We start from the raw sequence: 72,089 nt of genomic DNA, 5'->3' as shown, positions 1-72,089 counted from the left end.
TTTGTAGTCCGGGGGCAGAGATGGTTGACCCCCTGCATTGTTGTATTAACTTTTTTTTACTGTTGATCTTGGTAGCCAAGGGTCTCTATTTTCAGAAGCTGCTTGATGACATGTTGTCGCCTGTGGGCAATTTGAGAAAGTCAAGATGGCGTCCAAGATAGCCGCAATTACTTATAAATGATCATAACTCCCTATCCATTCACCTTAGGAAGGTGATTTTCGCCTCTGTACCTAGGTTGTAGGGGTCAAGCTATCCATTAGAACTCAGTATTATCTTAATATCGTATAACACACATAATTGTAATTTCCAAGATGGCGTCCAAGATGGCCGCCATTTCCTATAAATGACCATAACTCCCTATCCATTCACCTTAGGAAGGTGATTTTTGTCTCTATACCTAAGTTGTAGGGGTCAAGCTATTCATTAGAACTAAGTATTATGTTAATATCGTATTACATAATGATAACTTCCAAGATGGCCGTCGTACCACTATATTATCTTAAATAGCCTACTATTCAATCTTGGAGGAAAGTATGAAAAGGAAAACGACAACAGGTGTTATATTATAACAAATTTTCTTTAATTGTAATTCTGAATTCTCACACAGACTTCCAAAAGTATATTATACAATTCATAACTATGGATGGCTGCCACTTCACCAAGTAATCTACACTGTTCTCTAAGCAGACTGAGACGCCTGAAAAACGGCGTCCCACAGGGATCGGTCCTGTCTCCACTTCTTTTCAACATCTACATCTACGACCTGCCAATTACGGTCTTCGCAAAATACGCTTACGCGGACGACCTGGCAATTCTTCCCTCCACAAAGTTGTGGGAAAATCTAGAAGACACTTTGAGCCAGGACATGAAAACTCTCTCAGCTTATCTCCAGAACTGGCGACTGAAACTCAGCGAAACCAAAACTGTGGCAGCAGCCTTCCACCTCCACAATCGGGAAGCTGATCGTGAGCTACACGTCCAGTACAACGGAAAATCTCTGTCCTTCTGCCCCGAACCAAGGTATCTTGGGGTGACACTGGACAGATCGCTCACATACCACCACCATTTGTTGTCACTGCACAAGAAAATCACATCCCGCGCTGCGCTACTCAAGCGCCTGGCAGGCTCTAGCTGGGGGGCGAGGGCTGACACTTTGCGTATGGCAGCCTTAGCCCTTGTCCACCCTTCAGCAGAGTACTGTGCACCTGTTTGGTGTCGCAGTTCTCACTGCTATAACATTGACACTGCTATAAACAGCGCCCTGCGCACAATTACCGGATGCCTGCGTCCCACATCATTGGACAATCTCCCCATTCTCGCTGGCATTCAACCCGCTGAGCTTCATCGCGAAGAAGTCACTCTGTCCCTCAGTCGACGGGCACTCGAGCCTGACCACCTTCTCCACCACAAGATCTCTGCTCTCCCGAACGAACACCCTCGTTGACTGAAATCAAGACACCCCTTCGTGCCAGCCGCTCAACTTCTGATCAATGAAGCTGATGAACGGGACATCTCTGCGGCTGCTTGGGCGGACCAGGGATGGACTTCTGAGTGGAGGTCGGGCACCACCAGACTCTATTCGTTCATCCCCGACGCCGACACGCGCCGCATTGGCCTAACACTACCAAGGCGGGCATGGCTGCGCCTCAACCGTGTCCGTACGGCCCTCGGGCTTTTCCGCTCAACCATGCACCAATAGGGAATGGCCTCTTCCTCCTCCTGTAAACGTGGTGCCGAGGAACAGACCGCAGACCACATCATCAATGACTGTACCATCTTCAAGCCACCTAACGGAGTGGAAGGTCTGCGTGTCATGGATGATGAAACCAAAGACTGGCTGCTCTTTAATAGCCTTCCAGTGTAGTCCGGGAACATCGTGAATCTGGGGTGGTAAAAGGATAGACCCTCGGCCCCAGAGGCCCACACGACGACGACGTATAGTTTGCTTGAGTGACTTCTTGCCACCTGCGCTGCCTATTTTCGACATGAATATGCTGGTCGCCAACGTTTTGGGTGTTTCGGATCTTTTTGAAACACACAAGTTTCACCACAAAACAAACAATGTACTTTGAAGATAAACTCTGGTAGTGATGACCGTCTCCTGGTCTTAGGCGGAATGTAAGACGAGTAACTTTATGGATTCTTCCTTTTGTGCCTTTGAACCTGGAGGCTTGAAGTGTCCTATGTTGAAGCACAGTTTCTGTGACGTTTAACTGTGCAATCAGAATCTTCACTAACATTTCTTCAAGAAGTTCATGATACCTGTCCCCATAAATTTTGCTATGCTTGATAAAGTTTGAATACTGACAAGACCAGTGTCTCTCAACGGTTCAGTCTTATTCTCACTACTAAATTTGGACAGGAAAAAGCACTGTTCTCTTCTCGATTCATGTTTTACTATTGGTAATCGTCATACTATACTATAGGCTACGGGCAGCACCTAAAAAGACAACAGTGAATCATTAGTGCCCGTCTACTACAATATGATATTTACATGGGATTTATGGGGAGTTATGGTCACTTGTAGGTAATGGCGGCCATCTTGGAAATTATCTTTATGTATGTAATACGATATTAAGATAACAATTAGTTCTAATGGATAGCTTGACCCCTACAACCTAGGTGTAGAGACAAAAATCACCTTCCTAAGGTGAATGGATAGGGAGTTATGGTCATTTATAGGTAATGCGGCCATCATGGACGCCATCTTGGAAATTACCATTATGTATGTAATACGATATTAAGATAACACTTAGTTCTAATGGATTGCTTGACCCCTACAACTTAGGTATAGAGACAAAAATCACCTTCCTAAGGTGAATGGGTAGGTAGTTATGGCCATTTATAGGTAATGGCGGCCATCTTGGACGTCATCTTGGAAATTACCATTATGTATGTAATACGATATTAAGATAATACTGAGTTTTAATGGATAGCTTGACCCCTAAACCTAGGTATAGATACAAAATCACCTTCCTGAGGTAATTGGATAGCGAGTTATCGTCATTTATAAGTAATGGCGGCCATCTTGAATTTCTCAAATTGCCCACAGGTGACAAGATGTCATCAAGCAGTTTTTGAAAATAGAGACCCTTGGCTACCAAAATCAACAGTAGAAAAAAATTAATACAGCAATGCAAGGTTAAGGGAGAAAATGACATTTGGCTCCCAGACTATTGTGTTTACTGACAAAACTACTTGACAATTTTTTTTCAAAGCTGTGTAGTTTTTCACTTTTAGGTTACAAGCCTAATATCACAGTTTATTATATTGTATTGGCATTTCAGTGAATTCACCTGAAATTGAAGAATGCGTACAACTTTATTTAAACCTTCTCGCATAATAAGCATAATACTTGCATTTTTTCTCCAAAATTTGACCATTCAAAAAACAAAAATAAGCAAAAAACTGAAGGTGGTAGAAAAAACTGAGAATATTCGTCCTCAGCACATCGAAAATATCCAGAAACAGTTCGTGGCTGCTTTGTTTTAGTTTTGTTTTGTGCGGCGATTTTATGCTGGTGTCCATCACGTGACAGTGATTTTAATGTGGGAAGCCACAGGGTGGGCTTGAGAGAGCAATCGTCCTCCTAAAAAAATTATCGTGCCTTTAACTTTTGAAGACGTTGTATTACATGTTGAAATTTATCATAAATGTTTTGACTGCATTCAGTAGCTGTATTTTTTTTTAAATTCTTTATTTTAAGCAAACATTTGCCTCCAACAGTTGCTTTTTCCACTAAACTTTTTTTCTAGCTATGTCGCTGATGTCACTGTGTGAATCGTAATTTTTATTTTTCCTCTTGTATGAATCAAGTTTGTTCAATATGAAATAAACATAGCAGCATAAAAATTAAACTTAGCAACAGACAGGAAGCAACATAAAACCACTACAACAATGTTCGAGTGGACTGCTTCTAGTGCTTGTCAAAAAAAACGCTTCTATTTCAAGCAGACATTTCAAAATGCATGACATGGAAATCGCTTAAAAATATTCTGAAAATTAAATTGATGCAATTTTTTAGTGTCAATAAGCCCTTGTTAAGATTCTGAACATGTTTTTATTTTAAAACAAAACTTAGAGCTGAAAAATATCTTTAAATAAACGAGAACCACAAGCATAACTGCTTTAATAACTGATGGAAATAATGACAATTTTGTTGTAAATTTGAAGTCGCTTTACAACTGCTAAGGTCTTACAGCGACAATGCTCATGCTTGCTTTTTATTTTGCATCATATTTCCAGTGTCATCACGACTAATTCTCACTGCGTTAAGCAAGAAAGACTACTATAGGTTGCGTTTTAAAGTCTTCGGAATGTGAGCTGACAGGAAAACGAACCCAGCCAGACCTACCAGCAGTTTAGCCGAACACGAGCTGGTTGCTTTGGTAACTGACATGTGGAAATATAACAGAATGTAACGTTACCACGGAAAGCGCAAGTCGTTCTGGCAAGAAACACAGAACTGACAGAGGTAGAGTTGTTCTGGACAACTAAACTACACTAATATGTAAAAATATAATATAATTACGTTGCTTTATATTACAGGATTTTATTTAAAACGTTTAACATTCAGCTTGCATTAGCTTCAAGAAGCCAATTTGCTCTTTTCAATAAAGTGTGATTAAAAGCTTTAACCGATGTCATTTAGCTCTAGAGTTTAAATCATTGATTTGTCAAATTGCAAATTTAAAAATATGATTAGTCAACAACCGATTACCTTCACAAAAACATTATTAAAAAAAGACAGGAAGGAAATAGCTTTTTTTGCAATCGATTATGAAGTTTTCGCTTGCTGCTGAAGCATTGTTTATGAAATCTTGCCTCCACTAGATAAGAAGGTGAACAAAAAGTTGTGTCCCAACTATTTGCCGTTGAATGACAATACCTTGATTAATAGAAACCACCGATAATTAAATAAAGTTGGTGATGATTGTATTGTCAATGGATACATAAAACTGAGCCCATGCTATCCTGTAGTGGCCTACATCTGATGTTTTTATTTAAAACTACATTCTTTTTAGGTCGTGTTCCTTCTATTGCTGCTCGGCGGACAATTGCAATACCAAGCCAGGAAGTGGAAAATAATTACTTCTGGTTGTTGGATCTTGTTTTTCCTTACCCTTGCTTCAATGGTATTCTTCGCACTGGTCAAATAAAGACACAAAAATATGATTTTTTTCAAAAATTGAGCTGTAACTGGGCTATTTACAAAACTCCTTCGAAAATGCTTTCAAAAACCTCTTACTATGAGTTTCACCTTATTCGAACTAAAACTATTGGGATTATTTAACCCTAAAACTATTAGTAGGGATCGTTATGTACGGTACTTTCGTGTTTTGTCGCTTTAAAAATGATTTTTCTCTTAATTTACTATCAGATCTATTAAAAGATTTTAGGAAATCAGGGTTTCAGGTTTTTAGTCTCCTGGGAAAAGGCCAGGGGCCTTAGTTAATGCTTGGCCAATAGTTATGGTAAAAGGAAAGGGACTACTTGAAACCATACTATTGCCTAAACCTCAAAGCTAGACCACAAGGTGGGCTGCAATGGTAAATCCATATATCGAAACAGATATAGCCTAGATAGATGGATGGATGGATGGATAGAGTAGGCAAGTAGGCAGGCAGGCAGGCAGGCAGGCAGGCAGGCAGGCAGGCAGGCAGGCAGGCAGGCAGGCAGGCAGGCAGGTAGACAGGTAGACAGAAAAATAACACTACCCCAGCAGATAAGTTGTTGTCTGTCATCCGTCTATTTGCTAATAGTCTTGTAGATATTTATTATGTTTTAGATAAGAAAATGGTTAGAAAATCGTGTTTTTTGTTGATAAATGCTAACGACTTATCTTTAAATTACCAAATTAGTTTTCAAATTAAGCATTTTTTGGCGTAATATGTTTTGATAGACGGTGCCCCAAGCAAGGTATTGTTAGTCGCTTTTAACCCTATCTTAGTACGAGCTGTTTTCGAATGCGGAAAGTACGTCACGAACAATTTTAACCTCGAGCTAATTAATTTGTTTTGTTTTTTTGTTTGTATTATTATCTTTATCCTGTATTGCGGGAAAGCGGACTTGAGCGCTATGCATCGGTGTACGCTTTCCGACGTACACCTGACCCACGCTGCAGCCGACGGCAATGTCTGTTTCCGGTTGTCTACTCTACTTATAACTTAAATTTGGTACTACCCATTAGTCGAAATCGATCACTGGGTAGAGGCAATTATCGTAAAGTTTCTTGCCCAGAGAAACAACAGCAAGTGCGGGTGGCTGGAGTCGAACATGCAGGCTCTCGACTGCGAGCCCAACGCGCTAACCACTCGGCCACTGCTGCCAACTATCTCTAATAACGGGAGCTAAGAAAATCACAGGGCCAAAATATTTTACAAGATAATAGTCATGTGTGTTGTGCGTATATAAATTAAATTTTTACTCAAAAAATTTATTGAAATAAAGTGATTTAGATGAAAAAACCTCAGAAAGTAAGTTTTTATTCTAATTTCTTGAAAAAAGCTTCAAAATTGAAATTTTTGCATTGTAACATAGAGTAATGCTAAACTAAACTGAACAAAAAATTACTTTTCCTTATAAATACTGTATAAGGCATTTTTGGGCGTTTTTACATTTCAAATGTAAAATTGCACTAACATTAACATAATAACTAGCATTGCACGAAAATGTCTAGCCACCTGAGACGAAATGCTTATTGTGAAGGTCAGTAAGGTAGAAAAATAACCAGTGTAGGTTTAGAAAATTCGCAAAGAATAAAAACTAAAAGTCAAGAAGTTTCACATTTCCAGCATAAATCCTTGTGTGAAATATTTCTCTACTACTAAAGTGGGGCGTCCTCATAAAACCCCGTGTCGCTAAGAATAGGGTTAAAGTGAAAATATTTTCTTTTCCTCCCCTTTTGGACCAGCTACGCCACAGTCGTTAATGTAGAATGGGTATGGCAATCTTATAGTGATGAACTAATATTAAAAAAAGCATTTGAGAATTCTAAAGAGAATCTGAATAACAAGTTTCAACAATTCAAACTTTTTATCTCGTTTTTCGACAATAATATGGAAGAAGTTTATTGGTGGCCGTACTATCTAATGGAACCGTGGTAATGCTTTTCTCGCAAACTGATTTCGTTGTGTTTGGAACAGATGATTAGCTACAACATATCCTTATTTTTACACCACCCCAGAGCCTATAGATTTGTATTGCACTATATTGAGGTTGTAACAGACCATTCCAAGTTTAGTTTCGTCAACCAAAACGCGTTGACATTCTCCTTTATTTGATCAATAGCTTACTTTATGGTACAGTAATGTTGATAACGTAATCTGTTACATATGTTCTTCGACGTCACAGTCGAAGAAATGGAAAGATGACATAGTCTGCACTCACTGGAGAGTGATTAAACGAAAATGTTTGAAAATGTCTATGCGGAAACAATCGGTTTAACCACGGTCCAGCGACGGATCCATGAAGGAAATTGAGGCGATCTCTGCACTAACTAAACCACAGAAAAATAAATTTTATCCATAGTTTATTTGCGAGGTCAGGTTAATGTAGACCCACACACCATTGTATTGTGTTGCATTCGCCCGCCGCCTTTCCGCAAGCCACTTGCTGAATTCTGCCTTGGCACGGACAAGGCAAGCTCATCTGCTGAGGGCTATAGCTACAATGCTGAGTTGTCCTTTGTCAGAAATATCTCACAACTCGCCATCCTATTATAGACACAAATGATTCGTTAGCCTCAATGACAATCTCTTGCGCTGTCATATTGCTGGCTACTCTGATAATTTTTTTTTAAGCTCGTTCAATTTTACATTGACGCTGAAGATGAAGGTTTAAAAACATTTTCCTCGAATTGCCTGGAACGCTCAGTAGCCTATATAGACTACATCCAATGAAACAAAATGAGATTCCCGAAGTAGCCAGCAATATGATAGCGCAAGACAGTAGTTCTCAAACTGTGCGTCGCGACGCCCTGGTGCGTCGTTTCACTTTTCCAAGGGCGTCGCAGAATAGTTCTATTTCTTGGCTGAACTCAGTTTAAGATTATAAAAATGAGGTTAACCCTTTGAGGACCGCTGGTTCGCACATGTGTCCCATGCACTTAGCCGATCACACCGCAATTAACTGAAAAATTTGCCACTGCTGATACCCTAATGCAGTATTGTATGTCTATCCTTCAAAAAAAAATTGGAAACTCTGAATCATTTTTCTTGGTGTTATTTCAGTCTGAAAACAGTGAAGAGTTGAGGTTACAAGTGCATTTTTTTCCCTTCAAATTTGCGAAGCATATTTATTTACATTTGTCCAAGCTCGAGTCGAAATTTGCAAAATACTTCCTGGAAAATTTTTTAAACTACGAGTGGTTTCGTGATCCTTTCGTGGTAGAAAATCCTGCAAATTTTTGGATTCAATAAATGACGATTATCCAGGTTTGGTGAAAGAAAGCACTGCGAATTATTATCCCATTTGCCACGTCGTATTTAGGCTATGTGAAGCAGGATTTTCTGCCTTGGAGGTGATAAAACCAAATATCGATCACGAATAAACAGTGAAAGAAAAATGCGGGTGGCAATTTTAAAAATTCTCCCAAGATTCAATGAACTTTGTGAAAACAAACAAGCCCACACGTCACATTAAATAATATACATTGCTTTTTGTTGTTGTATCAATAAACAAAACTTTAATAATAAGTTTCTTCATTTACTTTTATTTGCTGGTGCGTCGCAAGTCCAGAAAACTTTTCCAGAGGCGTCGCAACAAAAAAAAGTTTGAGAACCACTGGCGCAAGAGATTGTCATAGAGGCTAACGAATCGTTTGTGTCTGTAATAGGATGGCGAGTTGTGAGATATTTCTGGCAAAGGACAACTCAGCATTGTTTTAAAGTGCAAGAAAAACGGTGTCCGGTCGTTTGGTCAACAGACATTTGGTCGACAGTCATTTGGTCGACAGACATTTGGTCGACAAGACATTTGGTCGACAGGACATTTGGTCGACAGAACGTTAGGTCGACAGAACGATTCATTTTAGGGTTAGAGTTTGGGTTAGGTTAGACCGTTAGGGTTAGGTTAGGGTTAAGGTTAGTTAACTATCACCACGTCTTGAATTATCACGTCTTGTGCTTCTCGCATTTGCTTTGTTTGTGTCACTATCTCGTGTTGTGCTTCTGTCAATTTTGCGCAATTCTGCCTGATTCCTTTTCTAAACAATTAATTAATTTTTTACTTCTCAAATACTTGACCCGTTGTTCTGTGTAATTTTCAATTATCCTGTTGTGTGAGCAAGGCAGTTTCTCAAATGTTTAGATTAGACCATATTTTTGCTGTGATACTATATGATTCCTTAGCATTTCTTTTAATATGTATTTTCTTATAGGCTTGAAAAGGGCTGTATGACTAGCCGAAAACGTTCGCTTTTTGTTTTTTGTTTTTTATAATGTTAAATGTAGTGTTGTTGCTGAGTTATGTTTCTTTATGGTTTAAAAGAGTTACCTCTCTACCCAAATTGTATTAGGCTACTCTTATAAACATAGAGAAATAAAACAAAGTAACTTCAGCGGGTTTAACATGATGTGTTACATACAAAAAATATAACATAATTAAAAATACACTGTAACGTTTTCGACACGCACGTGTGTCCTCATCAGAAATTACATATCTGCAATATACATAAAATGAAAATTGTAAGGTAAATTTGACTTTGCACTATAACTGTAACTGTATATTCACGACACTCCAGACTGAAAAGCACAAACTGAACAAGTGACACAGGAATGATTACAAGTAAATTATACGGTGGAAAACAGATCACATGTGGTGTAAACTACAGGCATTTGACAAACAATTAGAACACACACAAGAGGAACGATGAGCCACAGGCGAATAACTGCCGGTTGAGAGACGAATTATTACGCTTGATTCTTAAGGCTTCAATGATCTTAGTCTGAAATTCAGATCTGCCTCGAGAGATGATTTTAAATTGGTCGATCGAGACATTGTCAGTGCACGTTTCACAGGAGGCGATGTGCTCTTTAATTGTACTTTTGGTTGTTAAGTTTGGGTTTAAGTGCTCCCCGGCCCTTGTCAACAAATGTCTGGTTGACATACCAATGTATGTCTGACAACTAAATTTATACGCAACATTCGAAGAAAGAGCAAAGGGGGTAGGCGACTTCAGTTGAAAATATTGGTGCACTTTAAATGTTTTACGTACAGGATGAATGTCACATGAAAATTTCTTTTTTATAAGTTTAGCTAGGTATTTTGCAAAGCTTGTTGAATCTTTTCCTAAAAAGGGTATACTAATAAAAATAACTAAAATCTACTTCTTCAGACGTGTCTTTTGGTTCATCAGCCATGAAGGTATTAAAGACTTTATTGAAAAAGTGGGAAGGATATCCATTTAAATAAATTATATTTTGCAATTTCTTGATTTCTTTCTAAAACAACTGATTATCAGCACACCAAACGAGCACGAGACAACAGACACAAAATAAACCAGATTTCCATTTGTTAGGGCATAGAGCGTTATAATTTAAAAGCAAGCCAGTGTTGGTAGGTTTTCGCCAAATCCAGGTGTCAAAAGAATTGGGTTTAATTTCAATTTCAACATCAAGAAAAGCGATGGTATCATTAGATTTTTCAAGTGTAAATTCGATATTTTTATGCTGCAAGTTTAAGAGGTTTAAAAATTTTAAGCACGATTTATCATCATCAAAAATGGCAAAAATATCATCAACATAACGTATATACAGTTTGGGATAAAAATCACGATAGAATTCAAATATTTTGGTTTCGATGTGTGCCAAGAAGAAGTTTGCCAGTGTTAGGCCCAATGGGGAACCCATGGTGACGCCATCTATCTGTTGAAACAAACTATTGTTGTACAAGAACATGCCTTCTGTGGCTAAATGTAATAATTTTATGAAATATTTTTTCTCAATGGGCGGTCGATTAGGTTGGTTTTCATTAAAAATATGGTCAGCATTTATAGTAATAGTTTCTTTTAGAGGCACGTTGGTAAACAGAGATACAACATCAAAACTCACCATGCGACTATTGGGTGGACACTTAAAATCTTTTAACTTTTCCATAAATTGATTAGTTGAATTAAGCATGTAGCTATTACTTTTATTAGGTACGGTTTTATAATTTTTGTCTAAAAATTTAGCCAGTTTGTATTCCGGATTGCCAATCATGGAAACGGCTGGTCTCGCAGGATTGTCTGGCTTGTGCACTTTTATTAATCCATATAATTTTCCAGGACAACTGCCGGTTGGAATAAGAAATTTTACAACACTTTGATCAAATTCGTTTAGATTCTTTCGAATGTAACATTGAATTGACCTCTCTTTAGAAATAATTAGGTGCACTTTTTTATCGTCATCAATTTTAATAAATTTTGTATGATCATTAACAACTAAAATCATGGAAGCCTTAAGAATCAAGCGTAATAATTCGTCTCTCAACCGGCAGTTATTCGCCTGTGGCTCATCGTTCCTTTTGTGCGTGTTCTAATTGTTCGTCAAATGCCTGTAGTTTACACCACATGTGATCTGTTTTCCACCGTATAATTTACTTGTAATCATTCCTGTGTCACTTGTTCAGTTTGTGCTTTTCAGTCTGGAGTGTCGTGAATATACAGTTACAGTTATAGTGCAAAGTCAAATTTACCTTACAATTTTCATTTTATGTATATTGCAGATATGTAATTTCTGATTAGGACACACGTACGTGTCGAAAACGTTACAGTTTATTTTTAATTATGTTATATTTGTGTATGTAGGCTAATACATCATGTTAAACCTGCTGAAGTTACTTTGTTTTATTTCTCTATGGTTCAACAAAGCAAACTCTTTACCAAAGCTTTATCTTATAAACATGGTTAAGAAATGCTGTATATTCAATTGCAATGAAAATTATAGTGAAAAAAACAAAGTTGCAGTGTTTAGACAGCCTAAATGCCACCGGGAACATTAAAGATGGCTTGCCGCTATCCCAAGGGATAATATTCTCGATTCAAAACTTAACTTAATAATAACTGTTGAGACTGAGAGGTCTTTTCAATGCAAGAAACGAGTCAAAACACGGCTCAGCGGTGCCTTCCAGTGCCGGATTAACTATAGTAGCAGATGTAGCAGCTGCTACGGGCCCCGCGCTTCACAAGGCCCCGCGCTTGGTGAGCAAAACATTTTTTTTTTGCAAAAACTGTTGAACATAGTTGGTAAGTAATTTTTGGCTTGCAAACTGGAATGACATGGGAGAATATTATAGTTGTAGGATTAAATTACTTAGTCCCAACGTCTTATCCCTTCCTAATTATTGTAAACTTTAAAAACCGGTAATTTCCACTGGAGGCAACTGCCTGATCGAGTGCCACGAGCCCACGATACTAGTTGTTTGAAAGATTATTTGACTGTACTGTACACCAGTGAGAAGAGTATCACTCTTGCCGATTGCCTTGGACAGAGTTATTACAACGCATCCAACATGAGCGGGAAATATAACGGAGTAGGCCTCAAAGGCATTTGTCAAAAAAAATGGTGCTATTGCAGAATATGTTCCATATGCTATGCTCATTGGTTGAATTTAGTTGGTGTATGCGCTGCACAATCGTGTCCAGAAACAGTTCAGTTCTTTGACTTCGTTGAAAATATCTAAGTTATGTAGGCTATTCTTTGCTGCTTCAACACACTGGTGGTCCGTTCTGGAGTGTTCAGGTGGTGGAGTGCTAAAGAAGCTCTCTGAAACACGATGGTCCGGAAGAGCTGATGCTATTAACGTAATTAAAGAACGTTTTCTTTTCAAAAAGGAGACACTAGAGAAACTTGCAAATGACTAAGTGCAAAAGACAGAGTGTCGACAGCAAGCAAATGGACTCCTCGAGAAAATGGAGTTGCTCGAAATTGGAATCTTAGTGGCTTTTTGAAATAGCTTACCCGATCCCTTCCAGGAAAGTCAAGCCTCTCTTCAAACAAAGCGGCAAAATCTCAACATTGCTTCAGCGTTGTATGCCTCTATGGCAGGATCCTACAGACTTTCAGAGAACAATTCGCTAAGTTTAAGTCAGAGGCGCAGAAGCTGACTCAAGTGCCGGATTACCGACCAACAAGCACAAGAAGAATTGTCTAAAATCGAACGCACAATGAGAATGTAGGCAGTGGCCGTTAAGTTTGAGATGCAATGGATATCAACTAAAGACAGATTCCCGGTGGAAGTTTTTCTTGCAGTATTGAACAGCCTACAATCTGCGCTGGAGAAACGTCGCAAGGCATACACCAATTCGTAAAGCTATTGATTAATGATTGTTCCTCTCCATAACTCAACTATTTCACTTCGATTAAAGAAGACAATATTGACACCACGTTTCCTAACATTGACAATTTGTTACGCATTTATCTATGTGTGATGGTAACTAATTGTACTGGAGAGAGATCATTTTCAAAATTGAAGTTAATTAAAAACTAGCTTATCTGCGAAACACGATGGGGCAAGAGCGGCTACACTACAGTATAATCACAAAATGTCAAATCTATAAAATATTCAATTACTTCCCAGTCATTATCTGTACATCAAATCAATCTGCTACAGGCCCCGCACTTGGTTAATCCGGCACTGGTGCCTTCTGATCTGCTCTCAGACTATTCCATTGCCATCGTGAAAGATCAATGAGGTGAAGATAAATCGAGTTGTAAGGCTACTGGCCTAGTTGGCGGAAGCGATGAGTGGACTTTTAATTGTGGTGATATTTGGTGAAAATGTTATAAACATTTATTATTTCACAATGTAAATTTTAACGACCTGTTTTAGCTTGATGCTGCGAGTTCGCTGTGGTAATAGTGAATTGCACAGCAAACTCGTAGCATCAGGCTAAAACAGGTCGATAAAATCTACATTGTAAAGTAAACAACGATCATGCTGCTAAAAGCGCAACTCAATCAGTTGCAATATTTATTATGTTTTAGATAAAAATTTTGAAAAATGAATTTTATATTGATATAACCTAGCTACATATATCTTTTAAACGAGTAAATTAATTTGCCAACTCAGCATTTTTTGTTGAAATAGCCAAATCATTTGGTCAAAAATCTTGGCCTCTTTCAACATTTTGGGCCGGCTACGCCACTGATAATAATAGTCCGGTTGCCAAATCCAATTTTTTGGCTGAACCTGGAAATTTTATGCAAAGGTTTTTTTTTTTATTGATTTTGGTAGCCTAGAGTCTACTCTTTCAGAATCTGCCGGGTGCACTCCGCGCACCCTTGAGCGTTTTGAGAAATTCAAGATGGCGTCCAAAATGGCTGCCGTTTCAGATAACTCCCTATAACTCAGTTAGTATTTGACCTAGGATGATAATTTTGGTGTCTAACTATATTTTTGGAGGGGCAAGGAATACATTGAAGCTATTTATTTGACTGGTTGGGGATTGCATCATGTATAAATGCAATAATGCCGCTAATAGGGCTGCCATATTACAAATTTCAAGCAAAAACAAACAAATTCACTTGTATTTGGTCTAGAATGATAATTTTGGTGTCTATCCATATGTTTCACTGACAAGGAATTCATTTAAGGGATTAAAACATTTGCATATAAATTATATCACAGCAAAATCCAAAATGGCTGCTGATATATTTGCTGAATACTTACTGTAAATTTCTTAATCTCGAACTCCCACTATGCTACGTAATCACTTTGCTTTCTGACTGATAAGCGCGAACTTGCGTCTCAGCAGGCTTGTAAGAAATATCGTAAAATAAGTATAAAGCATTAAGTATAAGAAAAGTAAGAAAGTAAGAAAGTGTTCTTATAACGAGGTATTACGCTTTAAGCGTTCAGCTGTGAAAGCTGCAACAATGGAACGATCCTGTCTTGGCATATCTGATGCATCAGACGGTTAGGTACAAGTAGTTGTCGATACTTTTGATGCTGAAATCTCGTCGCAAAACTGAAAACTTTCCACCTACTCGTTAGCTGTTCTGGTTACACATCCTGAATCACCATCTGATGCTGATCGTATACCATAGAGAGACAATCCCACGAATTTCAAAGGAGGAGATGTCGGAGGCAATAGAATATGATGTCACTATACAGAGATATAATGGTTCCTAGAAACCAAAATGCCCGAGAGTGTTGCTGTTTGAACAGTTCTCTCACTCAAGTTACTTGCGCAACAGGCTACTCTAAAACAAAAAGCGGACAAAACTGACTTCGCCTCCTTTCAGGATGTTCAGAAACAGAATTGTCCCGAGTACAATGGCCACAACACAGCTCTTACACGCAATCAAGGCCAAACAGAACAACCTAAAACTAAGACGGCATACCTACCTTTAATTGATCCTGTGCCATCCCACCCAGATACAATAATGACAGCAATGGTGGAAGCTCAAAGGGTGACACATAATGCTGACCAAAAGTTTGTGTTATTCACCTGTGACTTACAACTATATAAAGTTGCATTACATGTGAAGTGGGCTTACCCAGAAAGGTTTTCAGATGTCATCCCGCGCTTGGGTGGTATGCACTTTTTGATGAGTTTCATAGACTGCATCGGGGCTCTGATGAAAAACAGTGGACTGGAGGAAGTTCTGAGTGATGTGTTTGGAGGAGTCGCAAAAATGTTGACTGAAAAGAAATTTCTGCAGAACGTTCGAGCATTGAGAATGCTGGCTGAAGAAGTTCTTCGAGGAGTACTTGATTGAAATACACTTGAGTCAAAGGAGGATTTCGTAGAGGTCTTGGAGAACATAGCCAAAAGGAATAAGACTGCCAAACTATGGGTGGACATGTTGATCAAACCAGTGTTCCTTATCACGAGGTTTGTCCGAGCTGAGCGGGAGGCTGATCGGCTGTTGCATCTTGAGGCATGCAAACAAATGCTTCCCTATTTCTTTGCCGCTGGTCATGTGCATTATGCAAGGTATAGGATGTGCTACCTAAGGGCAATGGAAGCCCTCCCAGAAGAGGTACTAGTCCAGTTCATGAAAGGGGAGCATGTGATGAGGCACCTGCGCGGACTATGGAATGGCCTATGGAGTGATATGTTTATACTGTAGAAACTACTTTCATGAGATATGGACATGCCCCAAATGGCATCATAGGAATAACCTTGAAGCCGGATACGCTCAAGATCTGGGCATTGAGTCTTCATACATGTAGTACTGTGGAGGCTGCTCTGGGCGAAATGCTTGGAGATTCTGGAGACCAGGGAAGTGGGCATAAGGAAGAAAAGAAGGCACGGATAAAGAATGACAACAAGGACCGATAAGCCATAAGGACGAAGCTTCAAAATGTATAGATCCACTTGATCCCGAGAAACATCCAGAGGATCTAGTGAACATTGCAACTGGTCAACATGGAACCCCGGCAGCGAATGTGCAGGAGGCTGTGCAGAAAGGATTCAAACAGATGTGCAAATTTGGAGAGAATTTACCTGATGGCTTACATGAAACAATTCACAAGACCGTGACTACCATGGTGGCTACAAAGAAACATGTGAATGTGGGAGGTAGTAAAGTGTACGACATGAACGTCATATCCTCCAGGGTCATAGGCCAACAGGCTAGTGGGCGTGATGTTGACATAAAAGATGTCCTATTCTACGAAGTGGCCCCAGTACCAACGTCTATGTTTGACCCCACAGAAGAAATGAGAGCTGCAACATCAAAGTCTTCCTTAAAGCGACAGCTTCAGGTTGAGGTATCTGCTCGGACAACAGCAAGTGAAACTTCAGTAGTTTTGATTGATGGTTCAGCCCTACTCTGGGTGATTTCTTGGCCTGCAGAGGGCACCACTACAGACTACGCAAACAACTTGAAACACGCCATTGCCAAGAGACTAAAAGTTGGGGACGTTTACCTAGTGTTCGATCGGTCAGGCCCGGATTTAGGGGGGGGCAGAGGGGGCAGTTGCCCCGGACCCCCCGACTTTTGAAGGGCCTCCTTATGTGGAAAAAAATGTGGTTGGCCTTTAAAGTTGGCCTTTAAAGTTTCTGCAAAATGCTGTGCAGTACTGGACTGATGCTACTGTAAACGTAGAAGTGGTTTTTCGCGCCGTGGGCGCGAAAAATTTTTTTGCACAGGGCACCCCGATCTAAAAGTGCCCCGGGCCCCCCGTCAGCTAAATCCGGCCCTGCGATCGGTACTACGATTACAGTACTAAGAGTGTCACCAGAAGTGCTAGGGCCACTGGAGTTAGCCGAGTCCACGAGCTGCAGTTGAACACCAAGTTACCACCTCAAAAAAACTGTATTGACAGTGACCGAAAACAAGAAGCAGTCGATAAACCTGATTGTCAAACTTCTGATTGAAGACGAGTCATTCCATGAATACACCCAAAGTCACAAGTTGATAGTGATTGGTGAGGACGTTGCCCCATTTGAGATCAGCCATGGTGGTGTAGTGATCAGAAGGGCGGACCTTTCAAGTAGTCATGAGGAAGCGGATAATATCATTGTCCAACAGGTGATGCTGTCTGCTCGAAATAATGAAGAGAGTGATATAACTGTGATATCCGATGACACTGACGTTTTCATTCTCTTGCTTCATTATTATCACGTTGGAAGCATGAAAAATTGTATCACCATGGAATCACCAATTAAGGAACGAACAGTCATTTACATTGGAAAAACCGTAGAGAAGCATGTGTCTTTTGTGAATGAAAAGCATGGGTCTTTTGTGAATGAACGCCTGCCCATGCTCTTACTGGGTGTGATACGGTAGCATGCTGCTATGGGGTTGGCAAAGGTACTGCATTGAAGGTTCTGAAAGATGGTCACTCACTGTCACTTTTAGGGGTCATTGATTCTCCCATAGAATCAATGATTGCGCAGGTAACCACATTCATGTCAGCCTGTTACGGTCAATATACTACGAGCAAATCAATGTCCGAAGCACGCTGGAGGGTATGGGCATCCAAAACGGGTCGGGCCTCCGCGGTACCACAAAAACTTTGTTCCCTTCCTCCTACAAGTGAGGCCTTTAGAGAGAATGTAAGAAGGACCCATCACCAAGCCATTGTGTGGCGTTGACTGGAAGACAGCAATCCGCCTGAACTTGATGCAGAAATGTACGGATGGGTGAAAAACTCGAAACTTAAAACGCTACAACCGGTCCTCCTTCCCGCAAATGTTGAACCCACCCCAGAAACTGTCATGATCAGATGTGGATGCAAGAGTGACAACCCCTGCAAAACGCTTTCTTGCAGCTGCACAAGGGATGGTTTGAAATGTGCAATGTTCTGTGCGTATTATGCTGCAGGTTTCAGCCAGACTCTTACTTAGCATTTTAATTCAATTGGACAGCATCACAGATTTATAGACTAGGTGATTTAATGACGGGATGATAACCACAACTGACTGTCTTGTGACTGTGAGAGAGGCTTGTACATTACTAATGGCAACATTTGTGATAACTAATGATTACATTTGTGAGTGATGTTATATGTTAGATGGTATTTCACAAGTAAAAGTCGCAGAAATAATGATTTTCTATAAGTATTCAGCAAATATATCAGCAGCCATTTTGGATTTTGCTGTGATATAATTTATATGCAAATGTTTTAATCCCTTAAATGGATTCCTTGTCAACGAAACATAATATGGATAGACACCAAAATTATCATTCTAGACCAAATACAAGTGAATTTGTTTGTTTTTGCTTGAAATTTGTAATATGGCAGCCCTATTAGCGGCATTATTGCATTTATACATGATGCAATCCCCAACCAGTCAAATAAATAGCTTCAATGTATTCCTTGCCCCTCAAAACATATGGTTAGGCACCAAAATTATCATCCTAGGTCAAATACTAACTGAGTTATAGGGAGTTATCTGAAACGGCAGCCATTTTGGACGCCATCTTGAATTTCTCAAAACGCTCAAGGGTGCGCGGAGTGCACCCGGCAGATTCTGAAAGAGTAGACTCTAGGCTACCAAAATCAATAAAAAAAAAAACATTGCATAAAATTTCCAGGTTCAGTCGTACTTCTGCCGGACTATAATCACACTTCAAAGTATGAGACACGCGTTTAAGACAATCAATAACACCATACACATTTTGAAACACTGTATGTATTTACACGGGAAAAAGGCATTCTTCTGATCACTGCATGCTCGATATCTAACGAGAGCTGACATTGCTAGGTCACGAGTCAGATATCAGGTTCAACCAACTCAGCAGTCGTTGAGAAAATTATGTTGGATCAGACAGTGCTTAAAAGCTTTGCTGAAATAGTAGAAGCTATGAAATAGAAATTTTATGTAAATCCAAGGAAATGAGTAACAATAGAATGTAAGATTTCCGATAAACAGTGGGAAAGGTCTTGCTTACTTGTTTGTTTTAATTTTTTCTACATCTGGTGTCAAATATTTATGCAAACATTTGCGATCACTTTTGATGTTCAGAATTTGTAAAACATTAATTTTGTTCAGTTTTTGCAACGTCACAAGTTTAACAAGTGGCAGGAGATACATTTCTCACTGTTTACTTGACAAAAATATTTATGAACAGAAGTGTTGATCAGTTCTTGCAATATAATGGCATGCTACATTCTTTTAACACGTTTAGAGCAGTGATTCCTAACCTTTTTAGCTTTGTGGCACCCTACAGAGGAGAAAAATATTTTGTGACAATTCAACAAAAACGATCTTTCACCTCGAATTCTAACCGCATAAGAATGTGCAATCTGTGGTGTATCAACCAAACTTACTTTAAAAGACTCGGTAGAAGAACTCGAATGCAGTAAGTTGTTGGAACAAACCTTAACCGTTTCAGCTTGTCTGCTTGACATTCAGCTCTAGTGTAGTGAAGAAAGTAGGACGAGCGCATCTTTCGAATTTTGACTAGCCTACAGTGCAGACTGAGCAAATCCCCAGATATCAATTTGTCATTTTTACATTAATTCAACGTCTGCAGACGTTGATGTCAATGCAATGTCCGAAATGAGTCAAGTGACGGATTTTTCTGTCTGAGTCAATAAAGTTTACTGAAAAAAAAATAGAGAACGTTTGGATGATATGTAGGAGGCACATTTCCTACAAAGAAGTTTATGTCTTTTTGAAGCTTTAGTAACGTATTAAGAACATTGCCGAAAGGGGACTACCACCTTTTTCACTTACCTGATACTGTGGAGTGTGGACTACTGATGCTATGTCAGCAAATCTTGAAAGCCTCTACAGTCTGCAAGTGTGCGAAACTACCAGGAATGACCTATAAAGGCTTTGTCAGTCTGGGAATAAACATTCAAAACCAACCAATCATATGTTTTCCACGATAAAACAGAGAACAAAAGCATGCATTCAAGAAGCCACCGTCACTGCTTCAGAAGAAGTTAAGTACTTTGTATGGATGATAGCTCAGTTGGTTAGCGCGTGACTTCTGGAACGAAGAAGCTTCAAGATCAAGCGGTGCTGGTTCGACTCTCGAAATGTGTAGGCCTACTTGAACAACGCATGTCAAGGACTGCTCTCCATTCAGCAGCATCTAATGGATGGAAGAATTCCCCTCAACAAGACTTCAACAATCGGAAACTTCATTCTGTCAATCTCGGTGAGCGGATCTGCGTCAGTGATTCAAAGCCTCTACAAGTATGCGAAACTGCCAGGATTAAGCTCTGCAAGAAGCTCTCCCAGTCCGAGGATAAAGAGTCAATTAGAGATGCAGCGAACCCAAAATTTTTATCCGCACACCGCACCGCAACTGACTCATTTATCTGCGCACCGCACCGCACACCGCAATTTATCTGGAACTTTGACACTGCACCGCTTGCGAAATTTTTTTTCCCCACGAGCTTTCTGTCTTATTGATTCTAGTCACTCTAAAAGTAAGATTTTCCGAAAGTGTTTTGAGAGATTGGTTGATTCAGATTGCGAAATAACTATTTTCCAATGAAATTCTGCAATGATAATAAATTATAAGCTTTCCCTAACCCTACTTTTTTTGAAAAGCTCTTGTGCACGCAAAAATTAATTTAAAGAAAAAAAAAGTTTGACTTCGACGAGCGTCGAACCCTCGTTCTCACGAGCAATAGGCAGAGGATGAAACCACTGAAAATGCCAACGAGAAAATGTTGCATTCACACGGTTTTAATACAAACTTTTACCAAAATATGCAAATGAGACAGAAATCTCGTGGGAAAAAAATTTCGCGCACCGCACTGCACACCGCAAAATACAAAAATTTTAAAAAATATTTTAACGCGTTATTTTTTTAGAAAGTCAATTGTAGCAAAAAGCACCCATGGCATATAACTGGTAACCTACCAGTACAGTTGTGCACTAATTGGCTAGGCTAACCAGATCATATTCTCTTATCAGCAATGCATCTAAGTTCTGAGACATAATACAAACTAAGACAAATAAAATGTTCCTGGATCCAGTATCAGGACTTTTGAACACTTTTTGTAAGCAATAATGAAATTTTAATGTCAGTGGCTATATGAACTACACACACACAAGAGTAAAACTTCTAGCCTGAACTCACTGGGCTAACTGTTATAGTAACTAATGCGGTAGTTGCGCTAGGCCTATAGCCTGGTAACTGGGAGCTGAGCTTATCAGCTAGGCTATTAGCCTAACCAAAAACATTCGTACAGCTTCCCTGACAAGCCAGCCCCCAAAACCCTGTCAACCGCAAGCCATTTGCAATTTTCATTTGCATAGCTTTCCAGCTTAGAGTTTCTGAAGGAAAAAAAAAAACCGATCCGTGTTTCCAATTTAAATTTGAAGTTTCATAACTGATTTTCTTGAAAAGTTGAAAGTTTACGTTTACGAAAGTTTAATTTCTTGAAAGTTTATAGTCCGGCAGCCCGTGACGTATTTGTAACATCATAAGGTACAAAAGGTTTGAGTGTTTTATCAACCTTGCCCCACTGTGGGATGTTCAGAAACCCACATCCGAGGTTTCACTGCTGGGGCGTTTGGGGGCTACGGCCCGGTGAAAAACCCATTTTGGGGGTCAAAAAAACATCATAAGGTACAAGAACAAAACCTACGCCAGATTTTATGCCTTCACTTGTAGACTTTGGAACAGGTCGATTTGGGTGCCCCAAGTGGGCATTTCCAAATAAGGGGCCCCCAAAGTTGGGGCAAAATACGTAAAAATAACATCATAAGGTACAAAGATGGAACTTCTTTCATCAGTTGGGGCATGTTCCACTGAGTACGAAACAACTTTCTTATGGCCCCAAGGTGGGGCTTAACCTCATTTTGGGGGGTATTACCCCTAAAATTCACAAAATTAACATCATAAGGTACATGGATGAAACCAAGTGTAGGTGATAGTACCTCACTTACGGACTTCAGAACATTAAAATTTGATCGCCCCAGGTGGGGCATTCCCGAATAATGAGCCCCCAAAGTTGGGGCAAAATACGTAAAAATAACATCATAAGGTACAAAGATGGAACTTCTTTCATCAGTTGGGGCATGTTCCACTGAGTTCGAAACAACTTTTCTTATGGCCCCAAGGTGGGGCTTAACCTCATTTTGGGGGTATTACCCCTAAAATTCATAAAATTCACATAAAATTCACGGGCATTCTCGAAAAAGGAGCCCCCAAAGTTGGATCAAAATATGTACCGGTAAAAATAACATCATAAGGTGCAAAGATGGTCCAGGGGGTACTTTTGGACCCGGGCCCGGGATAATTTAAGGGGCCCGGAACCTTTCCAAGGGGCCCGGGAATTTGGAGAAACCACCGATATAGGCCTAATGCCAGTAGTTCTCAACTTTTTTTTAGAGAATACCTTATTTTTTTAAGGGAGAATTGCGTTTTTTTGTAGAAGTGTCTTGATTTGGGGCTTGAGAATCTCATTGGTACCGGGCTCGAAATATCCTCTCAACGGCCCTGGCAGTAGCCTACCACACGCTGAGTTTCCATTCCATTTGGAATCCAGACCTCTTAATTTAATTCGTTAATACGTGCAGGTATCGTAAAAACTTGTAAACTAGGGAAAAATACAACAGCAACATAATAGCAGCAGTAGTTGCATCGATACTGACATGGAAGCAGCAGCTTCTACCTCCGCAAAAATACTTAGATCTGATTCAGCCATTTCGATATCCTCAACCACTGGAGTCTTTGAGAAGAAATGTATATTTTGTTGCCAAGTGGCAAAGAAACTTCGCGGCAAAAAGCAGGATTTGATCATGTGCGCATTGCGCAACCAAGAACTTTGAAGAAAATGTAAAAAGGTATGCAAATATTCTGCGCGACGACGCCATGCTGGCTCGTGTATCGCATATCGACTTCGTAGCCAAGGAGGTATGCTAACATGCCATTTGTCGCACATCTTACCAAAAAAAGCAGACACATTGCATTCAGCTTCCGCACAGTCCAAATGGAATGAATTGCATATCGTACGGCAGGCACACAAAATCGCTTTTGAACGTATTTGTTCATGTTTGGAGAATAGTGCTTTCGAGAATGAGGAAGTTCATTTGATGATAAATATTTTTAATCAGTAGCCTACGCTACACACATAGGCGAACTATTTGAAGATTACGATTCATCCAACAAATTTAGGGTGCAACACTTGCAAGGGAAGCTTGTGCAACATTTTAATCTCTCTAAACACTAGAATAAGAATTTTACATGTGTACATTTGGTCAGTTCTGCTATATGGCTGTGAATCCTGGACTGTATGCCCGAAGATAGAGAAGAAGATCAACAGTGCTGAAATTTGGTTCATTCGTAGAATGATGGGAATTAACTGGATGGATAAAATCACTAACGAAGAAGTGTGGAGACGCTTTGGGTGCACCCCTGGCGTCCTCATCACAACTATCAAAAAAAGGCAAATGACATTTATCGGGCATGTCTACCGCAAACGCGGAATTGAACACTCGGCAATGATGGGGCGATTTCCTGGTCAGAGGCACCGGGGACGTCCACGTTTGGAAATCTTCAAAAATCTTTCAACATGGACAGACCAAAATTTTGAAAACCTAATTAGAAATATGGACAATCGATCGTTGTGGAGACTCACGGTAGCCGACGCCTTATTCAGGCATGGCCGATGATGATGATGATACAAATACAAAAAAGCAATCAAAAGTTAGGGTACATGATCTACAAAAGTACTATGGATAAGTCCATAGCTTCAGAGAAGGTGACTGCCGAAAGAAGCCGTGCGGCTATAACTGTTCGTGATGTTGCCTTTGTGATTCGTAAAGAAGTGCTTAAAATGCCAAAAAATCATCTTCCAGAAGAATTAGGCCTATCAGCGAGAGATGTCATGAAAGGGGAAGCTGATATTCCAAACGTTTTGCTTCAGTTTTTTACTCATTTGATATGTGGACCAGATGCACGCAAGGGAAGCAGTGAACAAAAACTTAGGAAAACTGCGTCTTTTTCTCGGGGTGTGATATACAGTATGCTGTTACCAACGGGCGTACAAAACCATCTAAGCATTTGCAAATCAGAATCGCAGTAAAGAGTCTTACGAATAGCAAAAAAGTGATTAACATCCTTAATCGTCTCGGGCACTGTGTATCATATGATTGTGTAGAGGAAATCGAAACTGAGCTTGCATATACTCATCTCAAGCAAAACCGTGCAACTCCGCAAGGAATAGACTTACAACCTGAACGTTGCACCGGTGTAGCTTGGGATAATTATGATGCTTTTGTCAATACTGTGGATGGAAAGGGAACCCTCCACGACACAGTTGGCATCTGTTTTCAGAATCTGGTTGTAACTTCGAAAACAGAAGAAATTGCAGAGGAGCCTCAACCTGAAGATGGAACCTTTCGGCACAAATCGAGGAAGCGGAGGTCACTGGCAGCTGATGTTGTAGATCTTCAACCGTATAGAAAGCGGAATCGGATGACAGAGCTCGTTTTTTTGGCTCTTGAGGATGAAAAGAGAACTCAAACGCACAAGGCTTTGCAAAACTTTCCTACGATTGATTCATTGTGGATGGTGTCCCTTGCCTTGGGTATTCCAAGGACACCTATGTGGGTCGGATGGAATGCAAAAGTATTCGAAGAACTTCCCAAGACAGAAGATCTCGTACCTTCCGCAGATCAACCAGTCTCCCACCAGTCTGCAAGTGGTTGCTGAAACAATGAGAAGATCTTTGCAGATAGCAGATGAATGCCAGCAAGAGTACATGTGTGTTACGTACGATCTGGCCATTGCAAAACCTCACCATTCAAGAGCAAGAAAGTCCAAAATATGACCGCTTGTTCATTTACTGGGTGGTTTCCACATTTGCATGGCGTCCTTTAAAGCTATGGGTAAGTACTGTACTTGGATGGTTCAGGTGGTCCATACATCCTAACAGAAGCTGGTATTCTTGCCGAAGGATCCCTTAACGGGTTTCTGCGTGGTACTCATTACAATAGGTGCAAACGAATACACGTTCTTTTCGGAGCAGCATTAGACATTTTGCATTTTAATCAATTCTTGTTACAATGCCCTGCTAATGAAAATCTGGACGAAGAACTACGTCGTTTATGTATTCGTCCATCCCAGTCAACCATTGGCTTTTTGGATGACGATGTTAAAGACTTTTTAAGTTTCTACCAAGATATTCCAAGGAAAACCGAAACAGGAGAAAATGGCAAGACTGCCCATAGTACTGGTATGGATACTTAAAACTTGTCAAGACGTACCTCCTCTTTGCTCGGAGTATTCATTCTGCAAATCATCAGTTGTTTGTGTACTGCATAGGAGAGATGTCAAGCGTGTTCTTCATTTTCAATCAACCAAATTATGCAAGATGGATTTTGCGACTGTAGGATAACATGCTAAAAATGGAAGAAACTCACCCTGGAATAAGTGATCTGTTTGAACAAGGCATCTTGTCCGTAAAAAAAACTGAAAAAAACCTCTGTGGATGTGCTGTTGATCAAACTTTGGAGCAAACAATCAATGCAGAATCCGCCAATCGACTCACTGGGATTTTACCAATACAATTGGTGTCTTTCACCAATTCAATTGGTGCCAGACAGAGATGGGCACTTACCCACTTTATGCGCCGATCGATCCTTCACCACTTCTATGAAGATCTGGGGATGACATCAGCAAAGGAAGCATCATTTGACCTTCGTCCTTCAAGCATCGACAGAGATCGTAGACATAAGGATATAGCGCTACGACTATTATATTTCAAATAAAATTTTCTTTTGTACATAAAACAGGACAGTGACCCTCTGACCGGCCAACCGGGAACGTTCTCGAATTTTCAGTAGGCTAATGGTTAGCCGCCAATCCACCCTTGCGTACAATATATATTTTCATAGTGATACATTTTAACCTAATAAGCAAATGTTACGCTGTGTAGATATTATATCTTACATGCTTCGTTGATTTTCGAAAATATTTGCAGTCGTTTTGAAATATATACTAGAGACACTTGGTTTTATACCTTATGATGTTAATTTTGTGAATTTTAGGGGTTATCCAGTGCTGTATTCGTAAAAAAAGCACAGGGTATACTGTCAGATTTGCCAAAATGATAAATAATACACAACTTGAAAAATACTAATCTTTATACTACCGTAACATGAATTATCAACATCAAAGTTGGACGAGAGGTACCAAAAATTGTTTATTTTTCTATGAATACATTTCAAACAGCCTGCCGAGAGGAATCTACATCTTCATCCTCTTTACAAATTTGGGATCTAGTATCCTTAGCTGATTGGTGGTTTCGCAGCCAGGATCTTACATATTTTTGGCGTTAAATTGAGCCACAGGTGGTCCATTGCTGCAATAAACATCAAACAGCTCACATTATAAATGGGCAAAGATGCTCTTAAACCTGTGATAATAGTTGGTTGGTTTTGAATCTTTATCCTCGGACTGGCAAAGCCTTGATTGGTTATTCCTGGTAGCTTCGTATACTTGTAGAGGCTCTTGAAGCAGGGCCGGTTACCGAGATTGGCAGAGTGAAGTTTTCGATTGTTGAAGTGTTGTTGCCAGGGAATTATTCCATTCACTAGGTGCCGCTAGACGGAGAGCAGTCCTGAAATGCGTTGCTCAAGCACATACCCCGAGAGTCGAACAAGCGTCGCGTGATTTTGAGCCGGGGGCATAACCACTGAGCTAACGGGGCGGACATTGTTCATTAAAGTGAAACCACGTTAACATTCTGTTGTCGAACAAGGTAAAGCTGAAATAGCTGCCAAGAGAGACTTAAATTATTGGCCACAATTTCAACTTTTTCACTAAAGTCTCTTGATCCTTGGATTGACTGTATTTCACCAATATCAAAGTGTTTACAAATTCTTCTCACCTCTGCTTCTCTATGACGCAAATTTTTTTCTATAAGTTTTTCAGGTTGCAAGTTAGCAATATCAACCAGTAGCTTACCGTTGTCAATGTCGGCATTAGTGCAAATTAAGTCTCATTGCAATTCTGCTAACAATGCTCTGAACGAATTGGTTCGCGTTAATAGGCACAATGTGAGAATTCTGTATCAGAGGAATATTTCTGAACATTAAATTATCCTACGCTGCTAAAGCCAACTGTGTTTTTTCTCTCCTGGATTTTCCTTGAAAGTCTCAATAATTCGTATTGTTCTTTTTATTAAAAGTTCGGCTCAAGGTAAAGTTGTACTTCGAGACTGAAGTTCAATGGATATCATGGATAATTCTTGCAGAACATCACACATTAGGAATCAGTAAGGATTGAATACGCACTCTCTTTGGAAAACCAGAGGGTATACTATTTGTTGCTCGAAAAGCAGAGTGTATACTGCGTATACCGCCGTATACCCTCGAATACAGCACTGGGCGGAGCCATAAGAAAAGTTGTTTCGAACTCAGTGGAACATGCCCCAACTGATGAAAGAAGTTCCATCTTTGTTCCTTATGATGTTATTTTTACCGGTACGTATTTTGATCCAACTTTGGGGGCTCCTTATTCGGGAATGCCCCACCTGGGGCGACCAAATTTGATGTTCTGAAATCCGTAAGTGAGGTACTATCACCTACACTTGGTTTCATCCATGTACCTTATGATGTTAATTTTGTGAATTTTAGGGATAATACCCCCAAAATGAGGTTAAGCCCCACCTTGGGGCCATAAGAAAAGTTGTTTTGTACTCAGTGGAACATGCCCCAACTGATGATACAAGTTCCATCTTTGTACCTTATGATGTTATTTTTACGTATTTTGCCCCAACTTTGGGGGCTCATTATTCAGGAATGCCCCACCTGGGGCGATCAAATTTTAATGTTCTGAAGTCCGTAAGTGAGGTACTATCACCTACACTTGGTTTCATCCATGTACCTTATGATGTTAATTTTGTGAATTTTAGGGGTAATACCCCCCAAAATGAGGTTAAGCCCACTTTGGGGCCATAAGAAAGTTGTTTCGTACTCAGTGGAACATGCCCCAACTGATGAAAGAAGTTCCATCTTTGTACCTTATGATGTTATTTTTACGTATTTTGCCCCAACTTTGGGGGCCCCTTATTTGGAAATGCCCCACTTGGGGCACCCAAATCGACCTGTTCCAAAGTCTACAAGTGAAGGCATAAAATCTGGCGTAGGTTTTGTTCTTGTACCTTATGATGTTTTTTGACCCCCAAAATGGGTTTTTCACCGGGCCGTAGCCCCCAAACGCCCCAGCAGTGAAACCTCGGATGTGGGTTTCTGAACATCCCACAGTGGGGCAAGGTTGATAAAACACTCAAACATTTTGTACCTTATGATGTTACAAATACGTCACGGGCTGCCGGACTATTAGGTTTACGAAAGTTTAATTTCTTGAAAGTTTAGGTTTACGAAAGTTTAATTTCTTGAAAGTTTAGGTTTACGAAAGTTTAATTTCTTGAAAGTTTACGCGGCAAGCGGCGCGGCTTTGTCATTTCAACCTTGCGCGGCACGCGGCGAAAAAGTCAAAAGCGGTCGCGTACGCGGCGCGGCTTGCATCACTAGAGTCAATCATTGCAATATAAACACGAGAACGTCACCATAGAATTGACAAGAAAGAAGTTGTAATTTTCCATTTTCATTTCCTTGTCATTCTATGATCACGTTCTTGTATTTATCAATTGAAAGCGATCACAAAAACATTGCAGAAACGTTTTTGAACCTAACTGGTCTTTGTCACATGAATCCCACCCTTTGGGCAACAGCACGCCCAATCAACGGAAACAAGAAAGTTTGCAACGTTTACAAATTTTGCTCCTGGTATGTTCGATGGATCACTTTCCCAGAGAACAAAATCCGTCATTTTTACATTGATTCAACCGTTTTTCAACGTCTGCAGACGTTGAATCAATGTAAAAATGACAGACTTTGTTGTCTGGGCTATGAGTGATGATTGTTGCAACATGTCTTCCTCATTGTTATTAATCTTGTTGACTGTTGCCTGCTGTTGAATCTTATTTGTTGTAGAATTTGCTGCGTGTTTAATAAAGGACAAAATTTTAAAACCAATAAGTGCTCGTGAATAGAATGTTGCGCTTTTTATTTTTGTTTGTGTTTTTGCTTGAGTACACTGAATGTCTGCAATGCCAGAGTGGTGTTCAGTTTTCAATTAAAGTGCCTGGATCAGGTCCGGTTTCCAGTAAGCTTTCTACGACCACCTGCACTGGCTATGGAACTCAATGTCTTCGTGTCGAATTTGAAGCCACCATACAAGGAACATTAACAGGTATGAAAAGTTTAATACTAGCATCACCGGATTTTTCAACCTTTCTAAACGACCACATAGCTTTGTTTTATAGACCATAGTAATATTTAAAAAATCTTCTTTTTTTTTCTTCCATATAATTTTTGATTACCCTTGACCAGAGGTGTACAGTAGAGCAGGCTACTTTTAAAATACCAGCCTTTGTAGTAGTGTGAAAAAAATATTTGAATCATCGTCTTTTTCATTGTATTTAGATGCTATAAGTATCTGCTTTACGTGGATCCCTTGTGGACTTTACGCCCATTCAAGGTTAAAAAGTGTCGCAAACCCCCCTTTTTTACTTTGTAGTAGGGTTGTTAAAAACAAACATATTTCGCTTCGAGGCATAATTTATTGTTTTCGAAATAATTCTTGTAGTCTCAAAATGCAGAAAGCATAAAAATTTACAATTTGATGTGATTTTGCACCAAGTTTTTTTTTTTAGTTTGAAAACGATGAGCAAAATGAAGAAGCACAAATTATACCTATTTGGTGTAACGATTCAGAAGTTTTCGCTATCCACAACTTACCAAGGTTGCTAAAATATTTAGCCTACTTATCAATTTCCAGATGTAGCCTACTTTAAATTTACCAAAACATCAATTGAAGAATTTAAGCCATTCGACAATGTCCAATAAAAAATATTTAGTTCATTGGAAAGTGTCGGTTTCTTAATTTACTACAAGTTCTATGACGTTTGCTCATTTTCTTGTGAATGCAGCGTTGGGCAATTTGCTCCACCAAAGATGCTTGATGCATAAGTTGAAAATCAAGCAACGCAATATTTTTAAAGTTGAGTTAGGCACTCTGACTCTACCGTTTTTAATGCAAAGTATTATTTTAAAATTAATTGTGTTCGGAAAATAATTGTTAGTCTGATTTGTCGTTGTTATAAAATGATGCTTTTTAACAAAATTGACGGAAGAAAATTGGAAATCGCTGTAACTTCATTTTATGACCATAGAAAATCCTGGACTGATGCATCGTTCCTGTACCTTCTCCCATCATTATACTCGTGCTCACTGGATTTCAAGACAAAAAAACATAAAAAATGTAGGCTATTCGAAAAGAGCACCATTTCGCAACTAACAACATTAGTAACCCGAGAGCATACTAGCGAACTATGGCTAGTGGCTACCTGCGGCACCTATCTCTAAGTACAGCCATGAAGCAAACAAATGTAAAAACATTAGAATTCGTTTCCAACGATGGCAAAGCTAACACAGGTTTTGTTTGCTCTTTCAACTTATCACAAAAGAGCGTTCGTGGTCTGCCGCAGGTTGTATTGTCCCAGACAGCAAATTAACCGTTTTTTACATTAATTCAACGTCTGCAGACGTTATATCAATGTAAAAAACGGTTGATTTGCTATCTGGGGTAGTACTAAAGTGTGCAATGTCAAACTTCACGTGGTTTCTGACATGCTCTTTTTCAAAGCAGCCATTAAAAAGTTTAGTCCATGACTCGTTATGTTTCCATTGGGAAAGCAAACAAATTTTTATAAAATTTTGAACCAGACTAATTGAATTTTGGTAGGTTATTATGTGTGGGCTACGTATTAACGGAGACTGTGCTATTTTTTGCTTTTGGAAAACCACTCACTGAGCATTTGATAAAATGTCGTTCTCGTATCGGGATGCCCTGAAGTTATGAAAGGGAGGTTGGATAAAAACATAATGGTGTTTTGTGCGCAATGTGTCCATATACTGTAGGCCTATAACGAAACTTAATTCCACAACTGTTTGTTTGAATAACTCCTCTTTGATTTACTACGGTTTGTAAAAAAATAGGTTCGATTTCAACAGATCTTGTACTTGATCAATAGGTAACTCAGGTAACAGCGGAAAAAAGCTTACGCCATTTACTACAAAGATGCGGGGTTGGCATCAAGTATTGCATATTATTATAGGCATCATAGGGATGTTAATTTGTTAACGTAGATAATAAAAACAGGATATGGTATCATATTTTTGCACATGGCACTGTAATATTTGAGTCGTCTTCAATAACAATATCTTGTTAGCTGCACAGCAGGTGTTATCTTGTTTGTGGAATAATTTTCCAAGAACAAGATTATGATATCTTGCGTTTAATCAAAGTTATTGCTGAAGGTCCATTGTACACTCTGACCTCAAAGCCAATTTTAATCTACACCCAGTTGTCTCAAATTAATCAGAATAACTGACGCAAGCGTGCTCCAGTCACGTCTAATACTGCAGCACATTGTAAAAAGCTCACGCACGCATGGGTCTTCAAAAATTAATTGATATTATAAGTAATTATATTTACTAAATTTTATTTTATTTTACTACTTTTATACGATAACTCTAGCTATTGTGCACGATTTGGATACGGTTCAAGTTTTAGCAATTAAAGCTACGGTAGTTTAATTCTAATGCCGTAAAAACCTTAAATTCTTTTGAAATTTGCCTGGTCACCAATCTTCAGCCAGCAACAAAAGCATGTTACTTTGTTGCGATATCAAGACGTTCTGCGTGTTATTCCCTTTTTCGGGGGAGATTCTATGGTTTACTTTCAAAAATAGTTGAAAGGTTCATAGCTTTATTTACTTGGTGATGTTCCGCATAGCGTTTCAGCTACTGTTTCGGCAACAAATTGTCAGTCGGCGTCTCTACATAGGCCAAGCATTCAGCTATAAATAAATGACGATTACATTGTAAAAGACATGCACAGACCGACTTCGATTTGCTGCCATCACTAAATTCTTGCTTTTTCTTTGATCAACATTCAATAATATCAACTAATTTAGTTTCATTGCATTGTATTGGCAAAAACAAAATGCTTTTCTTGCGTGGATTTTACGTTTTAAACTTCATGCAATGCAATCAAAATCGTGTAAAGCCACACTGCAGAAGAATAACACAGTCTTTCACTTCTTTTAATGTTGTTTTTGAAGGAAGTGCTAGATTCGTGCTAAATGCTCAGTGTGATACCAAGCTTTGTTACATTGAAACAAATCAAAATTGCCGGTAAATTGGTTGTTTTGAAGCATTTGTTTTACGTAGCTATTGCCTTGAAGGCATGATGCAACCAGCCAACCAAATCACTCTTCCATTCACTCTACAGAGGGTCGAATCACACCGAATCAAATTTTGATAAATGTTTCCAATCAGGCAACTCTTTTTTCACTGAGCTCAGAGCAAACGCCCAAAAGTGTAAAAGGTTGTCACGGTAGCTTTGTACCTGCGCTTCACTTTTGGAGGTAAAAACAAGATGCTCAAAAAACTCCAAAAAAAAGTAAAATATGATGGCGCAAAACACCTAGATTCCCGCTTTATTTTTTCAGATTGTTCAAACTCTTATATATGGCAGTCGTTCGGAACGAAGATGGCAGGTTAAAAAATCACATCATTTGCAAGCCCTCTTATGGCTAAAAAGCACGATGCGTGACTGGCCGGTGCGACCTTAACAATAACATGGAAAGCCTGCCTTTGGTGATGATGAAAAATTCCCACGGTTTTATCTATTGCGACACTTTTTCTTTTGGTTGGTGATGGGCATTTCTTGATACTTGGAGACGGTCTCGTGCACATGAGCCACGCATCTTTATCTTCTTTAAGGTTAATCCAATGTCAAATGTGTGAGTTGCATAATTTCAGTGATTTCTTCAGGGTGGTAAGGTGATCTTGGGGAGTATATGATTGTCCATCCTGGAAACATAGCCGATCCAATGTCGTTGTCTTTTTAACAGAAATGATTCAATACTAGAGATTGATGCCTGTTGGAGGACTTCAGTGTCTCGGACATGTTTGCTCCGGTGAATGTTCAGAATAAATCTGAGGCAACGCTAGTGAAAACGTTCCAGGAGTCGTACATGCTGGCGATATAGTACCTAGCATTCTGATCCATAAAGGAGAGATGTTAAAACAACTGCCTCTTATACCATGATGTTTGTTTCCTTTTGTATGTCATGATTGTTCCAAACTCGTTTGTGAAGCCTGCGGAAGGCAGAATTTGCTTTGGCCTGTCTGCACTTTATTTCCTTGTCAATCTTAGCATATGAAGATATGGTGTATCCTTGGTATGAAAACGTCTGCACTACATTGAGCTCTGATTGGTCGACAAAGATATGAGGATGGAAAAATACTTCCGCAGGTGTAGGCTGATGTAGCACTTCTGTCTTTTTTAGGCTAATCACTCACCCGAACATTTTGGCAGCTTCTGCAAAACAAGAAGTAAGCGTTGCAGTGCTTTCTCTGTGTGGGCAAACAAGGTTGCATCATCAGCAAACAGCAGTTCATGCATTGGCTGTGTTTGTATTTTTGTACGTGCTCCAAAACGCCGAAGGTCAAACAGAGAGCCATTAGTACGGTAACGTATGTAGATACCATCCTTATCAGAAAGATCTTTAACAGTTTCTTGAAGCATTACAGTTCAAGATGCTAAATAGTGTTGGTGCTAAACGCAACCTTATTTTTCAAACTCTCATGTAGTAGGCTACAAAGGAAATGAAGGGTTGTAACACCAAACATCTAAATTCTAAAGGATGGGCCCACGATACAGGAAAAGAATCCACAGAGGATACAAACTAATATGCATAAATATTCTGATACTAAAATACGATATTTTTTTATTCTTTCATATAGTTCATTTTCATTTAATTTTAATCTTATTAACTTAAGTTTTGTAAAGCTTTTCTTGTGGCTTGATTATAAAAAAGCATGAAAGAAAAAATAAATAAACGACATTTAGTTAACCTTCCAGCACATCCAGCGCCCCAACGTTTCTTTGGCATATCATAGCTTACTGCTGCTTTGTAGCCTACTAGTGGGTTGAACCAAAAGGATTTCTTACTCAAAAAATATTCACAACATCCAATGGCAAGTTACGTCACTGTTGATGATATGTAAAACTTGCTAAGCAACTAGCCTACCCCAGAGAACCGGTAGCATCAGGCTAAGAGGTTGTTTGTATCTACATTTGTGAAGTAAACAACGATCCTATGCGGCTAAAAGCGAAAGTCAATTTATTGCAATTATTATAACGTTTCCCACTTACTATAGATGTCGTCAACATTTACTTTCGCACCCCAATCATCATCATCCTAGTTTTTCTGCTATTCATTTATTCAAATGCCTTGTGATCTACAACTTCTGCATGATCCTATGACATAGACTCTATGAATACTTAAAAAAAAAGAATCAAAAGATGTGCTCAATATAATATTGATGGAAGATTAAAACAAAAGATGGAAGAAACTTTGTGATCTCATGCTTTGTTGGTTGGCATGTCACGCTTGAGGTACAAAAAATCCGCTAAATAATTAATTCGTTTTGAAAGCGGACCTTCTATTTGTGGTTTACCAAACTTATAAGGGCAAAACGGTAGCCTAATGCTGTGTTTTAATCCACACTAACTTTTCACGCGAGTCAGTTCAATTTGATACAGCCAAAAATCGATATTCAATTTGCTGGGATCAGGGTTGTGCAAAAGTGTAAGCATGAAGGACCGCATTAAAGTTTGAAGAAAAAATTAGGAGCAGCAAATGGAGAAATTCGTTGACTTCAAAGGACTGAGTTTGCTGTTTAAACCAAAGTATTTTTGATGCGTGCGACTGTAAAAAACTACTCTTAAAATATCATAATCGCACATTCTTTTATACTGTAATCTTCCTGTCCTGAAAAGCTTTCTCATGTTTAATAGTATAATCAGGTTTAGCATATTTTATGATGGTTTTCCTTTACTTGGAATAATTGCTCTTTAATTCTTTCAAAAGTACTTTCCTGGATGTTCTGTGGTGAGTCTTATTACTTCCGATTTTGAAAATTTCATTATCAGATCACCGCTTCAATGCGTGATGGAAATCTACAGGTAAATCAGCATCAGGCATTGCAGAGTGCAAAAACAGTGTTGCAGAACGCGTTTTCGAATACTAAATTTTCATCAGTGCACCTACGTGTATGAACGCAATAACAACGGTTAAATTTAAACTTAATACAATACATTACAAAGATTATAAGGACATATTCTAATTAATTGGATACGCTACTATGTTACATTGTAAACCAGCTCAGTGGCCGAGTGGTTTCGCCTTCGGCTCTGGTGCTGGTAGATCTGAGATCGCTTCCAGGTCGGGTCAAACCGAAGACTTTAAAAACGGTACCGATTGTGTTCTATCCTGCATAGCGCAGTGAGAATGAGTCGGGTAATAATGTGATAACATCGTAAACCTGATACAAATTAAAAATGAGCCCTGTCGCTAAAAGACTTTAGCTGTTGTAGAGCGACAATAAATAAAACCATAATATTATTATTATTATGTTACATTGTATTATAATCACTGAAATCATATTGAATTGATATTAATAACTAAGTACTGTAAATTAGTATACTTCGGTAGATGTTCATGTAATGTTCAAAGCAAAAACAGCACTTTCCGGAGGTTCTGTGGTGAGTCTTATTACTTCCGATTTTTTCGTCAGAAGATTTTTTTCTTCTTAATGTTGTAGCCCAGTGGTATACTTCCGGTATACTTCAATTGTGATGGCTGTTTTTGCTTTGAACATTAAGTCTGTTTTAACAAAAAAAACTTAAGCGAGTAATGTCGGTCTGGAATTGCATGCGGGAAGTGATTTTCTGATGTCTCTGGATTTATTAATATTCAATTGAACTCTGAGAATATGTCCTTATAATCTTTGTAATGTATTGTATTGAGTTTAAATTTAACCGTTGTTATTGCGTTCATAAACGTAGTTGCACTGATGAGAATTTAATATTCGAAAACGCGTTCTGCAACACTGTTTTTGCACTCTGCAATGCCTGATGCTGATTTACCAGAGGTGGGCACCCGCTACTTTTAAAGTAGCGCGCTACCCGCTACCGCTACTTGGACCAAAATAGCGCGCGCTACCGCTACCCGCTACCAATTTACAACAGTAGCGCGCTACTCGCTACCGCTACTCGGACCAAAGTAGCGCGCGCTACCGCTACTTCTTCCGCTACTTTTGTCCAAAATGACAGTAGGAAACATTTTTCAAGTCCCGAGTGACTCAAAAGTGACCTTGAAAACGAATGTCATCATTCGTTTACACTGTCATTTTAACGTCGTTATAGAAAACACATTCTAAGGGAAATTTATTGTTACGCATCTTTCAAAAACACGAGCATTTTAAAATGAGAGTCATTAAGTCCTGCCCGCTTTGGCTTTAAAGGGATACTAAAGGAAAAACCTGACTTGGTGATTTTCCACGTTCTTTGTGTTTAACATGCTACCATAAAACGATTTTCAATAAAATTTTGCCCCATTGCGGTCTGACCATCATTGCGCGCGTGCTTTTGTCAGAGCTTTCAAAATCAGAATGGGCCTGAGCAGCGAAGCGTACGACTGTACAGTCTACGTAACAAAAGACGAGCAATCAGCTGATCACGCAACAGTTGTTACTGCCGGCGATTTAACTGTAGGGTATGTGTGTATGTACATCAAACCAACATATTTCAACGTCAAAACATCAGACAGTTTGCTCAAAACCTCACATCTGATGTTAAAACATCAGATGTTGTAACGTGGCTTTTGTTATTGCTGTCTTTTGTGACGTATTCTCGAGCTGTGTTTGCACTTTTTGGTCATTTTGAAAAATAAATGAAAATAAATGAAACATTGGACTTTGGGCCTTGCCAGCGCCATTGAAAACAAATTTTTTTCGATAATTTTTTTTGAAGTGTATTCTTGAATGTTCAGTTTACGTATTTTAATGCTTAATTCGCGTTTGAAAATTTCATTTAGCACATCTTTTCCAACAGAGAAAAGTTTGTCCACCGCAGCACTGGAAGGAATGGGGTGTTGTATTTAATGAGCAGATGTTTTAACTCGGTATTCGAAAAGCTCAAGGACTTGCTTCTGTCCGAAAAAAAGGCGTCCACAATTGCTGTTTCCTTCTGCACCGACGTTTCATGGGATGGCGCCAATACAGCAAAAAAATTCATTCTCGGAGTCGTGACTGGTGTTGGTGTCACTCTTCTCGGTATCAACCTGGCTTGATGTCTCGCGCAACAGTCGAATTACATCTGTCTTGACTTTTTCTCGCATTGCGTCAGCATCATCCGTGGAAACGTAGGCTAGTGCATAAATAGTAGCCACGACGTCTTGAAGGAGGGATGACGACATGATGCGGTAACGTATTTCATTTCGTTGAATCGTTTCTTCACCCCTTCAAGGACTTTCACTCTCAACTCCTCACAGGTCACAAAATCACTGATCTCGTCAACTTCTTCGCGCAAATTGTAATGATTGGAAGCAAGACTCGGTAATACGCTTTGGACTTGCCGATCACACGGAGATATTCGCCGAAAAAGTTGACTTCAGCTAGAAATAAATGAGCTGTTTAGAAATAAGATAAACTATGTTGTAACTTCTAAGTTTTAAGCACAACAAAATTGCCCTGTAATGATTTCTTTTAACAAAAACCATCGTGTAAGAAAATTTTATCAGCAACAAATATCTTAGCTAACCATTTGTCAACAGGTTTACTTTAACCAATACTATAAAACCTTATTTTTGGACATCTTGGCATAGGTGATGACTGATGAGGCAATGCTCACTACATGTAGTCTATACGGTATTCTATAAACCATATACAGCTTTACTTCGGCTATTATTAAAGTGAAAATGAACAGTATCAATTTCATACCTTGATCGCAGGATCGCAGCTCCACACCAGAAAACGAGATTCCCAAAAGATCGAAACTTTGCAACTAAACCGATTATATAGGCTATATAATATAACTGCTTGACCACGCCAGCGTTGCGTAAAAAACGAGTATTGTTTTCACTTTAAATTAAAAAGTAGCGGGTAGCGGGAGTACGACTGATAAAAAGTAGCGCCTATCCCGCTACCGCTACTTTGGAAAAAAAATAGCGCCGCTCCTGCAGCCGCTACTCCAACTAAAAAGTAGCGCCGCTACCGCTACTTTTACCGAAAAAGTAGCGCCGCTACAAAAGTAGCGCGCTACTTCCCACCTCTGAGATTTACTTGTAGATTTCAATCACGCCTTGAAGCGGTGATCTGATCATGAAATTTTTAACGGTTCGAGAAAAAGTTTTCTCTGCTTATAAAACGTTGAATGGTAGTTTTATCAAATATTTCTGAAAACTTCCTTGGTTTCGTATTATCTAATTTTACATTGTATACAGTATGACAAAAATATTGCCCTTAATGATGTAGCAAAAATAATCGTGTACAAAATTTTTATTAAAGCTAAACAACTATGATCCAAGCTAAACATTTGAAGACAGATAAAAAATGAATATATATGAGAAATAGGTTGCGGCACCCTAGTGTAATTCTTTGTTCACCTCGGCAGACTATATAAGTGACCTCCCATGCACTATATCGCAACAGTATGGCTATGCGGATGATCTAGCTCTTCTATATGCTCACAGGAACTGGCATGAGGTGGAAAGAAAACTTTAAACTGACTTGAAACTGGTGGCTGACTATCTGGACAAGTGGAGGCTCAAACTGAATGCGTCGAAAACAACAATCTCTGCTTTCCATCTGCCAACTTTGGCTGGCATTGCTCCTTCTCATGTCCGTAGGGAAGAAGCCTCTTACAAACTGGCTCTACATGCGAGACTCGATCCTCAACACCTTCTCCACAGTCACTCCCAAACAAATGGACCAGTCAGACCTCAACGCCTATCATCAAGGCGCCCATTCCATCGATACGCTATACAACTTGTGGATAAGAACTTCAGCTGCATGGAAACATGGGCCCAAGAATGGAACGAGCTGCCACATATCCCTCCCCAGTTTTCAGTTATGCCAGCACTCTCCATCCCTCCTGGAGCAGACCTCTCAAGAAAGGCATGGGTCACATTGAACAGGATCAGATGTGACGTTGGCTGTACTGGAGCTAATCTGTTTAGGTGGGGGTTGCATAATTCGCCGATATGTGTCTGCGGGGCGGTAGAACAAACAATGCAACACATACTCCACGAATGTTCCATCTTACGACCCCCAAGTGGAATCACTGGTATTCGACAACTGGACCCAACTACCGTATCTTGGCTGCACGAGGAGGCATTGCCAATCTAAGCTGCTACAAGTCAAACGAGAGAAGAAGAACCTCGGCAGACAATTAATATTTCACCTTTGCAACTCCTGTTTTTCGCTGTTTTTTTTCGTCAACCTTCGTAGAGAAATTTCTTGCAACAAAAAACTCACAATTGAGAACTTTTTTTCAAATTATATTTCACTTAAAGCAAGCAGCTAAAATTAATTAAATAGTGTATGGTTGTTCAAAACTTGAATTAGATTCCTTATTTTATTTTGACACAAGAACTTTGGTTCAAACTTTCTTTGGATTCAAATAATAAATATTGTGGTAATTGTATTTCGTTTTTTTTTTTTTCTAAACCACTTTCCCCTTGAAGGGATTTTATTTCGCTTTTTGCCATCAAATTTGTCTGGTTTGAAAGACCCAGGCAAAAGACAAAGTTGTCATCTTGTAGAATACAACAATCAATTTAAAGCTGTATTTTTTGCACGGTTATCTTCTGTTTCAGTGCCCTATGTCGTTGGCCAATGTGTCCCATATGGCAGATGCTCTGCTGTCACATGCAATGAGATCACATCACGAATCCAACAACAACTCACTCAGGTTTCTTCCACGATTAAGTAAGTTAAATCTTTATGTATTCAAAATTATTTATTCATCATAATGTTGTTTCGTAATCGTATGACGCAACTAGTCCAAGCAGTTTTTATTTAGTCTATCCATAAGGATGTTGTTGTATTGGTGGGCTGTGAGGTATCCAGTCTAGATATGATGACTGAGGTATCCAGTCATCAGATAAAAGCAAAAATTGGCGTATTCCAACTTACATATGTGACGTCAGGAAAGAAGCTTGCAAGAGGCAGAAGCTTGGTTACTGGCCATTCCAATATGAGATAGTCTGTGGACTGATTTGGGACATTGCATTTTGGGCAGTTTGGTTGAGTTGTCATTCCCCATCGGTAAAGGTTGTCATTTGTTTTAGTTTGTTTTGATCTTATGCGGTTTGCAGTGAACCATAATTTTCTGGTAGCCTCGTCAAAGTCTGGGAGAGCTTTTGTTGGATCTTTCATTAATTTTCCACGAGGAAAAATTTTGTTGTTTAAGAAGTTCTGCCACTCCATTATAATATTAACCCTTTGAAGGTTGGGGGGGGCTGTCAATTCAACTTTTTTGTATCAACAGTTGTATCTCTAAAACCACTGAGGCTGCGACTACGAGATTTCTTGACTTTTCCCAACTTTCATTCACCTCTATTGAGCTGAAATTTTGAGCGAATAAACGTTATAAATTGAGAGATATAAGGCATTTCTCAGCACATCCTCTGGAATATTTTATATTCTATTGTTCAAAATTTTCCCACCAGCTGGATGAAAGTAATTAATTTGGCCCATGTCTCGTTAATCCTAACTGTTTATGTAAAATTATGTAAAAAAATTTTAATCACAGCATTGCAATGCATGTTCTTCATTACTCTACCAAAAAATAATGTGTAAACTCACGCTACAATTACAGCCATAAGTCACCTCAACATTTCAACGTACATGAGCAGTTATAAAATTCACATAGTTTTAATTTTCGGATATGCTCAGCGTGAATAATTTTACAAAGTAAATGCCAAATTTTGAAACCGTGCTTTAAAAGATAACAGATATATCACTCCTAAAGCATAAGAAGAATCTACAGCCCCCCCCCCCCCAAAAAAAAAAACTGAGCAAGACTCCAGGAGCCCAACCTTTTAAGAGTTAATCGAGGGTGGATTGGTTTTGTAGAAAGGGCGTCTTGATTTAAATCGCGAAGCTTTTGATGCTTAGTCAATTTGTTGAACTACTGGAAGATTTTCTAATGAGTTGAGAATTCGTGGGGGGAAATATGAAGTTGCTGCGCTAATCTTCGGATGTGTGGTGGAGGAATATTGCACATTGTTGGTAACCATTGTGTGGTACATTTTCAGTGTTCCAGCGATCAGACGCATTGTGGTTCTCAACTGTACATCAACTTTGCTTGCATGGACTGACTGTGCCCAGGCAGGTGCACAATATTCAGCAACAGAGTAGTATATTACCAGAGTTAAAGTGCGTAGTGCTTGTTAATCGGCATCCCATCATCATAATGGACTGTATAAGTGGTTGTAATGAACCAAACAGCAATGATTTGCTTTATGAGCCAAGACAATAAATTTCGAGGTGGTTCTCAATACCCTAATGGAATTCCCCCAGTATCGACATCGCAGAGAAGTGAAAAAATGTTGACGTAAAACGAATCGATACAACCTGGTTTGCTGATAGTGGTTTGCAGATGGCACTGATGTACTGATGTAGATTATTATGATGTCATCACACTCTAAGAGAGTAAGATTTACCATATTTTAACTATAGGTTATATTTCTTTGCAAAAAAAAAACGTTATTTTTGTGTGTTTTTATGACAGCTTTAATCGACAAGTGAATTTTTCTAACGAATTTAAGACTTCCTGGTAACTGATTTTCTGATGTACAGCGACCTGTTTCCCTGTTTTCTATCAGTGCTTTTATTGGAAACAGGACAGCAACTTAAATGTTGTACACAAATTTACCCATCAAGTATGTCGAAAAATGCAAAGAGTCCTGAAACTTTTGTCAATGGCTGTACTTTTGTAAGCAGCCTGCAGGGAATCATAGCTTAGTGCGCCATGTTCTGTCTCGTTCAAAGGCGTTCGTGCTCAGCTTTGCACCGCTTGGCTTCCTCTGTTTACAAACTCTAGAGACCGGTTTGAATAACATTACAACAGATTAAGATTGGGCATTAGCAATTTTAATGCTTGCTTGATACGTTGGGACATGAAGGGTGTCGGAATGCTGGGTGTCGGAATCGCTGGGTGTCGGAATCGTGTAAGTTTAAAAGGAAGGTTGAACCCTAAAATGTTTGGACTTCTTATTTTTGGATGACCATGAATTGTTTGAATGATGATCAATAGCTTTCAGCAAAGGCATCGTCATAAACGGATGCCGTTTTGCTGAATTCAGTCTGCTTAGGTTACGTAGCGGATAATCGCTTTGCAATCATGGATGGAAGTCATGGATGGAAATCATGGATGTAACACGGGTCGGTTGTAACACTCTAAAATGCGCCACCCACAGACAAACTGGAATCACGTGATTAACATAGCGCATGCGCCTTTCAGTTCATTTCCGCCATTGAAAGTTTGAGCAGGCTTCCTGAAGTACAAACGAAGTTGTGGACAAAAACATTTATTTCAGTTAATAAAGTAACTTTTTTTACTTATTTAGTTTTTGTTAGTGTTGTTCAACCATTTAACTTAAAAATTTGTAAAGCACACAGTCTGATTAAGCATTAATTATAGTTTATTGGTGCATACTTTATGAACTAGTCAGTTGACTGGGCAAGTGGTGAACGAAGGTAATTACTGACTGCCATGGGCCTGGGCCGGTTGTAACAAATTGACTGGGGTTGGTTGTAACATTTGAAATGTGTTACATCTGACCCCGAGCAAAACAGTATAATGTATTAAATTTATAAATGTTTCAGCCTAATTCTAATTTTAATCCTGAAGAACTTCGTCCATTGCCAAAAGCACCACCAAGACAAATAGTTGGATCCTAACAAAAAAAGATGCAAGCAGAAATTTTAACGGATGCGCCAGCCAAGAAAGCAATAGGAGAAGCGGAGAGACATAACCCTGCTAAAGCTAAATGAAAAATAATGCTGCCCAAAAAGTCGACAAAAAGAAAACAAAATAACACCCCAAGAAAAAGCGAGCCACGCTAACTGATTCTTCGGATGACGAAGAAAATTACTATTTGGTTTGTATGGAACATTTCAAACGAGCTTTGGATTCAATGTGTCGTCTGTCACTTGTGGGCCCACAGAGCGTGCACCCCCGACATGAATTATTCGTATTTATGTCATAACTGCGACTCGGATGATGAAAACTAATTTGCTAGATAACTATGGTAACCGTACCTTGCGATGTTGTCTCATGTGCATAATGAAGATATTATTTTTGCTGCTTTTTTGGTTTACCTTCGAGTTGCTCAAGTTGTTGGCAGTAGCCTATACTAAAAACCACCAATTTCGTTTAGGCCGGTTTAGTAATCCATGCCCATCCAAGCCTGCGGTTTCAGCTGTAGGCTAATTGAACTTAACAGTAATCGAAATTTGTTTAATAGTAGTAATCCTGTCCTTTTGCACCTCCTGGTTACACCCGCTCTGAGACCTACAGCCTTATAGTAACCCAATTGGTCTATCGTAGGCTAATACTTTCTGTTACACTTGAGTTTAACATTTCGTTGAAGTATAACAATAAAAATGCATTTCCAATGCGTTTATGCGGTTGTTTTCGTTTGTTACAATTCGCCCCTTCAAGTGTTACTACCGACCCGAGCACGGGGCGGGTTGTAAGACTTTTTTCATCGTTTTTGAAAGGTCATAACTTTAGCTGTGGACAAGATATTTTTATAGAACCTGTGGCAACTTATTGCCAAAAGATTGTATTTTTATATGGCGAAAGTTTTATTTCATTCGTTCGAAAGTTAAACAAGCCATCAGGATTAGATAATATGTCAATATTGTTACAACACGCCCCGGTCTCCCCTATCAAATTTAATAGAGCAAGGAAATCATAGAATGGTGACCAGGCAAATTTCAAAAGAATTTAAGATTTTTACAATTTAGAACTAAACTAGCTTTCATTGCGGAAACTTGAACCCTATTCAAATCGTGCGATACAATAGAATTTTAAATAATTTTTTTAAATACTATTTTAAATACAATTAAAAATACAAATAAACAGCCTCATTCAATTTTCAACAACACATTTTGTTTCAGTTCCTGCAATACCTATTGTTGCTCTACAAATAACTGCAATGCGCCCAATGGAGGCATAGCTCCCCCTCCAGTTGTCACACCTTCGACTACATTGCCGATGGTCCCGGGTACTCGAAGGTGCCAGAGTGGCGTTCAGTTTTTTATTAACGTTCCCGGTGGAGGACCCGTCCAAAGCCAGCTTACGACTGTTGACTGTTCTGGTGTGGGAAATCAGTGTCTCAGGGTGGACTTCACAGCAAGTATTTCTGGAATCACAGGTATTTGTTGGCTGCAGAAAAGTGAACTAAAATTTATGCCTTTCAAAGTGGCTTTAATGCCTCACTAACATCCCAATTAAAAGAGTGTGCTCAGTTTTCCGCGACGAATATGTTTTCTTAGGGTGCGTTTTAATGAAGGAACACTGCTTATCCAATTAGCGGAAATTTGAACCAATCCCTTGAAGTACTGTAATAGTTATTTATAGGCTTAAGGGAAAAAGCAAATATTTGATGAAAATTTGCTTTCGCTTTTCATGTTTCTTATTTCAAGTTGGGGAACGTTGCGACATGTCACACAAAGCCAGCGAGTGTTCTTGATTGCAGTGCGCACTTGAGCATATCTAGGATCAACAATTCGATTGGTGATAATGCCCTCGCCCTCTTGTCATTTAAAATAAGCAGAAACGTTTAGATGGTTTTAACCACAAAATTCCAGCAATTTCTGAAGTGAATGATTAACAACTATTTCTTTAGGTTAAGTTCCGCTTTCAGCAACATATTTCTTTTCATTGTATGTAACAGTATCTATTTAACAACCCACATATTTACCGCGCTTTTGTGTCTGTGGCTTACTTTTTCCAAAAATTATTGCGTTTTCTGTGGGCTACATCTACCTCAGAATTTACACAAGTGTCTTTCTTTGTGCCAAAGTTTTGTAGTAAGATTATCAAAAATCTCTCTTGGTTATTACAATTTTCAACAGCAGATGAGCAGATCTTTTGTGCTTGTATATAACATAGATAAAAAAGGACATACTGTATAAACATCATGTTTTACTCTGAGCCCTTTGAAACAACATACGCAACACAACACAGACAGTTGGAAACGGCAAAAAGTGCTTGCGTTGGCTGAAGAAAAAATGATATTATAACTTTCTCTTACAACCAGGGCTGTGGAGTCGGAGTCGTGGAGTCGTAAGATTTTGGCGTGTCCGAAGTCGGACTCATTAAAAACGGCCAACTCCGACTCCGGCTTGATGAATAAAATTTTGTTTGCAATATATTTTTTCAAAATATTGTAAACATAATTATTTTGTTTGTTGTTTTTCATATTGCGCTTGAAAACTTTACCAGAATGGAAATGTTGGTTCTTGTCAGTTAATTACAAGTTGAGTGAAATTAATTAAAAAAATAAAATAAATAAAAAAAGACAAAAATTCAGAAAAATCTGGCAACCTTCCAAAATCTGGCAACATTGAAGCCGGAGTCTGCTAGTTTCAAACGGAGGAGTCGGAGTCGTGTATTTTTCGCCCGATTCCACAGCTCTAAACTACACTGTCTACACAGTTTAAAAAATGTTACAACATATAATACTTTTTTCAGCTTTTATTATTATTATTTTTCTTCTTCAATTACCTTGCCTGAACCAGGCATCGACGATCTCAGATAAATAAATAAGAAATCATTTTAAATAATACTTCTGTTATTTGTATTTATTAGTTTTTCATAATAGTGTTTTCTTACAGTGCCGTATGTTGTTGGTCAGTGCGTCACAAACGGCCAGTGCTCTGCTCTCACATGCAATCAGATCACATCGCAAATCCGCAACCAACAGCAATTATCTTCTGGTGCTTACACAATTGAGTAAGTTTCGCAGAATAATTGCCTCATTATATTGCTAGAAATAGACTACCCCAAATAGCAAACTCCGTCATTTTTACATTGGTTCAATGTTTGCGTCTGCAGAGGTGCAATTAATGTAAAAATGACTGATTTTGCTCAGGGCCGGATTTAGCTGATGGGGGCCCGGGGCACTTTTAGATCGGGGGGCTCTCGTGCAAAAATTTTTTTTGCGCCTACGGCGCGAAAAATCGTCTCTACGTCTACAGTAGCATCAGTCCAGTACTGCACAGCATTTTGCAGAAACTTTAAAGGCCAAAAGGAAAAAAATAACACAAAATCACATTTTTTCCACATAGGGGGGCCCTTCAAAAGTCGGGGGCCCGGGGCAACTGCCCCTCTGCCCCCCCCCCCCCCCTTAAATCCGGGCCTGATTTTGCTGTCTGAGACGATAGTATCTTGGTAGAACGGATCATTTTTGGATTAGCAAAAAGCTGAAGTTTAAACCGTTAAATACAAATAGAAAGTCGGTTACTTAGTCAAACAACACCAATTTTCCAAACACATTAACAATGAGTTTCGTAGCAAGGCTGGTAAGTAGCCTAGTGAAGTTTGAAGTAGTAGTAATTTTGTATGTAGACTTTACTTTTGAAGATGACACGTTGATGGTGGAAAGTGTGCATTTCTATCAGTAAGAATTATTTTCTGTCAATCCCACCAACAGCGAGCAGTTGCACCGATTACGCACAATGTTGACATGACTGAGAAAAATCGACCTAGATCTACCATTTTCACAATTCATTGTATCATCATCTATTCGGGCGTGCCCGGATGCAACTTTCCAAAAGGTATCATAAAAAATCCTCTTATGTTAAAACTTCGGAAGAACAACGGAAAAACGCAAATCGTATCTAAATCACGTCATTGGTTTGGCATCGGCTGATTTGGCGCAGAGGGTTAGGGCGATGTGGGTTTGATTCTACCACTGCTATTGCTGTTTTTTTCTTGTGTAATTACCAAATAAAGTTCAAAGTATTAAATGTTAAAGTGCCTACCCTACTGATCAGCGCGACTCTGATTGGTCAAATTTCAAAGTAGGGAATTTTTTTTATGGTACCTTTTGGAAAGTTGCCACCCGGATGATAAGAGTTTTACCAGGGAAGTAAGATTAATGTTTTCGTTCTGATTTAAAGCATACAGTATTATTATTTGTTTGATCTGCAATGCAAGTGAAGGTGGTAGTGAAGAAAACACATTTGAAACGGAAATCTAAGACGATTCGCAGATAGTAGGTTTCTAATTCCGGTTGTGTCCATCACGTGATCAACCATTGCCTCCTGCCATGTTGTAACAAAACAGATCTATTAGTACTCACCTTTTGTTAGGCTTTAATAAACTGAGTAAATTAAACAACAGGTTTGGCAACTACTTAAAATCTATTTGTACTACAGAGCTTTTTTCGACGACGTAAAGGCGGCTTCATCAGTAGCCTACTCTTACTGAAATAGAATCTTTCAACAAACTCCGGAACAAACTGTTTAAAAACTTTTCTCTGCGGAACATAAAATAGCATAATGGATAGATGGGATGATACTCCACAGCATTCAACACTTTTTAGCCAATGTATTACAATGTGAGTTCCAAGACAACAAATTCCATCATGTTGACTGATTTTGCTGGTTGGGTTAAAGCAGAGTCACGCACAATCAAGCAGCCACAAGAAAGTATAAGAAAGTATTTGCGGACCCCTGGCCCAACGTAGCCTGCATGAGCAACAACCTTTTGTGCTGCGAAGGGCCACACGATAGCAGAAACACCAGATCAAAGTGATGCTGTTTTCAAATAAGCAAACACTGCCCCAGACAGCAAAATCCGTCATTTCTACATGAAATTTATACATTAAAATGTAGCCTACATTGATCTGTCAGCGTGAGGGAAGGTTTAAAATTTACATTACAGCTTACTGTTTGGTCAACATCAGTATTTACTTTGTAGTCAGGTAGTGCAACACGGTGCTTGACTTGCCAACGCCAACGCATTACAACAGAACATATGGGCGAGCTTTGTCATGGTTGGTTGAGCAAACCCTCTAGAGCTACGGAAGCAAATACCTTTTTCAGTAGCCTACACTGCAGCTTTTAAACTGTAAAAATACGCTGCGTCACAGCATGATAACTGTCCTAAATAAAGTACAGTGCTTACCTAAACTTTAAGACCACCTGTTCTTTTTTTACATTCAGTACGGTAAGTAACGTAGGTTTAGGTTTATGTAGGTTAACGTTAGGTTTATGTAAAATTGCACACACCCTCCCCCCGCGAGGAAAATCTTTTTAAAGAAACCGGTTACCTTCTGTTAAAACATTATTTGATATAGTTTTACTGTAGATATAGGCTAAAAGCACTTTCAAGACGCGCAATTTTAAACTATTTTGTTAAAACTTTATGGGGAAAGCCCCCCACACAGGCACACCCCTCCACTGGGTAGGCTACTTCGGTTTTGTTCACTCGTTGCCGGGCTCGCTGACGTGTGCAATGATACTTACTTGTCTCTCTCCCGAAACTGTTTGCTGACTACGTACCTGCTTGGAATTGTTGTAGCCTATCAAATATTTTCAGATTTTTTAACTCGGCTTTCTGGTAGTGAAAAATATTAACGAGTGTCTGGTAGCCAGGGGCGCCGGAAGCGGGGGGGCAGGGGGGGCGGATGCCCCCCCTGCCCTCAATTTTTCTGAAGATGGAGGGGCAGGTGGGGCAATGGTGCCCTTTTAAAGTCATGTAAGCTACTGCACGTTTTGCAATATAACAATTTCTGCTATTCGCTTTTAGCCTAGTTTCATCTTTCATTTTTGCCTCAAAATAATATTTACGGCACAAAACTTTGCAACACAGTAGGCTACAGGCCTTAAAACTCGTTTTTTTTCCGGCAGCCGTCGTGGCCTACAGGGAGCTCCTTCTCGGCGGCCAAATCTGCGTGCTTGGAGGCCAAAATACAAAATAAAATTAACGATAGCACAAGAAAATAGAATTAAACTTGCAACAATGCTAAAATGATGACTTATAGCGTTGTTGAAGTCTGGGCCTGGGCGAAGTCCTACAATAGAATCGTTGCACCACGCAATAACTGCTTTATCTGGATTGTAATCTAGTAGGCTACTGCGGGACCATCTAACGATACTCGCTTGAGTGTCTCCAATGTGGCTGATTTTAAAGAAGTTCGCCACTCACCTAGAATTCTGTTTAGCAACGAAAAATAACGTTCGACATGTATTGACGGTGACGGCAAGGTAATAAAATAAGCATTTCAATGATGTGAAGGACATTACTAAAAGAATCATGATGTTTGCAAAATATGATCAAAAAATGTTTTTCCCTGGGATGTCAACTAACTTAGTTCTCCTTTTTAACAACGATTCAATGTCCGACAACATCAAATCGACATAAAAACGACAATATTGCCAGCCGATGTAAATTAGCACTTCGGATTAAGACTTTGTGAAAATAAACGTCGGGAATTACAAACAAGATCGACTTACAGCGCTGGTGATCGCAGATGGATATATTCCATCAATACCGTAACAAATATTTCCGCACAATACAACAGTGGTGATTACGACGCGCCGACCTAATTTTGCATCACTCTTTGATACTACATATTTTCGACAGTTAATCCACGATCATTCTATTACGAAATTAAGCAATTGGCTAGAAGAGACCGGCGGCCAAACTTGGCCGATTGAGTAGGTAGCACCGGCGGTGATTCAAGCACTACTTAGCGGCCATGGCCGCAGGCTGCTTTAAGGCTTGACAGTAGGTTACATTATTATAACATAGCATGATGCCCATCTTTGTATACCGGACACTTGTAGGCTATCATTACTCAATACATAGTGAGCTGATAGATTAGCATTGTCGCTATATCTTATCTTAAAACTTGAAAAAAATTGGCCTTTTAGTAAACAAAAGTGCCCTTTTTTCGTAATTTTGCCCCCCCAGTCAAAAGTCGTTCCGGCGCCCCTGCTGGTAGCCTACGGTAAACCCAGAGTGGAAACACTGGCACTGGCGAACCATACTTGTGTGGAGAAAGCTCTACAACAAACTTGAATTTGTCAATATAGTGTGGTATCACTGTTAATTTATCAATTCAGGTAGGAAACACTGGCACTGGCGAACCAAACTTGTGTGGAGAAAGCTTTACAACAAACTTGAATTTGTCAATATAGTGTGGTATCACTGTGATTTTATCAACCCAGATCGGAAACACTGGCACTGGCGAACCACACTTGTGTGGAGAAAGCTCTACAATATATTATACAGCACTTGAATTTAACAATTTAGTGGGGTAGCCTAGGCTACTATCTATTTCTTAATATTTATCCCACTTCGCATTCTTTCGAATCATTGATAAATTCAAAGGAATTTTTTCAATGAATAGTTCAGTGAGAAGTTTTACATTGGAACTATTTGTGGAACTGATATGGGCTGGATTCTTATGTTGGGATTTCTCGGCGAAGCTGAAGACCTAGCTATTTTTAGACAGTGTTATTTACGTTTTAGGTTTGCCATGTTATATGCCGACGATTTAGCGAGTTTAATCCACTTGCTTTTTCTTGGTCTAGTTTTTTTCAAAGCTTTCCTTTGGTTTAGTTTAAACTGTTAAAGGGCGTATATACAGAAATGCAACAATATTTGAATAAATCATGTTTTATTAAATTTAACCTTATTATTTACATCTTTTATAGCCGATGTTTTATCTGTAGCCTATAATTTATACTGTAGGCTATTAATTTACAGTAAGCTATACTACAGTAGAACTCGGTTAATCCGGATTCGATTTGACTGGCGATTCCATCCGAGTTCTACTGTATTTTAAAACTGCACCACTGTTGTTGTTGCGAACACTTCACTTTATTTACAAACGAAACACTGTAGGCTACATAGTTTTTTTGTAAAATAAGCTCACCGTACGGTAACTTATAGCCTACCATTAATTTTTAGGTCATGTTCGACTTATTGCTGCTCGGCGGACAACTGCAATGCCAAGCCAGGAAGTGGACATATAATAGCTTCTAGTTTTTGGATGTTGTTCTTCCATATCCTTGCTGCAACTTTGTTCCTTGTACTGGTCAAATAAACCGGCTTTGTCTAGCATCACCCTGGTCAAATAAACACAAAACTCCGGCTTTGCTAAGTACCGGTATCTCCGAGAATTTTTTTTAAATCAGTGTACATTAGGGTGGGCCGTTTTTGACTTTTTTTCGAAATTCAACAACGGCTAGTCATAAAAAGTGGCACATGCATGAAAAAATTACGTGTGCAAAATTTCATCAGTTTGGGGGTGCATCTTCTGCCCCCGCAGGGGGGTCAAACTTTCAATTTTTCGAAAAAAAGTGGGAGATTTTACTTTCCGTTTTAACCTAATTTTTTTTTATAATTTTTCTTATGGCTAGTTATAAATTGTATGTGGGATGTACCCAGAACTTTCCTATGTAAAGGCATGTTCGAAGCTTAAGGTATACTGCCCCCGCATCGACGACCAAAATGCTGAATTTTCACCAATTTGAGATGCAATTTTGTCATTGCTCAATGAACAAACTTGTCGCAAAAGGGCGAGATGGTACGCTCATTTATGTTCTGTCAATTAACTTTGCATGATGATACGAATGAGGTACATCAGTTCACTTGGTATCGCCACGTTACTCTTGTTGGACCATGTTGCTTTGCTTTGCTGACAAACTTTGCTGACTGGTTTGCTTCGTAGTTACGAACTGAGATAAAAGAGATAAGCAGTAGCAAGTTTGATCAGTTGCAGCTATAAAACGCAACTTATAAATTACAGTGGTCGGTTTGTTCAGATACTTTACTTCAGAATAAAAGCTATATGAACTGCAGGTTCCGTAAATATAGTGTAAACTTACGATAATCTATGAGGCTAGCAGACTAGTTAGGCTTAATATTGCCTTGTGACATAGAAATAATTCATACGAAAAGCATAGGATCTAGTGTGTCAATAGCTAACGGGATTCTTGAATATCTTGGATCCAATAAAATTAGCTACGATAATGTAATGGCAATTGGATGCGATGGAACCGCAGTAAACACAGGTCAAAAAGGCGGCGTGATAAAGCTCCTGGAAGATCATTTCCAAAAGCCGCTTCAATGGTTAATATGCCTACTCCACGGTAATGAATTGCCTCTTAGGCATCTTATAAAAGAACTGGATGGCAATACTAGCGGACCTGATAGCTTCACTGGGCCCATTGGAAAGCAGCTAGCCACTGTCACACAACTAGATGTTGTAAAATATAAAGCAGTTCCGGCACCAGAGATTGAAATTGATGAAAATGACCTCAGCACTGACCAAAAATATCTTCTACACATGCATAGAGCAGTGAAAAGTGGAGGAATATCAATTCATTTCGCATCTAGGAGTCCAGGTATGATGAACCACTCAAAATGGTTGACCACAGCCAATAGAATTATACGTTTGTATGTTGCAGCTAACGTACCATCAGCTGTATTGGTGGAACTTGTGGACTATGGTATTATGAATGTTTACATTCCAGTATGGCTTGCCATTAAAAAAGAAAGCAATTTCACTAATGGCCCAAAACATTTCTTTAAAATTCTACACTCTGCTCAGAAGCTATCGAATAAAGCTCGCAATATCGTCAACAAAGTACTACAGAGGAATGCGTTTTATGCCCATCCTGAAAACATTTTGATTGCAATGATATGTGATACCGAAGAGTATGTAAGGGAACTAGGATGGAGAAGAATTTTCAATTCAAGAATATTATCATCTCACAGCACTCGTCAGCAAAAATTCACCCTGCCAATATTGCAGTTCAGTTCCGAACGTTACTTTGAGATGATAGACTGGCAAAATATTCCAGTTACGGAACCCCCAATGATGCGTGGTGTTGACAGCAGTGTGATAGAAGAGCACATCAAAGCAAAGATGCCTCCCCAACAGTTGTTTCCTATGTTTCCCTCCCACACACAAGCAGTTGAGAGAGCCATTAAACTCGTGACAGATGCCTCATCACATGTGGTGGACAGCATTGAAAGAGATGGGTACATTAAAGCAATATTACAATCAAGGAAAAAAATTCCTCGGTTTCAGTCGAAACAAGATTTTATGATTCATTAGACTTACACCAGCACTAAGTTTGAACAATAATCTGGTGAACTGGTTAAAAGTTCTTCTTGTTTGTTGCATTTTTGACACAATTTCGTTTTTTTTTTGTTAACACAAGTTCTTTTTTATCGTTACATTGCTGTCAAACAAAGTTTACTCCTGTATGTGGTTCTTGTAGTAGTAGCCTATCAAGTGAACGTTTAATTTTGGTTTGTAACTGACAAATTTGTGTAAACAAATCATGATAACAATTCACGTCGAAACTGTACAGTACATTCCATTTACGGAACCAGCAGATCATATTGCTTTTATTCTAAAGTAAATTATAGGTTGCGTTTTATAGCTCTAACTGATCGAGCTTAGGCTACTAACTTATTGCTTTTAATATAAGCAAGACTACGTATTATAGTTTGTCAATTCGTATTATCATGCAAAGTTACTGGACAGAACATAAATGAGCGTAGGCTACTGCGGTAACACCATCTCGCTCTTTAGTGACAAGTTTGTTTATCGAACAATGACAAAATTGCATCTCAAATTGGTGAAAATTCAGCATTTTGGTCGTCGATGCGGGGGCAGTAAACATTAAGCTTCGAACATGCCTTTACATAGGAAAGTTCTGGGTACATCCCACTTACAGTTTATAACTAGCCATAAGAAAAATTATAAAAAAAATTATGTTAAAACGGAAAGTGAAATTTCCCACTTTTTTTCGAAAAATTGAAAGTTTGACCCCCCTGCGGGGGCAGAAGATGCACCCCCAAACTGATGAAATTTTGCACACGTAATTTTTTCATGCATGTGCCACTTTTTATGACTAGCCGTTTTTTAATTTCGAAAAAAAGTCAAAAACGGCCCACCCTAGTGTACATATGTTTTAATTCTTGCAACCCTACCACGACACTTTACTGTGGCCTATTAATTTAGTATTGGCTGTAGGTTACATGGTTTTCTACCCTTATCTCTCGGTAGACCCTTTTTTTGCTGCTGTCAAAGCAGTTGCAAAACCTTTATAATTTTTGATAAGTTTAGACATCATCTTAATTCTGAAGTAGCCTATCACTGTCATGACAAGTTGCCATAAAAAGCTAATGTTTTGTACATGGCTTGGGACAGCAGTTCAGTTCACAACATTCAGTTTTAAACCAGCACAAGTTGAGTGCTTGGTGAAAGGAAAAATACATGGCTAAGCCATAAATCGCAGGCTATAGGCCTACTCTTTCAAACTGCAATGCTGAAAGCTGAGGTCTGTTGTTTCTATTAGGAGAAGTGGATATTTGTGAAGTATAAGCAAGCAACCTGGTATTCCTATAGCCTACTAACTCCTGTTCACGATAACCACCATGAACTGAGGAAGTGAGCAGTTGCCTTCAAGCAATTAAATCTACCGCGCTTTCCTTTCATCATATTGCATGCAATAAAAATGTCACATGAAAATACGACGTACTTTGAGACTATTACAAATCTATTTAAAAAGATAATTAATAAATGCAATACGACAGTAAACTTTTTTTTTTTTCAATTGTAGTTTATGATTGGAGTCACGCGTTGCAACACTAAGGGGCGTAAGGGCTTCTTTGGTGAAAATCTCTTATGCAGCAAAGATGGCTATCAGCACACTCCACTTAATCTAAATCTTTAACCATCAGGCGTAAACCTGGATAGACCTACGACCTCTTATGATATCCACGCTAATGACATGATAATAACACTTCCTGCGAGTTAGTAGCCTAAAGCAGAGTACAGAAAAATGCTTTTTTTTCCATTTTACATAGCCTCAACAGCGATGATGTAGGCTAAATGTTCTGGTATTTTAGGACAAGCATAAGTAGACAAAAAGGCGGTACGTCCTCTGTGTAAAATAGGCTTTTCTAACGTTCATTTGGCTAATTGTTATCTAAGAAAATGATAGGAAATGAACTCCAAACGAAATTGTTTTTTTAGCTGTTTTTTGCCCATACGATATCAGTCATGAAAATAAGACAAAGATATTGCGAATATACAGTGACGTTCGGTGGCTTAAACCGTTGGGAAAGCAACTTGGAAATATGCTGCAGCAAGGTAGTAGGCACGAAGGGCGTAACCATCGGGCGAAGGCGTGTTGCCGAAGGCAACACTTCCAGCGGGGGGTCTGGGGGGCCTCCCCCAGAGATTTTGGAAAAACGTTTCCAATTTGGTGCGCTCTGAGATATTATACTTCATTCTCAGATATTCAGTTAGGCCTACACTACAAACACTAACACTTAGGCCTAAACATTACAACCGCAAGCAATTTGTACTAAAAGCTGGATAAGTTTGCCTCCTGCGTATAGAAGCTTGACGAACTAAATATTGCATCCGCACCTGAACGTTCATTGGCGAAGTAACGTTATATCAACGCTGTAAAAAGAGCAAAGGCATGACTATGAAAGCTAGTAGGCTAAAGTACAATCGAGGAGACATCAAAAAACAGCAACAAGCTTTGTGGCATTATGATGCTGTGCTGTGTACCGTGACGAGAGACCATTCTGACGAGTTAATCTAGCCCAGGGGTTCTTAACCTTTTTTATCTTGTTTACCCCTTGCCGAATGAAAATAGTAAAATTTACCCCCACCGTTTTGGTGGCCCCTTGTGATGTCATCGTGTCCAGTCAACCATGCAAAGAAATGCAAAACATCCCTTTTTGTCTGGATTTACCTTGGCAAATATCAAAAACAAGCTGTTGATTTGCCGAAGACACGATTGTCCTTGACGGGGTCCTGTGAAAAATAATGTCTACTCAAATGTCCTAAATAACTATGATAAAAGCACACAAGAATGTTTAAGTTTTTTTTTCTTTTATTAATAACTGACACGCAATTTCAACGGTCAATCAGTGAGACTTTTGTGCTTGCTTTCCACGAACAATTTTGGAGATTCTTGGAACAGTCGTTGAAAGAGCTACTCGCATGTCGTCTTTGGAAACTAAGCGAGATTGATGTTTTTGTTTTAATAGTCAACAATGAAGAGAACCCTGCTTCACACAGATAAGTAGTTGGAAAAGATATAATAACTTCAAATGCACGCTTAGTCAGCGTAGGAAACTCTTCGACTAATCCACACCAAAACTTGGAAAAGTCACCATTGCACGATAAGAATTTGGAACAAAGCGTTGTTGAACATTGAAGATCAATCAATTCATCTTTGCAAAGATCGTCGTCAGCAATACTTTCTAACTTGGCTTCGAAGGGATGAGTTATCCAAAGAGCAGTAGCCTAGTTGTTAAAACTTTCACCTTCGAAGCAACCGTCAAAGGTCTTTTTTAAGGCGGCAAGGTGATGACTGATGGCATATTTCGACTTCGAGGTTAGAAATCTCGTTGCAACATATATAGACCTATACTGACTTTCCAATCATCAAATGTTGGAAAATTTGCGTAAATTCCTTTTTGAACTCTTCTACTCCACAGATCTAATTTGTCTGAAAGCCCTGAATTTTATCATGTACATCTATAATGGTAACACTTTTTCCTTGCATTTGCATATTGAGCTGGTTCAAACTTGAAAAAATGCCTGTAAAGTAAGTCAATGCACCAGTAAATTTGTTGTCGCCCAAGTGCTTACTCAACGGGGATTTGCGTTCTACAAAAAAATGTCGATTTCGCCATGCGGTAGTTCAAAAACTCGAGACAAAACAAGACCCCAAGAGAGCCACCGAACTTCGGTGTGGTAAAGGAGAACAGAGTGTTCTGATCCCATCTGATCACAAGCCACTTTGAAAAGACGATGATGATGAAGTTTGCTTTAATTTATGATTCAGTAAATTTACCCCCTCGGTAGGTAAAATTTAACTCCAAGGGGTAAATTTACCCCCGGTTAAGAACCCCTGGTCTAGCCGCTCTAGCGAATGTACGCATTGATATCACTGAGTAAGCAACTTTACCTTACCATAACCATAACACATCTGATTGGCTAAGCAGCTGGTGACGTTTTGCAAAACGAGTGAGGATTGGATAAAACGAAGGCGCTTTTTGACATTTTTAAAACTGGGAAAGCAACTTTGATAGTTGCTTCCCTGGAGCTTCAGTGGCTGTTTCTGACAGAAGCCTTTGCGTTAATTGGCATTTATAGGCAAAACATGCGATTTGGTGAGGACTTAGACTACTCACAAGCGTTACGAGTAATTTTAGTCACGAATACAGTAATTTTCAAGTTAAAATAGACGTGATAAAAGTAATAAGAAGACCTAGAATTCAGTCATTATATTTTGCATAGTTTTCGCTCAGGTAAGCACTGTTTTCCTTGCTTTCCCTCACCGATCGTCAGTGCGAATATATAATGAATAGTAGCCTAGCCTACAGCGGTGTAACCTATTCCTGTAACCTATGGCAGTAGTTCCTAACCTGGGTTCGACGGGGTCAATTTTTTTTAAAGGTTCAATAAAAGTTCTTTGAACTATGGACATTTAACAAACGTTTGACCAAACTGCAAAAACACTAAAATGTAGAACAGCTTGCTTTTACGAAGAAAATGAATGTGGTTAAAATCCATTCGGAAAATATGCTCGTGGATAGCCTATAACTCCGAGTGGGTATTTTATAGTCGGGAGATTTTTCCTATAAATATTTTCTGTAGGCTATAGATTTTTTCCGCATGTATTTTTACCGTTTTATTGAGCCTCGCTTGACTTGCATATTGCGCAGCCTGTAAAGATTTGTAGAATTGCTAAATTTGTTTCATAGTGATGTGACGTAATCTGGCAACCAGCAGTGGTAATTTTGATTGAACAAAAGCTGCAGTAAATGCGGTAATTTTGATTGAAAAAATATTGTAAGTTTATTTTGGTTTGCGCGATAATGATGTAACATATTAAGTTTGATTTGACGTTCGACGAAAACGTAGCATAGGCTATATGTTAGAGGTTCGGTTTGTAGTTTGATAGTTTCACTCTTGAAAACTATCTTGATCTTCCAATGAGCCTATGACATTGCTTTGGTGATCTGATTGTAATCTTTAAGATCACATATTTTTGGTGATCTTGATCTTCAAGATCAACAAATCTGGTGATCTTGCTCATTTTTGCATATAGGCTAGCCCATCAACTTGAGTAGACTTAGGCTACCTGACCAAGTGACTAGGCGCGGATCTAGGAGTTTTTTTCGGGGGCGGGGGAAGCAGAAAATTTGAAAATCAATTAAAAATAAAGAAAAAGATAAAACAGATATGAACAATAATACTACGACATATACGATATGCCAGGAGTTCCCAACCGTGGGTACTCGTACCCCCAAGGGGTACGAGATTAAACATTAAGGGGTACGAAGATCCTTGGGCCGCAGAACAGATTCCACAGAACAGTTTTATTTTGGAATTGTAAATGATATTATGCCATTACGGTCTTTGCTTTGGAAAAAAAATATATATCTACAAATAATTGTTATTATTAGTATGCTATAAGAAGCCTCATTGTCTCATAACAATGTATTTTTTTACTTGCTGCTGCTGAAAATGGAAACCTTGTCAATTTTCCTTGTCTTGATCAAATTGCAAATACCTCTTTGCTGCAAAATGTCAAAAATGAAATTATTTCCCATTTGAAAATGCTGGTTGATTCTTTCGATGGTTACTTTTTTGCTGGTGAATTGAATTATTTCCAGCATTGGATTATAAATCCATTTCTTTTTGATTTAACAAAAATGTCGGATGAAGATAATTTGAAGGAGAACATCGTCAAAATGAAAAGCTGCCAAAAATTGAAACTGCTATTTGACAAACCAAAGTTAGAAGATTTTTGGTGTGTTGCTATGAATCTTTCCCAAGTCTTGCTATGGAAGCTGCAACTGGAAGATGGTTTACGTGTTGCTTGCCTTGAGTAAAATCGAACCATCGTGGAGCAAATTTCATCAATGAAGCAGCAGCAAATATCTACTGAGAAGTGGCAAACAAAATAACTGACATTTCATTTCTTTTGGTAATTTTTGCATTTTAGTGTGAAATATCGGTTTAACGTTTAATTGAGCTATAAAAGCAATTTAATTTAGCAATAAATACCCGAAAAATTTAATCAGAATTTTTGGGGGTACGAAGAATGCTCTGACCTGACAAAGGGGTACGAACAGCAAAAAAGGTTGGGAACCCCTGCGATATGCTATAAAAAAGACATTAAAACAGCCATTTTCATCAATTGTGAATGTTTAAAAAATAAATTTTGCTTGAATAAAAATTGCTTAGCATTCAAAGTAAACTTGAAATCTGGTTTAACACCCTGTATGCAGTGTCCATGACCAATTGGATATTTTATGTTTGCAGGCATATATGGTAATTGATTAAAATATATTGAAAACTCCATCACTATGGGCTGTGTGAAGCACATATTGGATCCAATCCCACATACTCAACATCGCCCAATTCGCCTCCGAATCAAGGCAGTTGTTACTCCAAAGGATGTCCCATATCAACGACGATACAACTTTCGAAAAGCTAACTGGAAGGGATTTACTTCAGATCTGGACTTCCACATCGCCAATTTACACACGTCATCAGATAAATACCCTGACTTCATAGAAACTGTACGAAGAGCGTCAAGAAAAAACATTCCTAGAGGCTGTAGGACACGTTACATCCCTGGTCTGAATTCAGACTCAGCAGACCTCTATGAAGACTATAAAGAAAAGTTCCAATCAGATCCTTTCTCTCACTCTACAGTTGAAGCTGGAGAAAACGTGATGGCAGCTATCGCCAGCGAAAAGAGAAAAATGTGGCAAGATATGATCGAATCCACAGATCTGTCTCATAGCAGTCGGAAAGCCTGGAAAACAATTAAATTTGCTGTCGGCCGACTACACTAAACCAGACCACCACTACACTGTATCTGCCAATCAAATTGCCCATCAACTCCTTCTAAATGGCAAAAGCAAAAATAACATGAAAAAGCAGTCTAAACCCCGGCTAATAAGACCTCAACATGAACGCAACCCTCGTCTAACACCTCCTTTCTCAATTGAAGAACTGAAGAAGGGCATTGAATTTCTGAAACAAGGTAAATCTGCTGGATTAGATGGAATTTGGACTGAACAAATTAAACATTTCGGTTCAATCGCTCTCAGATGGCTGCTAAAGTTTTACAACAACTGCCTCAGCTCTTACCAAATTCCTAAGCTATGGAGAAAAGCCAAAATTATTGCATTGTTGCAACCAGGAAAAGACCCAACTGACCCTAAAAGCTTTCGTCCTATATCTTTGCTCTGTCATTTGTTCAAGTTGTTTGAAAGGCTGATATTAAACCGATTGCAACCTCTCATAGAAGACCAACTCATTAATGAACAAGCAGGTTTCCGACCTGGTAAATCCTGCACAGGACAACTCTTGAATCTAACACAGCACATAGAGAATGGGTTTGAAGAGGGTTCCGTCAATGGAGCTGTCTTTGTAGATCTATCTGCAGCGTATGACACTGTCAACCATCGTCTCCTTATATCAAAGATCCTCAATATCACCGAGAACTTTCGATTCACTAAGCTGATACAATCATTGCTTAGCAATCGCCGTCTCTATGTTTATTTTTGTGGCAAAAATAGCAGATGGAGACAGCAGAAAAATGGCCTACCACAGGGAGTGTTTTAGCCCCCATCTTGCACAACATTTATACAAACGACCAACCAATCCATCCTGGTACAAGAAGCTTCATATACGCTGACGATTTGTGTATAACAACACAACACAAACACTTCACTTCCGCGGAGAGAGTACTCAGCGATGCTCTGGATGGGCTGACAACATACTACACAGACAACCACCTGCGTGCCAACCCCAATAAAACCCAAGTCTGCGCATTCCACCTTAGATCCCGGGATGCATCGCGCCAACTAAACATTTCCTGGAATGGAACCAAACTGGCACACTGTATCAATCCCACATACCTCGGTGTCAAATTAGATAGGTCCCTCACATACAAATCCCATATCGAAAAAGTAAGAGCTAAAGGTGGCTTCTAGAAATAATATTTTGCAGAAACTCGGAAACTCTGATTGGGGTGCCCTACCTGACACAATACGGTCAACTGCTTTAGCCTTATGTTATTCGGTTGCAGAATATGCCTGCCCAGTCTGGGAACGCTCAGCACATGCCAAGAAAATTGACCCCATATTGAACCAAAGCTGCCGTCTGATTACAGGTTGTCTCAAACCAACCAACATCACGTCGCTGCACATTCTGTCTGGAATTGCTCCCCCCAACATCAGAAGAAGCGTGACCAGCAGAAAGGAAAGATCTTGTCAGGACATAGATTTGAGACACCCACTGTAGGCCTATGGCCAAACTCCAGCACACAGGCGTCTGAAGTCAAGAAAAAGTTTCCTTGCTTCAGTTGTCCCATTAGGTCATGACGATGTCGCCGCCAATGTGCGGGTTCAACTATGGCAGGAGAGACTGGCAGCCGGACCGACATTGGCCAATATGGAGCTCACACCCATGGAGAGCCTCCTCCCGGAAAACGTGAACTGTGGAAGTATTGGCGATGCCTCAACCGCTTAAGAACTGGTATTGGCAGGTGTAAAATCTTGATGAGACACTGGGGGTATTCTATGGGGAGCACAAGTTGCAAATGCGGACAGGAGCAAACGATGCAACATCTACTCGAATGCCCTGACCTAAAAGCAAGGTGCTCTGCACAGGATTTGCCCGAGTTCAACGGTAGAGCAAGAGCCTGCGTGATGCTCTGGGCTACGGCCGTGTGACACACGATGAAGAAGATTGATTGAAATTATAATGAAGACTAAAAACTATAAAACAGCCATTCAAGGTTTTAGATTGTTTCAACTGACGTCATTTGGTTCAGCGTTGATTTCAGCTGAGTCAGCTCCAACAAATGTTGCTATTAAAATGTATATATGAAGTTGTATGAAAGAAAATAACGGAGTCTGATCGATGGATGATTTCAACCATAATAATAGGCTAATAACAAAAAATGATTCCCTCCCCCTGGGATAAGTTGAGTCCACGGTGGGACTTATATCAGCTGTTCAGAAGCATATGAACACACTGATGCGGAAACACACAATTTTAACAATCCCTCACAAAATTTCGCACCTGCCTGAAGCAAAAGTTTGGTGAAAATATTTTTAAAAGTAAATAAACGACGCAATTGCAACATTTTGACGTAGGCTATTTCAACGAGAGTTTATATATCGAGCAGTAATCCTTGGTGGGCTAATTTAAAAAATCAACACCTTTAGCAGCAAAAGAACCTGCCCAAATTATGTCGAGGAAGAAAAACAACCTGAGCATGGTGAAAAGCAAATTTTGATCTTGTCACAAAACAATACTCAATAAATTATTTTCAAACTAGTCGCGTAGCTTACAGGTGTAGCAGTCCAAGAATTACTACGAGCCAAAAGTTACCAGGGTTACCACATATTTCATTTCAAATATTAGGCTACATATTTCACACGCTTAACTTACCACAGTTTGAGTAGCACTGGCCTATTGTATTGTGTTTTAATTATATTGTTGAGTTTATCAGAAGGTATTCATAATTTTGTAGGCATAACATAATTTTGTAGGCATAACAAAATGAAATTTAGCATTATAAAACACTATTAAAAATTAATGCATTTTATCAGTAGACAGTAGACCCACCAAATTCTTGCATAGCATAAGGCCTAAGCTTATGCTGCAAAGTATTAATATAGACCTTGGCTACGATTCATTTAATGTGCTCACAAAAGGCTCTTTCCTATGACTAGGCTACTGCCTTAACGTGGTGATAGAGCTTCAGTGCCTCAATGACCTTTAGAGGTACATATAACCAGGGATGGGCGTGATCTTGGTATTAAAAATCAACTTTTTTTTGGTGATCTTGATCTAAGATCACTTTTTTTGTGTGATCTTCATCTTGAAGAACAATAAGATCAAGATCACTTTAAAATTGAAGTTTACTTACTAGATAGAAGCATTGCTTTAGAACTCGTACTGAGCAACGTAATTTGTGGCGGCTACTAACATTAAGCTACTGTTAATATGATATGTTTCCAACAAATAACGATTTAAAGTCTCCATCTAATCTGGTCAGTGTTGCCATTTCAAAATTGAAAATTTTTTCTGTGTTGGTCATAATAAAGAAGTCAACTTCCGTGTACTTTATGTTGACGTATAATAAAAAATGATTTACCTTTGTTCACAATTTCCATGTGTGAATTTGAAAGAAATGTTTGCTTTCTTTGACCCAATTTTAGATGTTTCAAAAGTCTAGAATAGCGGTGTTAAAAAATCTGGACTCTAGCTGACTTTGGTCATGTTGTAACGCTTCTGAGTTGGTGAGATGACGCTGCTGAGTTTGAAGTAAAGCTTCTGGATTGGAGAAGGAAGGCTTCTGGGTTGAGGGGTAGACGTTGCTGGTTGGATTGACTTGAAAGCAACACTAGACTTGGGAAATCATCTTGTATTGCGTCAGTTGTTGCAGCAGCGATCAGAGCGAATTCAGAAAGCGTCACGTCTTGCCATAAGAAACGTGTTGATCGAAAAGGGAAGATTCATACCTAGTCTCTTAATTTATATGCGAAACAATATTCATCCGCGGGTTGCAAGGCGCAAAGCTAATTAAATAATAATTGAAACTTGAAAGGGCTAAACAATTGAATTATGAGAGCGTTGGACTGCACTGCAGAATAATGGCTGGTGACGAATATAAGACAGCAGTCGGTACATACGTTGGCCCCAGTCAAAACGACGTTGAAACGTAGATGAAACGTCGTGAATGACGAATAATTAGGTTATGATGTAGTGACTGAAATTGAATGCTGGGGCGCAACTGTAATTGAGAATGCAATGATAGTAAAATTTACAAGTGTGGTGGACAAATTAAGTAGGCTACACAAGCAGGTAAGCTGCCATGGCTGTCCAATGTCCATGCCCCGCCTCCGAAGAGATAGGAGTTGACATCCATGGAAGCAAACCAGAAAAGTAAAAAGTACATAGGCTAAGCGGTGCGCGCGCAGGGTTGTGCGAGACATGAATGTCCGAGAGTCATACTATTAGTTCGAGTTTTTTTGATGAGGGAGGACGAGACGACAGCAGTTGATTTGGAAGTTCGGTGATGTATATGATGAGCACGACAGCAGGTGATAAGCAGTTCAGTTAGTAGTCCATTGATGGATGACGAGCACGACAGTTGTTGAGTTGTGAGTCAGTCGATATGGGACGAATAGCCTATGACAGGAAAGAGGCCAGCTTGTATAGTTGCAAGCTGTGTGACATGCAGCCATTGCATGTCGAAAGTGGCGCAAAATAGCGGCACTGGGTGGGTTGACGGCGCGGTGTGCTTCTGACGCAGAGAAGGCTTGAATGATGAACGATGCAGCAATTGCACGTCGAAGGTGTGTCGCAGGGAGTAGCGACAGATATGGGGTTAACCATATTGGTTGCGTCGGTGGCTGTGGATAGCCGTATTGAGGGTCATCTCCGTGGAGGCATCTCGTGTTGAGGTATATGATGAGGGACTGTTCAACTCAGTGCAAGTCGTGAAGAACATGGGGTGCTGTGGTGCCATGTTGAAGTGGTCTCATCAGTGAGCTTGTCGTGTCATCATCGTGGTGTTGAATTGAAGTTCCTTGAAGTCTCGCATCAACCTCTCGCAGCAACCGTGTTGATAGGCAGGTCTGAAACGAAATTGATACAAAGTAGCGACCGCTAGAAAGTTACACATAAGCAGTTCAGACACATTAAAAAAAAAGGCGATGCATGCGGGGATACAAGTTGTTGAATTACAAGGCATGAGGTGGTCATAGCGGCAAATGCCGGCTGATGATGGGTAGGAAAGTAGACATGAAACTATGAGAGTTGTAGTACAAAGGTACTGAGTAGTTTCAGCACTCATTAAAAAAAGCGACAAACACGAGCATAAAAAGTTGTAATGACGTAGCAGGACGTGGCATTTAAAAAAATAGCGACAAAGGCAGGTGAAAGCGGCTACATACCGAGATAAATCGGTAGGCTGACATGTGGGTTTGCAGCATGTGAAACAATACAGTAGGTGTATGGCAGTTGCTTATGTAAACACAGAAATATTTGCGCTGGCAGTTGACCAGCGCGCAATGAGACATCATGACGTAGTTAGTTGACATTGCTGCGGTTTGACTACGTCATGAAGGCGATAAACTTGATTGTACGGGCGCAGAGGTGGATCCGTCACCCTTACATTAATTCAACGTCAGCAAACGTTGAAACAATGTAAGTATGACGAATACGTTGTAAGGGGAGTTAAGCCACGAAAAACTGTAGGGAATCGATGCATAGTGCAGAGATTTTGATAAATATTGCTGGCAATTACCTGTAGGCTACATTAGTAGATAATTGAAATAGTTAATTGCAATTACTTAAAGCAAGATAAACGCGGGTTGCAAGGCGCAAAGCTAATTAAATAATAATTGAAACTTGAAAGGGCTAAACAATTGAATAATGAGAGCGTTGGACTGCACTGCAGAATAATGGCTGGTGACGAATATAAGACAGCAGTCGGTACAATGTAAAGTGGTTTATTGCAGCAAATCAACCAGACCAAGACTTGTTTAGAGTCTGAGTATGGAGCGGTTTGTCTGACCGCAAACCTCTGAACTTTTTTGATAGCAGACAACAGTATTAAGGTTGCCAGATGGGTAAATGGTGTAATAAACGTTGACATAATACAGTGAAAGTTAAAAACTCCCACATGAACCTGACAAAAATTTGGTAAAAAATGATACAGTTCAAAGTTTATTTTTATTTATTTGTTATAAATAAAAAGTATAAAACTAACTGCAAACTTTGCTACTTTTTCAGTAGCCTACTATAGGCCTACTGTAATTAACCTCGGCTTTGGGTGTGACGCTTCGATTCTACGCAAACTACGTCAACTATTGATAGGCCCAATGTCAACAGTCACTAACTTATTACAATTCTTAGGCCAGCGATCGAGTAGTTAAAAGTTAAAGTTAGCAATACCAACTGTATACCTTTACCCAAGTTGCTTATAGTACCGGTAATTATTTTTTGCAACATCATTAATCAAAAACTTCATTTTTTCAAGTACACAAAAAGTGATCTTGAAAGTGATCTTGATCTTCAAGATCACGATCTTGATCTTTAAGATCACATAGTTTGGTGATCTTGATGATCACCTATTCTTGGTGATCTTGATCTTCAAGATCACCAGTACTGGTGATATTGCCCATCTCTGCATATAAACTACCAGCTGGAGCATCTGTTCTCTGAAGGGCCACCCAAGCCATGTTGGTCGAAAAGTAGAGGCTAGGCAAAATGTAGCCTAGTCCCCGACTAGGGCAGGAGGCCCCACTAATCCAATAAAAAAAATTCCTAGCGATGGTGAAACAAATTAATCACTCTCTTCCAACTGTAATGTTGCCCAGACTTCGACAACTAGGCCTACAACATGACTCCGACACTAATAAGTTGATTGAACTTATTGTAATAACGTAATAAATGTCAGAATGTAAGAAGAATATAAGAAACTGGCGCAACACTGTCAAGGAAGCCTATTTAAAGGCAACCAATTATGACGTCATGAAAAGTGCGTAAAGCAAAATGCGAGACGCTGGTAAGGGCAAATTCCCACACAAAATTATGATGCAACGGTGCAGTTCCAATAGGCTACAATAGCCTACATCCCCCTTTGTCTGAAGAAAAAAAAGAACTATCTAACGATACACAAACAGATTAAAATTATGGAAGGGGCTACTCTATAAAATGCAGATGCAATAACGATGTCACGTTTACTACACAATTCTCCAGTTACTCAAGGTAAACAGCAAGCATTGAACTTATAGTTTGTATACTCTCGTTGCGCAAACTCCGACAACAGCACCAGTCTACATTTTTTGCATGATGCAGTAGATGCACAGCACGAAATCTCCACGTATCGCTGTAGGCCGCCGCTACAGTACGATTGAAGTTACACATAGGCCTACACCATAGCCTATCTATCAGTCGGTTTCACTATCCGGCCAGAACGGGTCATACACGGTGCTGGCATATTATTTTCGCATGGTACATTGGGCTCGATCGTCATTAAATTCATCAGCAGCAACGTTTTCATCAGCAGAAAAATTTTCATCAGCAGCAACATTTTCATCAACTGCAAGTAGCTGCATTTCTCTACATTTGACTGTGGGTATAATGGGCTAGATTCAACCATAGGCTATGCCTCCACTTTTTAAAATTATCTACAACATATCCTAGTTGGAAATTCATCTCTGACTTTGTATTGTTGCTTGCATCGAATCCATCTCTATACTCTGACACCATGTAATGTTGCACAGACTTCGACACCGATACTAAGTCGATTAAAGTTATAATTGTAGTCACGTAGGCTAATAAATGTCAGAATGTAAGAAGAATGTAAGAAGCTGGTGCAACACTGTCAAGGAAGCCTATTTAAAGGCGACCAATTACGACGTCATGGAAAGCGCGTGAAGCAAAATGCGAGACGCTGGTAAGGGCAAATTCCCACACAAAATAAAGAGTGCAACGTTGCAGTTCCAATACATTACACCAACCTGACTTCTGTCAGCATGGAAGCAGTAGCCCATACAAGCCAGCCTACTGCTTGTAAAATCACATGGACTCACCTAAAAACATCAAGGGTCGAATAATGTAGATGTCGAACAATGATAATGTCATGTCTGTTTCCTTTTCTCTCTTCATATTGAGAGCAGGATTGATATAGGGTAGGCTATAGGCTAGGGCTAGGCCTAAATCAGTTTGACTGGATAGTGGATAGTCAAATAAAGGTTGACTACGAGAAACTCGTTTAAGGTAACAAACTAAACACTTAAACAGGTCCATAGATTTAAGAAGAATTAAAGCAGAAGTGGTAGTGTTGAGCAGAGTGGAGAGAGAAACCTTTTATTTTGTCTGCTGCGAAAAAGAGTAGGCCTATACGGTACAAATATATTCAACAACAGACAGGAAGCAGCGAAAGGCTATATTAGTCATCGAGTCAGCTGCTTATCGTGTTTTCAATGTGACAAATGTAAAGCATCGGCATTACGTTGCAAACAAGATGAGCATAAGTTTCGCAAAAATGTAAATAAAGAGTTAAAGAGGAGTGGATCGAGCCAGAATCTTTTTTTTTTATATATCTTTATCCTGCATTGCGGGAAAGCGGACTTGAGCGCTATGCATCGGTGTACGCCTTCCGACGTACACCTGACCCACGCTGCAGCCGACGGCAATGTCTGTTTCCGGTTGTCTACTCTACTTATGACTTAAATTTGGTACTACCCATTAATCGAAATCGATCACTGGGAAAAGGCAATTATCGTAAAGTTTCTTGTCCAGAAAAACAACAGCAAGTGCGGGTGGCTGGAGTCGAACATGCAGGCTCTCGACTGCGAGCCCAACGCGCTAACCACTCGGCCACTGCTGCCGATCACTGATTCATCTATAATCTGTTCAATTTTCAGCGGAAAAAATAGATTCAGAGTTTCATTTTCCACAAAAACTTTCGGAGTGGAGTGGATTCGGTGTTTGGTTTATCAACTTGGCATTTTAACTAAATTACATAGGTTCCTTATAGTTGTTTGTGTATTTATGTGTTTTAGTTTTAATATGGGCAACCTTTTCTGATACAAATAAATAAATAAAAATAATTTTATTTGTAGAAAAAATAAATAAAAGAAAACTGTTCTCACGTTTTTCCACCAAGCGGCAATGCTTCACCTATGAGTGTGCATTGTGCAACACTGACTGACTGAGCTGAGAGCATTTTATAGATCCAGTCATCCAGTTTCCAGTGGTGCCACTGCTAGTGTTTTTCCAAGCTGGATCTAGTGTTTTTGGATTGCATCTAGTGTTTTTTAGCGATTTAGCGTTATGTTGGTGTGCATAACTTTGAACAGTGTTCAAAGTAGCTTGACCTATTGTTTTGTTTGGTTGCATCCATGTGTTTGTAGTACTTTTCAAAGTGGACAATAGGGTGGCCAAAAATAATTGAAATTTTTTCTTTTTGTTTGCACACCCTCTCATTTGAGTAGGATTCATGAAAAAATGACACTGTGAAAATTTGAAGTGAATCCGACAAGAGAAAGTGCTCTCCCACCGACCTCAAAGTTTGCTTTCTTTGGCATAATTCGTCAAAATTCCTTGAATATGTGACGTAATTCTTTTTTGACTTATCTATATTGCAGTTGCAGCATTTTTGTGTTAACCATTGTTTTACTCTAAATTTATCATACAATAAGTGTTCCACATGCAGAAAAACAGAAATAATTTACACAAAATAGATCACATTAACAAGCGTTTGGTATGAAATTAAATGCACTAAACTTTAGCTAAAATGCATAAAAGTACGTTCACCAGTCACGATCGCAATGCTTCAGGTGACAACACGTTGCCCAGAAATTGCAAGAGAAATGTTTGTAAAGAGTCAAGCCATTGGTTGACTTTATTGCACTTGTTGGAAGCAGCTTTCTGTGATGCTCGACCACTTGATAGAGGAGCTGGCGCTGTTGTTCATTTTCCGTAAGGACTTCATTGAAGTCAGTAGCTAATTTGACTGCCCAGTGCCCGTTCTGCACCATCATTGACGGCTTTGAGATGACGCCAAACTTTGCATGCTTCTTTATAATCATCACGATCACGCCATGTGTCGACAGAAGCAGTGACTCGAATAGGTTAAGTGAACACTGTGATACAAACTGTGCCAAAGAGAGACCTTGAAACTTGACAATTTTGTTTGGGGCAACACAACAAACATCTTCGGAAAATGGTTCTTTCTTAAGAGCATTAACGATTGCCTTCTTTTCATCATCTGTGTTATTATCACTGAATAAAGGCAGTGCAGCAAGATCCTCACTGATGTACCACAAGCGCAACCTCAACTTTTTTCTGCCACTTAAGAAATTGCATTGTCAACCTTTTTATAATCCTCTGTGAGCTGTAACATTGCTAGGTCATTTGTAAGGGCAGATATTGATGAAGGTGCTGCAAACCAAAAATGGCATAGATGGTACGTAGTAGTTAATATTACTTAATCTGCAACTGTACTGCACGCAAGTGGCAGTGTAATCTTATTGACCTTCATCTTGTAGTAGAGACGGCGAAGAACCACACCTCATACAGGCAGCTGACGTGGCCCTCAAGAGAGTCAACAAATGGACACCCACTCTCTAGTGTTGACTCTCTTGAGGGGCCATGTCAGCTGCCTGTATGGGGTGTGGTTCTTCACCACCTCTACTACGAGATGAAGATCAATAAGGTTGTGCTACCACTTGCTTGCAGTACAGTTCTTGTGAGTGAAAGCTAATATCGCTACCACTGCAAAGACTCACGTTGTTACCAAACTAAAACGCATCCATCAAAAGCATATAGGCACAAAGGGAGGCGAAATTCAGCTTCCCAGCTGACCTCAGAAGCTGACTTCACCCAGAGCTTAAGTGCATTATTTGATATTGCACATGCTAACTGGGAATGCCGCACAACAATACCAGAAGACTGCCAGTTTTTGATAGACCAATGTGGTGCATGACAGATACTGATGACAACAGAGCATCGGCAAGCTGCTGCAAAGTGTAGAAAGCGCAAAGATGATGAACAGAGACGCAACAGAAATCGCATTGATCCAGTACCATCAAGTGCTGCTGCTTTCTCATCTGAAAATGATCAGCAGATGATGAAAATTCTTCCAGTGACCCACTGTTTGCACCGTAAATCCAAATAACATCAAAACAAAAGAAAACCCAGTAGGAGCAGCCATTACCAAAACGCTGCATTATCGATAATCCACTGTTTAATGCAGCACTGAACAGAACTATAACATCAAGTCGTCAAGCAATGATGATCGTCACTCAGCTGCTCTTGCTGCAGCTGGAATTGATATAAATGAATTGTCAATGTCACATTCCTCTGTCATGAATGCTCGAAACACCTCACGTGAAAGCCTGGCAGCTGCAGTGCGGCAAAAATTTAAACCAACAGTTCCACTTGTTGCTCATTTTCATGGTAAACATTTGACTAATGCCAATGGCACAAAGTGCAAATCTTTGGCCATTGTAGTTTCTGGTATGCATGTTGAGATACTGCTTGGCATTCTGAAGCTGCCTGTTGGAACGGGATCACTAATGGGCCAAAAAGTAGTGGAATTCATACACGAGTTGTAGCAGAGCATTTAGCTGCACTTTGTTTTGACACGACATCAAGCAATACGAGAATCCACACTGGAGCTATCACTGTCGTCCGGCAGGCATTTAATCGAAGGCTGCTATTTCTTGCTTGCCATGATTAGAGATGGGCAATTCAGAATAATTCACTATTCCAGAATTATTCCGGAATACTAAACCGAATCCAGAATCGAATCCAGAATACCGAATCTTATTAACTTCCAGGCTCCAGCAACACAAAAAGTAAAAAATTTCAGACACAAAAGCTACACAATCAAAGTAAATTAATGTTGGTTGCAATGCAACACATTGAAGCATTCTAAATGACTGCCAGCCAAACGGGAGCAGTGTTGCCAGATGATGGAAGCCGCTTGGCAACAAAAAGTAACTAAAATTTTACCAGATATTTAAAACACCCTAAACAGGCCCGTAGCCAGTCGGGGGCCAGGGAGGCCTTGCCCCCCTGAAAAAATTTTGCCCCTCTGGCAAAATTCCAACGTTCTCAAGCAACAGCTACAATTATAATGATTTTGCCCAAAAAAATTTTTTGCCCCCCC

The 72,089-nt window shown here is 39.4% G+C and overlaps 1 protein-coding gene across 1 annotated transcript; it reads left to right on the top strand.

Moving 5' to 3' along the window:
• Window positions 1-29,320: 29,320 nt before the first annotated feature.
• LOC145781357 (uncharacterized) lies at window positions 29,321-54,872 on the top strand. Its single transcript, XM_082593141.1, has 6 exons — window positions 29,321-29,613; window positions 40,157-40,268; window positions 44,472-44,728; window positions 46,194-46,311; window positions 51,283-51,516; window positions 54,298-54,872. The coding sequence occupies exons 1-5, from the start codon at window positions 29,415-29,417 to the stop codon at window positions 51,416-51,418; spliced, it is 822 nt and encodes a 273-aa protein (XP_082449267.1). The 5' UTR covers window positions 29,321-29,414; the 3' UTR covers window positions 51,419-51,516; window positions 54,298-54,872.
• The last annotated feature ends 17,217 nt before the right edge of the window (window positions 54,873-72,089 follow it).

Source organism: Aplidium turbinatum, chromosome 12 (genome assembly GCF_918807975.1).
Source record: "Aplidium turbinatum chromosome 12, kaAplTurb1.1, whole genome shotgun sequence".
Taxonomy (NCBI): Eukaryota; Metazoa; Chordata; class Ascidiacea; order Aplousobranchia; family Polyclinidae; genus Aplidium; species Aplidium turbinatum.
Note: the sequence above shows the minus strand (reverse complement) of the source record. Positions and strands in the feature narration are given on the sequence as shown.

Coding starts and splice junctions, on each gene's coding strand:
- LOC145781357 (XM_082593141.1), top strand. CDS start 29,415: ATGTTGCGCTTTTTATTTTTGTTTGTGTTTTTGCTTGAGTACACTGAA. Junction 29,614..40,156: donor CATACAAGGAACATTAACAG/GTATGAAAAGTT, acceptor CTTCTGTTTCAG/TGCCCTATGTCGTTGGCCAA. Junction 46,312..51,282: donor TCTGGTGCTTACACAATTGA/GTAAGTTTCGCA, acceptor ATTAATTTTTAG/GTCATGTTCGACTTATTGCT.